The sequence below is a fragment of the Cricetulus griseus genome, assembly GCF_003668045.3.
Source record: "Cricetulus griseus strain 17A/GY chromosome 1 unlocalized genomic scaffold, alternate assembly CriGri-PICRH-1.0 chr1_1, whole genome shotgun sequence".
Classification (NCBI taxonomy): Eukaryota; Metazoa; Chordata; class Mammalia; order Rodentia; family Cricetidae; genus Cricetulus; species Cricetulus griseus.
The window spans coordinates 115,282,057-115,354,145 of record NW_023276807.1 but is presented as its reverse complement, the minus strand read 5'-3'; the positions used below and the strand labels follow the sequence as shown (position 1 = coordinate 115,354,145).

At 36.9% G+C, this 72,089-nt stretch overlaps 1 protein-coding gene and 1 pseudogene across 1 annotated transcript; one reads left to right on the top strand and one right to left on the bottom strand.

Annotated features, from left to right (window-relative positions):
* Window positions 1-1,961: 1,961 nt before the first annotated feature.
* Window positions 1,962-2,807, bottom strand: LOC100774884 (annotated as a pseudogene).
* Window positions 2,808-24,431: 21,624 nt separating this feature from the next.
* On the top strand, window positions 24,432-64,164 carry LOC100761487 (programmed cell death protein 5-like). The gene is made up of 2 exons (XM_035453032.1): window positions 24,432-24,487; window positions 63,792-64,164. Exons 1-2 carry the CDS (start codon window positions 24,432-24,434, stop codon window positions 64,162-64,164), a joined length of 429 nt encoding a protein of 142 aa, XP_035308923.1.
* Window positions 64,165-72,089: the final 7,925 nt, after the last annotated feature.

Sequence of the window (72,089 nt, the reverse complement as noted above, 5' to 3'; positions counted from 1 at the left end):
GAGGCTATGCTGATGAATGGCCTTCAGATCTCCACCCAAAAGGAAGAGATGCCCTTTCTCACTGAACACATTACTTTTCCCACTTAATATTAGAGATAAACCAACATACAAGGAGAAAAGCTTGCTCTGGATGATAGTATGAAGCTATAGTATTGGATCAGTTGGTATAATATCTAGTGTGTTGGATTATTGATTTGCATATGGTAGGACAGTATGGAATGGCAGGATAATCTATGGTGAAGCAAAACTGGTTACTTCACTGAGAACAGGAAATGAAAAAAAGAACATGTTGGGTTTCTAATATTTTTGGCAAAGGCACATACCTAATGGCCTGACTTCATTCAGTAAGTTCAGTCTCTGAAAATTGTCACAGATTGGAAAACAAGGCCTCTTAAAAGTATGGAATTTTGAGAGTTCTTTGTAACAAACTATAGAAATTATTTTGCAGACTAATAAGTTACGTTATTTTATGTCAATATTCCACACTCCCACCAAAATATAATTTGATGATGAATGAGACTCCTGTTTATTGTATGTAACATTTTATTATATTAAATAATTATTGTTTGCTCAATTCTTAAATACTGACAAGCACTTAGTGAATTTTTTTTTACTAATTGCTTCATTTATTCTTCCATTTAGTCAGGGAAGCATCAGGGCTTATTCAGTCTCAGAATGGAAAATTACATGTTGGAGAGAAAAAGAGCCACATTCGGGGGATGACAGCACAATTCTGGTCCAGCTCACTCATGTTTGCTTTACCTCTCAAAGGAAGAATATGTATACATATAAAGACCAAATTTTAAGAAGCACAATTGAGAATACCGTAGTCATACATTTCCCTTTCCGTAGTCCAATCTACATTTGCAGGTTAAATGGAAATGTGAGGGACAAGGGTCATATCTTGGAGACCAGGGGACTTAGGGCTCAGATTCTCCTATTTGAGGATGCAAACTCTTTTTTAGGTTAACAGCAGCCTAGGGCTTCTTATTAAAGCTAACTTACTCAATAAATGCAAGGTGGCATCATCCAGCCTGCTTGAGTTGGATAGTTAAGATAAATACTGTAAATTCTGCAGAGTTGGAGACTTCAGGAGTCCAGTTCTGAAAAATACCCCAACACAAGACCATCACAAATATCCCCAAGAAAGAGACTCAGTGACCCGTGGCTGAAAAAAATTCATATACTTAAGCAGGGAAGGTTCTTAAAAACTCATATGCAAGTTGGGGAATGGAGGCCTGGGGAACTATTATTTATATATTTCTGCAAAGTCAAATGGCAAAGCTAATGTCAGGAAGTCGGGCTCCCCAGCTTTTAACTGTTGTCAGAATACTACATTAATGTACACTCTCATTATTGTTAATGTTGCTGTTTTGTTTTGTTTTGTTTTAACCAGGATTCCCAAAAATGATATTTTACATCTTTAAAGGGAAAAAAATCTGGAGAAAACAAAACAATTTACATGGAACATTTCTATTCATTCTTAGGACTTTTAGGCCAAGATAGCTTTAAAAGTCTAACACCCAGATCACAATCAGGAAACTGCATTTTTATGAATACATGATAGTAATCATACACAGAGATTGGCGTGGAAGACAGCACCACACAGAAGGATCAGAAAAAATCAACTAGAAAATAACGTGGATCACATTGATGACTAGTTGGCTGGTCTATACCGCTCAGTGCTTTCAAGTAACACAGAAGATAACACAGTGTGGAGATACCAGGGAGATTAGTGCCAGAGGGGCTGGAGAAACCCATCAGAAGCAGGTGCAGACTGACACATAATATCCATTGTCACCCTAACTAAGCCTGCATGACACTGTGTCCAGCCCCACATGGCTCTAGGGATAGTTCACTGCCAAATGCATGTCACCTCAAAAACTGGCTACCTTTAAAAAATTTGTTTTTAAAGATGAGACTTGTGAATCAGAGAAGGGAGGCCTGAGGTGGCAAATGTTTTAAGTGGCTGATAGGGGCTGCACATTCTGAACTTTGGACAAAGTGACTGGGATCTTGGTGTCCCCTGGACCTGGAGCTTTAGTGACAGGCTGGGTATGGGCTTTGATGTCTGCAATTCACTTTTAAAACTTCTGTTGAAGGAATTTTTATTCTTTGGAATAGCTCTTCGCAAACAGGGATATCAGTAGGCAACCTGCCGTGGACGTGTCCCCAATGCAGAAGAGCACAGCCCCCGCTAGCTTGCATGTGTCCAGGGCGCCATTGAACTGCACAGCATGTGTGTCGAACACCATGAAGTCAGCTTCACCAAAAGCTTCAAATCTGGGGGGGGGGGAGACACAAGAAAGCCCACTGCCAGGACAATTAGTCTGAAAATCACAAAGACTGTGCCTGAGATGAGTCCGACCTTCCAGAATACTGAGCTCCACTTGTTAGGCGATCTCTGGATCTGGAAATCATCCTCTTACTCCCACATAGAAGCAGTGCAGTCTTCATAAAACTGATGCATGTAGGACCGAACTCCATAGCGCTGGTACCCACCCTCGGTGCCAGCCTGGGCTTGCTTGGACCCACAGATGTTGCTGCAAGAAGTGTACTTCTCAGCTTCAATGTTTGCCTTCCTCTGCTTGTTTATTCTTTCACTTTTCTTTTAAAATTCCATTCTTCAATTCTGTTCCTCCAATCCCCGACCCGTGGAGCAAGTGCAGCCGACCTAGCCGCAGATCTCTCACCGGGGTCCCATCGCCACCACCACCGCTGCCACCATCACCACTCCCGCCTCTCCAAGCTAAGTGCACGTGATTGACAAGCTGCGGCACTCTGCCTTGCAGCCCAGACGGGAGCATCCGCTAGCAGGGTCTGGGTCCTGGCTCGCTGTGAATTCTTAAGATATATCAATTAATAAATAAAAAATGATGATTGGAATAGTTGTTTTTCTTGTGACAATTGCTTTTTTATTAATATATTAGAAACAAGATTGTTTTACATGTCAATCCCAGTTCCCTCTCCCTCCTCTCATCCCCTGACCCCCCCCCCCAATACCCTACCTATACTATACCATTCTGTATCCATTCTTCGGTTGAGGTGCATCAAGGTTGCTTCCAGGTTCTGGCTATTACAAATAATGCTACTATGAACATAGTTGAACAGATGTCCTGGTTGTGTGAATGTGCTTTTTTTGGGATATGCCTAAGAGTGGAAATGCTGGATCTTGTGGTTGACTGATTCCCATTTTCATGAGGAATCGCTATACTGATTTCCAAAGTGGCTGTACAAGTTTGCATCCCCACCAGCAGTGGAGGAGTGTTCCCCTTTCTCAACATCCTCTCCAGCATAAGTTATCATTGCTGTTTTTGATTTTAGCCATTCTGATTGGAGTAAGATGGTATCTCAGAGTTGTTTTGATTTGCATTTGCCTGATGGTTGAGGATGTTGAGCATTTTCTTTAATCTATGTATTTCTACATGGCCTTATTTTAGCAGAGAATGCCTGGCACGTCCTATCCTTCCAGTCTCTAAATGACATCTCCTGGTGGGTCCTCACTCTACCTCTCCCAGAACTCTCCTCATCTCCAAGCCCTGATTATCTGCTTGCATCTATTGGCCAAACAGTATTTTATTCATTAACCAATAAGAGAAACACATATATAGAAGGACGTCCCCCATCATCACTTAGACAATTTAATCCATGTGTGATTTTGTTTATAATCGGTCATTTGCTGCCTACTTTGCAATGTCTTCTTATAGTTCTTACAAATCTATTCTTCATAATTATTTATACTGTTGTATTTGCAAAAAAGCAATGCTTTTTTCTTGCCAAGCATTCCCTGCTTTTGCCCTCTGTGATGCATGCTTGCATTCTTCTCCAGAGTTGCCTGTTGTTTAGAGTGGCAGAGTCTTCACATGCTAAGATACTGGGAGTCAAAAATGGGTTGAATAATATACCCATCATTAATCAATGTACCTAAACCTAAGGTGAGAAATGTAGGAATCATTTTGAAAATATTATTCCACTTTCCTGCACATGAAGCTGATTCTAGAGTTTTAGAATATAAGCTCTCTAATGATTTTAAACTTTGTAGTTTTCCTGTTCCCAAGGCCTTACTTCAGTTCAGTGTCTTTGTTACAATTGCTAAAGCCATAGTCTCCAATATGCTTTTCCCAACTCAACAGTGATTCCCTTATAATTGCATTATTTTGCATCTAGAGTGCACTAAGGCAGAAATTTCTTCTCTCTATTGCAATCCAAAAAAACTTCATTTGCTCACATTCTGTTTATTAACACCATCATTCATAATCCAAGTCCTTTCTCCTATGAGGGAATTAGATGTTTAACACAAATTTGTTTATTCTGCCTCACATAATTGAAACATTAAGAATAATTACAATAGCAAAGGAAATTTCAGAAAATATTTACAAATTTGACACATGGACAGAAAGTAAATTTTGTTCAGGAAATTACAGTTGAGAAAATATGAGAACATTTCCTATGCACGAAAATAAATCAACTACCACAATCCAAAACTTGCAGGTAACTGTTCACTGACATGTGGCTGTGCATTCAGAAAGAGCTTACTTAATTATGAAGTAGGAGTGATGTTGAGAAAAGTTTCCCAGAAATTCATTGAAAGAATGTAACTACAAAACTTACATTTGTTGCAAACATAGTGTTTTAGATATTTCTAAACAAATGCAAGGACTTACTGCATTTATAAAGATCGTGGACCATAGTAGTTGAATAAAGTAACTGTAGTTATATTCCAGCTTTTGAACATAAATGATACTGCCAAACTGTCCGTGCATCTTAAATCTCTTAACCACACTAGCTGTGGGATCACGGTCAAATTATTCAGTGGTGATTCTCTGTAAATCAAATTTACTCATCCATAAATGCAGATAAAAATGTTACCAGATATAAAAGAGAATTTCAAGGGTAACAAAAGTCATTGATGTTCTGCATGTTTCCATGTAGGGAACTACACCGATTCATGTGTACTTTTTGTTATACAACAGCACATATTTTACACTGCATTCTATAATATGCTTATTTATTTCTAATTTGCTTAGCCTACTTATAAAATAATAAAATGCCCAAAACCCACTAGTCAGTTTACTGTACTAATGAAAAATGTTAGTTTTCCATTACTTAAAATCTCTTGTTTTATATTATAGAGACCCCAAAACAAGCTGATTCTCAAACAACTAAATTTTGGTAAGCAGATAATCTTACATTTTTATCATAGTTATGCATCTCAGTTCTTGGTTTGGTATTATTTCAACTGTTTGATATTATCCTAGAAAATGTCCATGAAGCCCAACATTAACTGAGAGAAATGTCCATTTCCCCAGAAGGAAACCTAAAGAAATCAGTGAGTCAGAAAATTGAGAAACTATAATGGCAACATGTACAAATAAAGAAACATGTAAGTTAGAATTATGAGACAGGGATTTTCTGAAATGTTTGCTTGTTTGGTTTGGTTTTGGTGTTTTGTTGTTGTTGTTTTGTTTTTGTTTTTTGTTTTTGTTTTTTGTCTATAAGTGACAAGCTCTGACTTTGGGGATTGTTTCACAAATATACATCATCAGAAGTACTAAACTAGCTATAACCTTGTTTTCAGATATGACCATAAGACACAAATTTTCAGCATATTTCAATTATTTTTATTTTGAAATGATCTAAGTATAAGACATGAATGACATCCTGTCTAAGTTTTTCATTTCTTCTTAGATCATAATACTTCTATTTTAGCAAATCCATATGTAACACACATAAATCTAGTATTTTGAAAACAATTACTCAGCTATCTGAACTATTTATCTATTACACTATTACATCAACTAGAGCCATCTCTATAGCAAAACTACCCCCCACACAGACACTGAGAGAGAGAGACAGAGAGAGAGGGAGAGAGACAGACAGAGAGAAAGAGACAGAGAGAGAGTCAAGATAATAATCATTTGGATGAATGAACAAAGAGCAATTGTGTATAATTCTGTAAGACTAAAAATAAGTGGGTATGTTTCTTAAAATATCATGGATATCATGGGGTTTTTGGTCAGGAACTCCTGTAAATTAGTAAAAAGTGTTCCAAGACACTGATAAAGATGATTTATCTGCATATATTCTGGGCTCCCACACTGAAGAAATCCCATCTTCTTATGACTAGTGGTTCCTGAGGACGTTGGCCTCACTGCAACTCATAAATCAACACAAGATGCTTCTCATGTGCATCCTGTCCCATTGGAAGGGAACCTGCAGTGTGCACAGACAAGCCAATATTGTTAGAAAGTCTGCATGCCTGCTGCTGTCAATCTTGAGGGTCAGCAGAGGAAGCAATGTGTACAACATCAGAGTTTGTGTGACCTATACTTACTTATTACTAGAACATGCAAGCTACAGTGAACCTGCTATGAACTGGGAATGTGTGGAATAAAATATTTCTTTCACATTGTCAGCAAGTAATGGAACAAATGAAATTTACAACAGAGTTGGATATGTGATTTATAGTTTTACTTGTTCTTCATTTAAAAGAGGAAATTAAAACCACACTTGCATATGATTCCATCTTTGATCACTAGAGAATTGTGCTGCAGATTAATTATTATAAACTCTATTAGCAATGTTCACCCCAGGTGCAGCATCCACACTATCTTCCAACTATTATCCCAGGAGAAAGGAAGGGGTTTGGGGGTTTTGTAACTGTTTTTCCTTCTACTCTTCTTCTTCCCTACCCTCAGTCCCCTTGTTATTTGAGACACAATCTCACTAGGTAATCCAGGCTAGCTCACATGGATTATCCTCTTGCCCATTCTAATGTTGAAACTACAGACATGCCCCACTTATGTTTTGAGTTATCTGTATGTTATGTATTAAAAATTTCAGGAAATGTATCTGACATTTGGCATTTCACTGGGCCATCATTTATTTCTTAAGGAATAACTGAATAATATTTAAAGAAGTTGTCATGACTTCATGTCTTATCTTTAGATGACACAGACTAAACACATAGTATTTATGATAATATTTTTGTTACTCAGAGACTGGGTACATACCCTCTTTTTCATCGTTGTGAACTAAGGTTCAAATTCATACATTTATATACAAATATTTTCAGGAGTTTGTTCTTATATTTCAGTTAACTCTACAGTTAAATGTGAGAATTTTTTTTTCTTGGAGAAACTATTTTCTGTATTTATTCCTATTTAAAGTCATATAAATAATTTATTAATTTTAAAATATCAAATTTAACAGTGGCTGATAATAGTAATTAATCACTTGGAATGCTCTGATACACTCATCAAAGAAACAGTCTACTTAGTAGATGCTAAACAAATATTTGAAAGTAAAATAAATAACATGTAGACTCATAATTATATGATTAATCATAAGACATAATTACTCATTGAACAAAATGTTTAGTTAACTTTTTCAAATTAAAACTTTGATACTGTGAGTTTAAAAGGAGGTGGCTCTGGTGTCACAAACACTATTAGGAACTGTGGTCATCCAGTAAAACAAAGTCTGGTGATGTTTTTTCTAATTATGTATGCTGTGTACATTTTCTTTAATTCTCTATAAATAACTACATTAATAGGTAGAAATATAGGAATAACTCTGAGAAGCATTGGATAATTGCTATAAATCAGAATTTTCAAATTAGATATGATAGAAGATTATGATAATATGATGTGAAAACGGTATAGCATACAAAATGATCCCAGGCTCCTAACACACAGTTTCAAAAGTCCTTTCTTCCTCCAATAGCAAGATGTTTTCATACAGACCTGAATTTATATGAATGAATTAATTTTGGAGAATCCTCAGTTAACCACAAGATCAATGCTGGTTGAAGGGGAAACCCATCCAGTGATAGAAGGATTGGGAAGTTATAGAAAACCTACAAGGAACAAGTCCCAGGTAGAAGGAATATCTGCCCATGCTAAGAAGATGGCAACCACAATGTTAATGAGGACAGAAGCCTTCATGCTGAAAGCTCTCTATACTACACCTTAAGTATCATTTTGTATCTGTGTTCACCATATCTTTTAAACAAAATCCCACAGTAAATCTGTACTTATATGTAGTTTACCTGAGTTGTAGGAACTGTTCTAGCAAATATCAAAAATGAGAAGATGTGGAAAACTGTGACATATAGACATATCACAAATAATCTGTGGAGAACTGACTGCTTGAAATGTCATCTGAAATGAAGGAAAGGTGCAGGAGCTGAGTTAAACTGACAAATGAGGGATTAGAGAATTAGTGTAGTATCTGTATATTTGCATTGGATAGTGAAGGTTTGAGATAGCTATACATGTTAAAGGTGTTTGTCAGAAACTAAAAACCAAAAATAAGTGGCTGCCATTGTTTTTCAGCAAACTTCGGAATTATCAGCAAACTTCTGAATGATTTTTACCAAGAGAACATTGAAAGAAAAAGCAAGTGAATACACACATCATAGAAAACTATGGAAACATACAACGCAATGAGAATGCTTTAAAAGCAAAGATACTCCCATCTTCCTCTAGTGAATATATGAACTAATGATACTTCTGTGGAAATCAGTGTGGAAATTCTTCAAAGTCTAAAGTTGATCTACCACACGATCCAGATGTTCTACTCTGGGGTATACACCTGGTGACATCATTCAGAATGTGATAGAGATACCTGCACAACCATGTTTATCATGGTTATTTGAAGTAATCAAGTTGTACAATCAGCAAAAGTGACCATCAATGAATGAATTTTGAAAATATATGAAATGCATAGAAAATGTCTGTTCTTTAGCCACAGAAGATTTGTATTAGTTAGGGTTTCTATTGCTATAAAGAGATGCCATTACCATGACAACTCTTATAAAGGAAAACATTTAATTAGGTCTGTCTTACAATTCAGAGATTTAGTTCATTATCATCACAGCAGGAAGTATGCTAGCCAGTAGACATGGTGCTGTGGAGGTAACTGTGAGCTCTACAACTTGATCTGAAGGCAACAGGAAGTGAACTATGTGCCCCACTGGACATATGAACATATAAGACCTCAAAGTCAGCCCCCACAATGACACACTTCCTTTAACAAGGCCACATCTCCTAATATGTCATTTCCTCTGGGCCAAGCATCCACAAATGAGTTTATGGGAAGCATTATTATTAAAACTACCATAGGAGTAATTCCCGAAAGAAAATGGGTAGAACTGGGCATCATTGTGATAAATCAAATAAACCAACCTCCCAATACTGCATACTTTCTTTCACATGCCAAATGAACTGCACAGGAACAGAGAGGGTATTTCAAAGAAAAGGTTAAAACCATTTCTTTTATTAACTATTAATTAGTTTTTTGTTTGTTTGTTTGTTTGTTTTTGTTTTTCAAGACAAGGTTTCTCTGTGTACCTTTGGAGCCTATCCTGACACTTGTTCTGGAGACCAGGCTAGCCTCAAACTCACAGAGATCCGCCTGCCTCTGCCTCCCGAGTGCTGGGATTAAAGGCATGTGCCATCAATTTGTGCCTTTAAAAATACAGTATGGTATTACTATTTGTGGTAGGTATGTATATTTATAAACACTTTGACATTTAGGAATACAGGAGTTTGTTTTATAGCATAATACTATTCTTTCAAAGTTAAATTTATTGTGTTTTTGTCATATTTTAGAAAAACAATATAGAAGGAAAACATATTATATTTAAGCTCAAATCACATTCCCCCTTTCCTCCGTTCAACATTTGTCATGTTCATTCTCTCCTAACCTCTTCCACTTCACCTCTCATTCCCTCTTAAACTTCTCAAATGATAGCCTCCTCCTTCTCCCTTCTTCTTCTTCTTCTTCTTCTTCTTCTTTATTATTATTATTATTATTATTATTATTATTATTATTATTATTATTATACACATGGGAGAGTGCATTAACAAATAAACACAGCTTGATGAGTCCAATTTTTGCTGCTTATGTACATATGATTTCATGACTGACCATTTTGTATTGGATGATCAATTAGCATTCTAACTGGTCCAGAAAATACTAAATTTCCTTCTCTCTGAGGTAACTTGTTGCCTATAGTTCTTGTCAAGATTTGGAAACCAAACAATATCAATCCTTCCACGTTAGCATGTCCATTCACATTGTCATGGCTCATATCTTGTTAAAAATTTATTATTACTTCCAAACATACATATTTACTAATTTATTTGTCCATAAGTATCTTTTTCTAAAATTTTGTTTTCTGAATTTCATTTTTAATTTTTTTCTAGAAAGCATATTCCTGAGAATCACATCTATGTGTTTAGGTCTGTGCACATGAATTCAGGTGAGGAGAGTCCAGAAGGAGTCAGATCCCCAGCAGCTGGAGTTACAAAAAGGTTTTTGTGAGCAGCCATATCACAACTGATCACAGGTCCCCTGTCAGAGCAGAAAGCACTTTTAACTGATTAGTCATCACTCTGTCTCAGGATATTATAGTTATGCATTAAGTGGATAAGGATTGTCACTGACTTTTTTTTTGTTCCTAGTGGATGATTATTTTAAAATTTATTTCTGTTATAAACTTTACAACTATAGGAATTAGAACTTTGTTTTATTCAATCAATGTTTTTGGAGCATCTATTAGATATCAAAGAGAACATTATAAGTATGTCTTGGTTAACCTTAAGAGAAAGGCATAAATGTGATATGCAAACTGGGACGCAACAGGAGAAATGAGTGTAAACGGAGAATATGTAAAGAGTACAACTCACACAGAACAAATTAAATGAGAAAATCATAGCATGCTTGAAAAATCTCATGCATTTTTGAGTTCTGGAGCCATGAGACTAGGGAATGAGGGAGGTCAGATTTCAAAATCATCACCTGCCTGTACTGAGGGGAATCAGAAGGGAATTCAACAAAGCCAGATGCTAATGAGACCACAGCACTCCACTGGATCACATTGCATAACACACATTTTTGTCCTCAATTGGTTGAAGGTCTCTGTGACATTCTAAAAAGCAGTAGTACTGCACAACACAATGGAGAGGCTGAAAAGAAAGAAGCATGTTGACATTTTAGGCAAACATGTGATTTGGGTTCAGGAGTATATAAACTTTCTTCTATCATCACAGAAAGGATGAGTCACACCACCCCACTGAAATTCCCCTTTATACATGGTTATTAAAGATTGCCTGACCTTTAGGCCAACATAGCTTAAAGAGTCTAGTCATATTTAAATCCACAGTATGCATAAGAACTAGGTGAATATGATAGGCATCCCTGTACATTTTGCACCATACAAATTTCAGATGGCATAGTGACCCATTTGACCCACTGGGGAAAAAACACAGTATTGGCAAACACTTTCCACACAGAATATAAATCTGTGCTGGGTTTACTTTCTAGTTCATTCAAAGTTCAGTAACAGCTTCCTCAGAGAGCAGTGCATTCTAGTCTCCTTTTGGGATGTACAATAGAAAAAATACCACTAAACACCCCCCCCTCACACACACACACACACACACACACTTTAAGTGAGTGTAGCCTTCATGTCTGCTCCTACTAATTCACTTTCCAAAAGCCCAGACCAATTCTAAGTTCCTAGAAAGTTGTAAAAGATAAAAACATGGTTGTAGGAGTGGAAGACAGATGAATGGGTTACTTTCCTGTCTTTCTCTACAACTCATTGGAGACCTTCATTGAACCAATTTCCTGTCATAATCCCTGGCCTGCAAAATAAGGATAATTATTGCTGTCCTTTCCATTGCCCTTTGATAACCTCACAGGAGTATTCAAAAGTTGTATGAAGATTAATAAGCCAAATGTGCTTTAAGTTCAGCACAAGGAGAGAACAGAAATAAGATCCATTGCTCTGAGAGCAGGAGAGAAGATATCAGGAGCCAGGAACCAGGAACTTGGAAGTCCCAGTTCTCACTCAGCTATGATGGAAGGGCAGTCTACCTAGTGTCAGTTCAAGCCATAGAAAAGAGGGAATTCATCTCATTTAGTAAAAAAATTGCTTAACTGGCTCAGGTATAGTACTTCATCTAACTGGCCAAGTATTGAAACATTCATTGTTTCTTTAATTTTTTGACTGGGTGTGTTAAATGTGCATAATATAATTTAGACCTACATTCTAACTCTCAAAGTCTGTAAACATGTTTCCTTATAGAAAGAAATTGACTTTCTATATGTGACCAATCTGGGAAAATTAAGATGATGAGATTTCCTAGAATAATGTGATACTTAATAATAACCCAAGGCCACTTCTCAGGGTGAGGAGGTAAATGGTAGGGAATGCTATGGTAGAAGCAGAAGGCAGAACAGGGCAAGGAAAGGAAAACTAGCAGATTCTGCAAGCTGAAACTTTAGAGTATCAGATGCTGTGGTTTCCAAGCTCCAGAACTCCAAGGTTGTATGTTATCAAACAATTCTGTATTTGAGGTAATCTGTTACAGCACTACCATGTAACACTATATAGATGCAGTAAATGTATTAGGTTAAATGGTGGCCTGAAAAAAAGAATATGCATATCTGTAGTGGTTTGAATAGGTATAGACCATATAGACTCACATGTTTGAATGCTTGGCCTTTAGTGGGTAGCTCTACTAAGAGATGTGGTCTTGTTGAAGTAGATGTGGCCTTGTTGGAGAGAGTGTGCCACTGTGGAGGCAGGCTTTGAGGTCTTATAAGCTCAAGTCTGGCCAGGGTGATAGTTTCTTTCTGTTTCCTGCAGATCAAAATATAGAACTTTCATCTCCTTTTCTAGCACCATGTCTGTCTGCATACTACCATGTCCCACCATGATGATAATGGATAAACCTCTAAGATTATAAGCCAGCCCCAATTAAATACTTTCCTTTATAAGAGTTGTCATGGGTCATAATGTCTTTTCACAGCAATAGAAATCCTAACTAACACAATATCCAAACAGTGAAAACCAGTGAATGTGAATTTATTTAGTAAACGTGACTGTGTATATATAAGGATGCAGACATGAGATCATGATGAAGTATATGTGTTGGGCATTAGGCCAATACCATTTCATTGTAAGTGATAGAAGAGAGAAAACACAGAAAAATATGTCCATATGAAGGTGATATTAGAGGACTGAGTCTTGACAACAAACCAAGGAATTGCCTGAGCAACCAAAACTATAAGAGTCATGGATGGGTTTCATTAATAAAATGGGAAGGAAAGATATACTTTAAGCTACCAGCTTAAAGGCAGTAACAGCTAAGTTAAATAAGAAAAAAATGAAAAAAAATGCAAGTCATAAAATACTCAAAATTAGGCTAAATTTATGATTATTAGAATTCAAATGAATTATCATTGGGAAAATCTGATTGTAGAAAATATTTTTATTTCACTTACCGTTTCTAAAGTTATATTATATTCTAAAGTTATAATATATATATTAATTAATATACTTCTGATGTGGCTAGTTAACTGCTCATTCATCAGCCTAGTCAAGGAGAGAGTGAATAAGTTTTCTCAGACACAAACATATATATAATACCAAGGTATGGGAATGTGTTCAATAAATGTTGTTTCCATATTTGATATGGTTCATATTACCCAAAATTCTTTGCAGTGGTCTGTGTAATAATATTGAACTTAGTGGTAGATGTCCCAAACAAACTACAGGTTAAAAAGTTGAAGTTCTTAAGAACTAATATAAAACCAAAGCCTTCATGATCTAAATTTCACTGTGAAGCAACTGACAAATTATGGAATAATATATGTTAAATATTTACTATTTTGAATTAGCAGTTGGCTTCCTCAAATAATCACAAAATGGTATACCAGTTACCGGACAGTGAGATCTGAGGATACAAGAAGATGTTTATTGACACCCTACTTTTGAAAAATTTAAAAGCATAAATAATAAAATTTAGTAAAGTCAGCCTGCTTTTTATCATTACTGTACTCTGTAAAATCTACTACATACATGGTAAACCTTTCCAATTCATATAAAGGAAAGTTGTGTGCTGTGCATGTGGCTACAATAAAAACATTATCCAGAAGACAGTGTGGCTTTGCTCTGCTTGCCTTCCATGTCTAGTGATGAAACAAAAATAACTGGGGTTGGGATACGGGGTCTTCTTAGATTCCTTTCTACCATTTAAGACAGATTGGGATATTTCACCTAACATGTTGCATTTGCTGAAAATAAAATAAAGCAAAACATATAAAAATTTAGTGTTTCACATGTATCATATGGAAAAATGTTGGAATATGCTTACTTTATTTTTAAGAATAATTTTGTACTTCTAGGTACAGAGTATTTTCTTCTGGTCACATATATAATCATCCAGGCTTCATAGAATAATTTTTTTTATTCTCCTTGTTCATTGGTAACAAAAGACAAGGAAGGCTAAAGCTGCTTTCTCATTTAAGACACATCCTGGTTTTGTGAAGGGCCATTATCACTTTGGTGGAAGATCTCCTCATACTACCTAAATTTGTGCTTGGGAAAATAAACTTAAAGATGAATGCTTCTCCTATTCCACTTCCCTTTTTCCTTCCTTGCTTCCTTCTCTCCATTCTGCAGAGAACATTTATCAAGCATCTGCTGCAGCAAGCCCCAATGTCCTGTCAAATAAGGCCATCTCCCCACTGTCCTAGTGTTTGCCGTCCATAAAGATATCAATCAATATAAAGACATATGTAGTTAAGAGTGATAGGTGCATCTATTGCAGAGCTGTGGGTTTTGTAGAGCAATACATTTATTGCATTTGCTTTAAAACTCTATATTTGTTACAACTGCTGATTTTGCCAAGCACAAATGTTAAGAAAATCCAACTGAAGTTGCATTTTTTGCACTTCCATAAACAATTTAGCAGCAGCAGCATAAGAACATGCTTTCAGAAAAATCACATTCCTAATTGTTATATGAGATTCTATTTTGTTAAATCTCTCTCCCCCCTTCTCTCTCTCTCTCTCTCTCTCTCTCTCTCTCTCTCTCTCTCTCTCTCTCTCTCTCTCTCTCACACACACACACACACACACACACAAACACACACAATATACGGTTCACACGGTTTTATAGGAAACTGGTAAAGAGTGTGTCAAGGGACTTTTCTGATATCCCCCATGAAATGGGGATCCTGAGACAAAGTGAGGTCAGATAACCCCCAAGTGGACCATGTGATATTGCCATGTGATGATACCATGAGATGATCCCATATTGTCATGTGGCTTTATGTCTTAGTTTTGGACTTTATCTGGAAATAGAAAGTTTTATGTTGTGAATGTTGTCAGGCTAAGGAGAGAGAGAGACAGAGAGAGGCAGGAACAAGGAAAAGGATAGCCTCGGGATGGCAATTCAGGCAGGAAGATATAATACAATAATCCAGCTACTCACTGGTCAGGGGGAGAGTCAGAGACAGCCTAGAGGTACAGAGTCTTAGTAGAAGAAACTGATAGGAATATGGCAACTAATTAGTACATTTTTGAATTCATTCTTTTCATGTTTGTTGACACCTGCTGCAGCTGAGTCATCTCCTGTTACATGAAACCAACACTTTCTCATTAATTACATTTCAATATCTCATATTGTCTAACACTAAAACAACATGTGATGTCAATACATTCTAAGCGTTTTTTTTTTCCTTTTTAAAATTTATTCTTCTGTCCTACAATAAATCTGGAAGGAGTTCAGCCTCCCCTCCCTAGTCTCTACTCCCCCTAGTCTCCTTCCACACTCCTCCCAGTCCTCCCTCCACCATCTCTCTCCTCCATGTACATTGCTCCTCCATTTCCCTTCAGAATAGAGCAGGCCTCCAAGTAATATCACACAACTGTGGCATAACAAGATGCAAAATAAGACTAGGCACAAACCCTCATGTCAAGCCTGGACAAAGCAACACAGTAGCAGGAAAATGGTCCAAAGAGAAGATGAAAGAGTCACTGTTAAGAGTCTCACAAAAACACCAAGCTAATAACCATAACATATATGCAAAGCATCTTGCTCAGACCTATATAGTCTCTGCTATTGCTGCCTCAGTCTCCGTGAGTCCTCATTAGCTCTGCTTAGTTGATTCTGTATGTGCTGCTTTCTCATGGTACCCTTGACCCCTCTGGCTTCTCCTCTTCTGCATGCTTCCCCAAGCTCCAAGAGGAAGAACTGATTGGAAATCTCCAATTGGACTCTCTGATGGAATTTGGGTTAGGCAGCAATCTCTGAGTATAGTAGAATAGAATTACAAATCATTTTATTGATTTTTTTTCTGTTCTAGTCTCTGGGCTATTTAGACTCAGGATCCTGGTCATCCAGGCAGTGTAGGGCATGGACTCTCTCTAGAGGCATGGGACTCAAATTAGACCAGTCATTGGTTGGCCACTCCCACAAGTTCTGGGTCTCTGTTGTCCCAGAACATCTTGCAGGCAGGATAGATTGTAGGTTGAAGGTTTTGTGGTCAGGTTGGTGTCCCAGTCCCACCACTGGAAGTCAGGTGAGGCTTCCTAAGCATTTTCACTGTTAGCTTATGAGACAGGTTTTTCTATCACAGATGTATGAAAGAATAACCAATTCTGGGTATAAATTTTAATCCACCTTTGTGATGAGATTCCTCCCTTTAAAAAGATGAACTATAACTTTCAAATTTAAGTGTTAAAAAGCATTAGCTAGATAGTGACCCTTTCTATGTAAGAGGCCCATTTATTTTGTTGCAGTTTGCAGACAATAGGGATGAAAAAGAAACAAACGATAGGGTGTGTACCTCTTGATCCACATCTGCACTTGTTCTCTTCTGATCCAACCACTTCTTCATTGAAGCTCCTTTTATAGCTCCTCAGCAACAGACATTCTCAGGGAAACAAAATTATCTGTGCAAAAGGGCAAAACACTCAAACCAGAAAGAAAAATGTGCCCCAATACAGGGACCAGATAGAATTAGAGACAAAGAGAAACAGTTACACAGAAAGAGATGGAATCCAGGTTCTACTAAATGGAAGATTTTTTAAGAGGTTAAATGGTAATGGATGGCAAGTTCTTCTTGTGGGGCTTTATTAGAGAGAAGAGTATATGATATATGAGGTAGCATATCTCATTTTTTAAACATTGTTTTATGTAATGCAGGATGGTGTTGAACCCTCTGTAGAGCTGGCATTGATCTCCTGCCTTCACCACCTCATTGTTGACATGTCAGATATGTACCAGCATGCACATCATCTCACTTCTTTAACCCTTTGTTTATTTTCTCTTGAGGAGGTGCCATTCGGCAAGTCCAAGGAGGAAAATGACTAAATCTAATTTTCTGATTTGTCATCTGATGAAATGAAAAAGGAACCTCAGTCAGTGATACTATCAAAACATTTCAAAAAAAAGAAGATTCATTGATCTACATACTGAAGATTATAACAGCTTTGTTTATAAATGAGAAAATTTGGAAGGTCTCAGTGACTAGACATTCAAAACACCCTGCAAAGAAAGGAACTCGAAGGTCATAAAAAGAAATAGATGAACAAAGAATGTTTTTAACTAAGGAAATCAATCAGAAAAGAGTTCCATAGTGTATGAGTTCAATGACATGTCGTTATGGAAAAGGCAAAACCATGGAGACAGCTAAAGCATCAGTAGTTTCTGGAGATTAATGAGAAAGGAGGATGAAAATGGCAGTGCACAGAGAGTGTTGAAGGCAGTGAAACTATTCTATATATCATAGTAATGGTGGTTCAGATCTTTATGCTTCTGACAAGATCCATAGAATATGTAATAACAAGCGTAAATCCTCACTTTGGAGTGTGGTGATACAGGCATGTAAAAATCAGATTCATCCATTATATTAAGTGTTCCATTCTACTGAGGAATGTTGATCATGAAGGATATCATGTATGTGTAAAGACAGAAAGTACACAAGAGAAATGTCTTTACCTAAAGCCCTGCTGTGAACTTTAAAGAGTTCTAAAATAGCATTTCTCTTGTGGTTTATTTAATGAGGAAACAAGCATCAGAGCCTTGGCCAATTGATCAGTAACATTGGCACTATTATATAATATAGAAATTAGAACCTCATCAAATATCAGGTTTGTAAATATGTTGTTTCCTTTGCTCTGTAGAAGTTACTAATTTACAAAGATAATACTGTTTATCATCATCCTCATCTTGCAATATATTCTAAAATAAAAATGTGTGATATTTCCAACTTTATTCTTTCTCAAAATTGTTTTAGATATTTGGGGTCATTTGTAATTATGTGTGAGTTTTAGAAGGCCTGTTTCACTTGCAATTATAGAAGTTCAAGGACATAGCACCAGCAGCATGACAGCTCAGGTACAGGCCAGTTTGATGGTAGCAGTAATGAAAATATGTGTGGAAACAGTTATCACATCCTCACATAGGGAGTCTAAGATCTGGGTGGAGCCAGGCTCAGAAATTTTATAAAATCTGAGTGTATTACATCTTCACCAATATTTTATGTAGCAAGTGCAGCAGCTTGCCCTGGTCAGTCTTTGGAAAAACCCTTGGAAGCTACTGACTCAGAAAGTTTGTTTCTTACTCTTAAACATGAAAATATTTGCCTGTGCTATTTTTTTCTGTTTGTTTAGATACTCTAAAATAATACAACTGTGTTCTATAAAAGTTTAAACTTTTACTAATATATCTTTGTCACTATTAGACATGAATCATGGAAATTCTTTGAATTGAAGAGCATGACATTCTTTTAAAACTAAATTAGTAGGGTAAAAGAAAATAGATTTAAATTTTAAAAAGAAAACAGCATTTTTTAAGATTAAAATTACATGGTAGTATCTAAGTTCGAAGTGAAATAATTGAGATTTGACTAAGTTTTCAACAATGATTGGGTTCAAATATACAGAATTAAATAATAACCCAAGTCACCCATTAAAACTATGATCAAATTTATCTAGTAATACTGAAGACAAATCAAATTTACTTTCAGACATCTGGAGCCCTGCATCTCTGATTGAAAGTTGCCTATGAACTCAGCTAGGAGAACAATTTGAGGACCCTGAAATACTTGACATCCCCTAAGGCCCCAGGGTACAACAGACAGCAGCAATTCTAGTGTAAGCTTGACTTGGCCCTTTAACATAAAGCAGACCTGCTTCTGTAGGGCCTTTTGAGAATTTCTGCTTCCTGCAACACCTCTGAGACCCAAACATCAAACACTACTGAAAAGTAAGGAGCTGCCTTGGAGCCAATGCAATTTTCAAATCCTTCATACTAAAGGAACAGTACTGTCAATATTTGAAAGTAATTCTCCAGTGGGTTTCATACCCAGACCTCTTGGAAAGATAAATGTGTGTTTAAATTTCAATGAACATTTTTAGTAACTGACTTACATATAAACACCAAGAAAATCAATTAAAACATACAGAATCTTTGAATATTTAACATAGGCTAACATAGAGACAGTTACATTTTTATTTCATTGGTAATTACAAAAACTAAACAGAAAATGAAATGTGACTGAAGATATAAATGCACACAAACTTGCATTTATATGTGTGCAAATATAACTACATATTTACTTACACACATGTTTTCACTTTATATACTCAACACTGGAGAAAAATTATTGTTTGTAAATTGTGATCTTATTTTTTTTATTTGTTAGTTTGTTTTTATGAAATTTAGGACAAGAGCTAAGGTTCAGCTTTTTTTTTGAAAGGTTCAACTCTTAAGAGTGCATTCTGGTCTATGTACTGTTCTTTCTTTCCCAGCTCCATGTTGATCACCATGCTACAAATGTTCCTTCATGACATTCACTTCAGCCAGGTCAACTAGTACTTTAATTCTCTAAAGCTATTGTATGTCCTTACTCCCCACATCCATGTAAGATGGCTGCTGGTCTGGCAACAAACATCTGGGGGACTTAAGTGAAGCTACAATATAGGAGAGCCATTGCTATCCTCAAGCATGATAAAAGAGAAAAATATTCTGGCAGTTAATTAAAATACATCCAAAAGCATCTTATGAAGTCTTGTTTTTTATCTGCCCAGAAATCAGACTACTTTGAGGTCAGGAAATTGTACATTCTTCCACCATCAGGATACAAAGCTTCCAGTTCTTTCTCTTAAAGAAAATTACTGATGATAACACTGCTCAAGAAGATAACAGTTCTTGCTTTTATTAGCAGGGGTGACTACCTTGTGCAGGTTACTAAGACCTGGAATTGAGTATGGGTATGAAAAATATGAAGAGATTCTGAATTTTGAACAAAGGTACTAGACAGTGAAGGAGTTTGGGGGTTAAAGTTCAAGGTTAAAAAAGTGGCATCCCACACTACTGTAAATTTCATATATTTAGGAACATGCTATTTATGCTTGCAATATCCATTAGGTTGTGTTGTGGGATAGTTGTACACTGTGCTAAGATATGTTTGCTTTGATTGGTATAATACAAAGATGAATAGTCAATAGCTAGGTAGGAAGTATATGCAGGATTTCTAGTGGTAAAAAGTAGGAGGAAATATGTGCACAGGAGAAGCCAGGAAACAAGGAGAGGAAACAAGAGGTACAAGATGGAAGAGAGGTAATGCCATGTAATAGAATAAAGATTAATATAAATGGGTAAATTTATGTTACATGAGCTAATTGGGAGCAACCCTAAGCTATAGGCTGCATTTTCATAATTAATAAAAATTCTCCCTGTCATTTGGGAGCTGGATGGCAGGACAGAAAAAGACTCCTTAGACATGGTACCTAAATGAGGGACTTGAATATCAACATGGGGTGTAAGAAAGCACTTTCTCAGGCAGGCTCAGCACACAGAGGCACAGCTTATATAAGAGGCCTTGCTGTAGATGCAGTGACCCACAGTCAATATCTAGGATGAATTACTGGAGTTTGTTTGAAGATAGGGAGGAGGGATCATATGAACAAGGAGAGGGAGTTAAGACCAAGATGGGGAAAACCACAGAGACAGTTGACCTGAGCTTAGGGACTAAGGACTGACATCTGGGGAACCTGCATGGGACCAAAGTAGAACCTCTGAATGTATGTGACAGTTATATGACTTGATCTGTTGGGGGGGGGCTCTGTCAGTGGCACCAAGACTTATCCCATGGACATGAACTAGTTTTTTTGGAATCCACTCCCCATGGTGGGACATCTTGCTCAGGCTTGATATAGAGGTAAGGAACTTGGTCCTGCATCAACTTGGTATACCAGACTTTGTTGACTCCCCAAGGAAGGCCTTATGTCCTCTGACGAGTGAATGGGAGGTGGGAAGGGGTAGGCATGGGGGAGGGGCGAGAGAAGAAGAGAGAAGGGGAACTGGAGTTGCTATGTAATATGAAAAATAAATTTTTAAATATAAAATAAGTAAATAACATCACAGGAAAAAGAAGAGGCCCTGATATATAGTGAGCAATTGAATGGACAACACTGGGTACAAACTCCTGCTTAAGACAGACACAATTTCCCACGGCTGGGACAGGTCAATGTGGTTTCAGGGCCCTTACTTGCTGATATACAGAACCAAGTGAGGTGAAGCCACCTGCCAGTACACCATATGCTAACTAGAGTCCTGAGGCAGTAACCTAGTAGTTTAGAATTTGGCTCACATGGTAAGAGGAGGATGAAGATTCTCACACATACAAATACATCCATATAATAATAATAATAATAATAATAATAATAATAATAATAATAAATAAAAGCCAGGTCCAGGCTGACAAAATGTCTGAACAGATTACAATATATTTAAAATTGTACTTAGATGCAAAATAAAGAAAAAATATGGGTTATACAGTCATAAAGACAGTTCAAAAAATAAAATCGTTAGAGGAAGCATAAAGTAATATGAAAAGAATAAACTATGTAAGAATGAGAAACACTCAGGGCATCTGGATCCTGGATCCTGTACTTTGTTCACTTTGAATTTTTTAGATGCTAACATACAGAAAACTACAAGACAGGTAACATAAATGCTGATCCCTTGACATGGGAACAGCTCTGAGACTAGATGAGACATGATAAAACTTATTGTTTACAAAGTGCTCATGATTTATTATTACAAGCCATCCTTTCATTTGGTGTGGATACAGGTTTGATTATCCAGTCCAAACAGGTTTACAAAGTTATAAAGTTAACAGATGCCTTTTACCTGCTGAAACAGCTAACATAAAACCATCTTTAGCTGATTTAGGCACACTACATATTCCATACTTGTATTAATACAGATATATATGCTACCTTGAACAGTTTGTGTGTTTTCAGGGAAAAAAAGGACAGATACCAATAAAATAAGTAGCCCAGGTGATCCAGTCTCTCAGAATTCCTGTTATAGTTTCCTCAAAATTCTGTATCCAGAACAACTTCAAAACTGCTGTGTGAGTTGGTTCAGCCTCAAAGACTACTCCAGTCAAGACTTCAGATAAACTTAACTCTTTCCCATCACACACAGACTAAACAAAAAATAATACAGTCAGCTCTCCCAGGACTTGACCATTGTCCCAATTTCATCCCTAGAGATGCAGTTGCTCCCAGATAACAGTAAGTAATTTTTAGTACACAATGCCTACATTCCCAAGAGATGGGGTGGGTAGTTTGTGAACATTCAGTGAGTTATAGATGATTATTATGATTTAGGGGACTGGTTGAAAATTGTTATTGATTATGGTAAAGTAGAAAAGTAAACAAGGGAGGTTGGATACAAGGATATCTTTCTGAAAAGAAAAAGGGGGAATAAGAGACTGATAGTATAAAAGGGTTGATTGTTGAATCTACTTTTAAACTAAAAAGCAACTATTAATCTCAAATAGTCTACATTGGTATGGATTTTTGTATAGTGATACAAATTTAAGATTTTTCTGTTAGAACATATTCTATATATGTTTCAACTATTATTTACAATGTTTTTGTCACTGGTACAAATTTAAGGTTGTTTTTATTACATTGAAAAAATGTTTTTACTCTTGCTTAAGGTATTGAACCTATGCAGTTCATCTTAAAATGTAATGTGTAATTAAGAAATACAGGTTAGTAGCTAATCATCTGTAATAGCCAAATTCTTATAATCATGTTAGGTATATTTTCGAGAGATAAAATTTAGATGTATACGTGGTCTTTAAGCACTGGAGGTCTATAGAATATGTCATTGAAGATGTTTTTTTAACATAAGGCTTTTCATGACAATGAAAAAATGTTGCTCATGGCAGTGTCAATTTAGTTCAAAATAGGATAATGATCATTGAAGAACTTCCATGTAGAGTTTGCTTTTATTGTGGCAAAGTTAACCACTGGGCAAAAGCTTATCTTGCCCCAATTACTGACAGTATGCTATCCAAATCAGACAAGCAGAACACAAAAGAAGTTGACTGCCAAACTTTTCCAAGACAAGGCAAGACATTCCTTCAAAATTCCTGCTTCACAGAAAAGGCTGTCAGATATTCTAGGACTGTAGGTCAAAAATCTAGACTGGATGCCCTAATGTTGGAGAGTAACCTTGTGTGACTGTTCAAGAAGCCAGGTGGCTCTGTCATCTCTGTAGTTTGGTAAGTTGTTTGTTCTGTACTTCCTGTTTACTCAGGTAATACTATATTCTTATTAGGTCTCTGATGGTGTTGAAGACTAGATAGTTATAGTTACAGTTTCTTTGTTACCAAATTCAAAAAAGAATCTTACATAAGAGGCATAAAATTCTTAAAAAAAAACATATAAGCTTAAGTTATTTATCTAAGATGATGTTTTAAGTCTAAAAACATATGTTTAGAATGGTAATACAAGTTATTGATAAAAAGTAGTTTGGATATAAAACTTTGAAATCACAAATATAGGATAGGAAAGACATCACTTTTTCTGAATTTGCCAAATACAAATGGAAAGGATATTATGAATGTAATCCTTAACCAATAATTGTTTTTATTGTATATAGTTTTACTATGTTAGCATTAAAACATTTCCTTTTTATTCAGAAAAAAATAGGGAAATGTTATGTGATATTTGTACACTGCAAGAAGATGCATTTGCAGTTATTGGTGTAATCAAAAGATGAATAACCAATAGCTTGGCAGGAGGTGGGATTTAGAGAAAGGAAGAGGAGGATGAATCTAAATGCATAAGAGAAGCCAGAGACAGAGAGGAAATATGAGGTGCAAAGTGGAAGAAAGGCAATGACATGTGATAGAATGTAGTTTAATATAAATAGGTTAGTTTAAGTTATAATAGCTATTTAGGGACAGACCTAAGCTACAGTTTGAGCTTTTGTAATTCATAAGAAGTCCCATGTCATTATTTGGGAGTTGGATAGTAGAACAGAAAAATACTCCTTATAAGATTGTGTGGTGTGTTTTCTGTTTTACTAACTTGGGTGAGGATAAGATATGTTGCCCCTAACTCTGGTGCATGGCTAAGTGATGATAAATTGTGTACACACCCACCATAAATAAGAAAACAAGAGAGCTTCATAGTTACAAATACTTTTCCTTCTTTTGTCATTGTTATAGAACTGAAATTATCATCTCTTGTGCATAATCCTATAACCAAAGAATCAGACCACATCTGCTGCAGCATTCATGTTGATTGTTCCCAGAATGGGGAAAGTTTTGCATATCAATCCCATTGCTCCACTGCGCAAGAAAAGGGTCAGGTTGGTTCATGAAAGAAATTCTGAACTGGGCAAAATTAGCAAAAGAAGATAAGCTCTATTTTATTGATTCTTATTGCTCCTCTACCCTAATAGCTAAAGTCCATAACCAACATAAGTGTCCAATAACAGAACAAATGGTTAAAGAAAATGTATTATTTTTGGTCATAAAGAACAAGATTTACTTCATTATAAGAAAATGGATGTAACTAGAGATAATCATATTGTATAAATTAAGCTAATCTCAAAAAGACAAATACTTTTTCTCTCATTTTTGGTTCCAGAGATATATAATAATTATATATATATATATATTATATATGATAAAAATTGAAATAAAGTTATTTAGGGAAAATATGGACTAACAAGAGATAGGATAGGCAAGAAAGGAGAAGATTTTGGTGGGAATATGCTCAATGTTCAATATGTATTTATATGCTTACATGATAATTTAGAAATTAAATTAAAAAAATATCACATTGAGTCCCCCAACACAAAATAATCAAAATACCAAATCTACAGAATAAAGAGAAAATATTAAGAGCAGCAAAGGAAAAAGGCCAAGTAACATATAAAGGCAAACCAATCAGAATCACACCTGACATCTCAATGGAAACTCTGGATAGATACCCTACAAGCACTAAGGGAGCATGGATATCAACCCCAACTACTGTACCCAGCAAAACATTCAATCACTATAGATGGAAAAAACAAAACATGACAAAAACAGAATTAAACAATACATATCCACAAATCCAGCACTACAGAAGGTTCTGGAAGGAAAACTCCAACTGAACGAACATAACTACACTCACAAAAACACAGGCAAGAGATAATCTAATTTTACCAAAGACAAAAAGAAACAGGAAGGCAAAATCACACAATGACACCACCAACAATAAATCCAAATCAAACAAAAACCAACAAACAATGGACATTAATATCCCTAATCATCAATCATCTTAACTTACCCATAAAAAAAATACAGGCTAAGAGAATGGATATGAAGACAAAATCCATCCTTCTGCTATTTACAAGAACACACCTTAACTTCAAAGACAGGCTTTACCTCAGAGTAAAAGGATGGGAAAAGATTTCCCAATCAAATGGGCCCAAGAAACAAGCTGGTGTAGAAATCCTAATATCTAATTAGACTTCAAACTAAAAATCAATCAAAAGAGATGAAGAAGGGCATTTCATACTCATCACAGGAAAATTCCATCAAGATGATGTCTCAATCCTGAACATCTATGCCCCAAATATGAAGACATTCACATTTGTAGAAAAAAACATTACTAAAGCTAAAAACACATATTAAACCACACACACTTATAGTAGGGGACTTCAACACCCCCCTTATGCCACTAGACAGGACCACCAGACAGAAACTTAACAAAGAAACAAAGGATCTGACAGAAGTTATGACCCAACTGGGTTTAACAGATATCTATAGAACATTCCATCCAAACACAAAAGAATATACCTTCTTCTCAGAACCACATGAAACCTTCTCTAAAATTGACCACAGAGATGGCAGCAAAGCAAACATCAACAGTTACAAAAGAATTGAAATAACAGCCTGTATCTCATCAGATCACCATGCATTACAGCTAGATTCAATAGCAATACGATTTGCAGAAAAACTACATATTCATGGAAAATGAATAACACCCAATTGCACCATTCCTAGGTTGAGGAAGAAATTAAAAAAAAAAAGAAATTAAAGACTTCCTAGAATTTAATGAGAATGTAGACACAACATACCCAAACTTATGGGACACTCTGAAAGCAGTGCTAAGAGGGAAGTTCATAGCACTAAGTGCCCACATGAAGAAACTGGAGGAAAGTCACATTAGAGAATTGACAGAACAACTGAAAACATTAGAGCAAAAAGAAGCAAACACACCAAGAAGGAGTAGATACCAGGAAATAATCAACCTGAGAGCTGAAATCAACAAAGTAGGAACTAGGAAAACATTACAAAGAATCAATGAAACAAAGAGTTGGTTCTTTGAGAAGATCAACAAGATAAACAAACCTCTAGCCAAACTAACCAAAAGGCAGAGAGAGAGAGTATGCTAATTAACAAAATCAGAAACAAAAAGGAGGATATAACAACAGACACTGAGGAAATCCAGAGAAAATTAAGATCATACTTTGAAAACCTGTACTCCACAAAATTTGAAAATCTAAAAGAAATGGCCAGTTTTCTGGATAGATATCACTTACCAAAATTAAACCAAGAACAGATAAGCAGTTTAAATCAACCTATAACCCCTAATGAAATAGAAGCAGTCATCAAAAGCCTCCCAACCAAAAAAAGCCCAGAGCTTGATGGCTTCATTGCAGAATTCTACCAGAAATTCAAACAAGAGCTAACTCCAGTACTCCTAAAACTGATCCACACAATAGAAGCAGATGGGATGTTGCCAAACTCTTTCTATGAGGTTCCAATCACTTTGATACCCAAGCCACACAAAGGTACGACTAAGAAAGAGAACTACAGACTGATATCCCTCATGAACATCGATGTTAAAATACTCAATAAAATATTGGTGAATCGAATCCAAACACATATCAGAAAAATCATCCACCATGATCAAGTAGACTTCATCCCAGGGATGCAAGGATGGTTCAACATATGAAAATTCATCAATGAAATCCACCATATAAGCAAACTGAAAAAGAAAAACCACATGATCATCTCAATAGATGCTGAAAAGTCTTTGACAAAATGCAACATCCCTTCATGATAAAGATCTTGGAGAGAACAGGAATAGCAAGAACATATCTAAACATGATAAACACAATATACACCAAACCAATAGCCAACATCAAACTAAATGGAGAGAAACTTGAAGTGTTTCCTCTAAAATCAGGAACAAAACAAGGCTGTGCACTCTCTCCATATCTCTTCAATGTTGTACGAAGTTCTAGCTAGAGCAATAAGACAAGAAAAGGGGATCAAAAGGATACAAATTGGAAAGGAAGAAATCACACTTTCACTATTTGCAGATGACATGATAGTCTATATTAGTGACCCAAAAAACTCTACCAGGGAACTCCTACAGCTGATAAACAAGTTCAACAAGATAGCAGGATACAAAATTAACTAAAAAAAAAATCAGTATCCCTACTATATACAGATGATAAATCCAATGAGAAAGAAATCAGGGAAACATCACCTTTCACAATATCCACAAGCAACATAAAATATCTTGGGGTAACACTAACCAAAAAAGTGAAAGACCTGTACAATAAGAACTTTGAGACTTTAAAGAAAGAAATTAAAGATACCAGAAAATGGAAAGATCTCCCATGCTCTTGGATAGGTAGAATCAACATAGTAAAAATGGCAATCCTGCCAAAAGCAATCTACAGATTCACCAAAATCCCCATCAAAATCCCAACAAACATTTTCACAGACATTGAAAGAACAATACTCAACTTTATATGGAAAAATAAAAAACACAGGATAGGCAAAACAACTCTTTACAATAAATGATCTTCTGGAGGCATCAGCATCCCTGACTAAAAGCTCTACTATAGAGCCATAATTCTGAAAACAGCTTGGTATTGGCACAAAAATAGACAGATAGACCAATGGAATTGAATTGAAAACACTGATACTAACCCACACACTTATGAATATCTTATTTTTTGACAAAGGTGGTAAATCTATACAATGGATAGCATCTTCAACAAATGGTTCGGGCACAATTGGATTCGGACATGCAGAAGATTGAAGATAGATCCATACCTCTCACCATGCACAAAACTTAAGTGCAAATGGATCAAAGATCTCACCATAAATTCAGCCACACTGAATCTTTTAGAAGAGAAAGTGGGAATTACCCTTGAAAAATTGGCATAGGAGACTACTTCCTGAACATTATGCCAGTAGCACAGACACTGAGGTCTGCAATTAATAAATGGGACCTCCTGAAACTGAGAAGCTTCTGCAAGGCAAAGGACACAGTCAGTAAGATAAAATGACAGCCCACAGAATGGGAAAAGATCTTCACCAATCCCACCTATGACAGATGGCTGATTTCCAAAATATATAAGGAGCTCAAGAAGCTAGCCACCAAAACACCAAACAATGAAATTAAAAAGTGGGACACAGAACTAAATAGAGAATTCTCAACAGAGGAATTTGAAATGGCTGACAGACACTTAAGAAAGTGCTCAAAATCCTTGGCTATCAGAAAATGCAACTCAAAACAACTCTGAGATACCACCTCACACCTGACAGAATGGCTAAAATCAAAAATACCAATGACAATCTGTGCTGGAGACAATGTGGAGAAAATGGAACACTCCTCCATTGCTGGTGGGAGTGTGAACTTGTAAGACCACTCTGGAATTCAGTGTGGTGGTTTCTCAGAAAAATGGGAATCAGTCTACTCAAGATCCAGCCATTCCTCTCTTGTGTATATACCAAAAAATGCATGTTCATACAACAAGGACATATGTTCAACCATGTTCATAGCAGCATTGTTTGTAATAGCCAGAACCTGGAAACAACCTAGATGAGCCTCAACTGATGAATGGATAGAGAAATTGTGGTACATTTATGCAATGGAATACTACTCAGCAGAAAAAAGCAATGGAATCTTGAAATTCGCAGGCAAATGGATGGAACTAGAAGAAACCATCCTGAGTGAGGTTACCAGTCACAAAAAGACAAACTTGGTATGTACTCACTCATATATGAATTTTAGACATAGAGCAAAGGTTTACCAGCCTATAATCCTCTTCACCAAAAAAAACTAGGAAACATGAAGGAGTCTAAGGGATAAATGGACCACAGGAATTGGAAATGGCATGAACTCCTGAGCTAATTGGGAGCATGAGGGTAGGGGAGAGGGAGCTGCCACAATAAGAGCAGGAGAAGAGGAATAGAGGAGAGGAAATGGAGGAGCAGAAATATTCAGTTGAGTGAAGAATAGAGGAGAGAGCGCAGGATGAGAGATATCATATTAGAGGGAGCCACTATAGGCCCGAAAAGAGATCTGGAACTAGGGGGATATCTAGAGACCTACAAGGTTGACATGATATCTGACAATCCAGGCAATGGTGGAGAGGATAACCTAAAAGCCCTTCCCCTAAAATGAGATTGATGACTACTCTTTATGCCATCCTTGAGCCCCCATCCAGTGGCTGATGGAAGCAGATACAGACATCCACAGATATACACTGAGCTGAAATCTGGAATTTAGTTGAAGAGAGGGAGGAATGAAGATCGAAGGAGTCTGTACCAGGTTGGAGAAACCCACAGGAACAGTTGGCCTGAACAAAGGAGAGCACATTGATGTCAGATGCTGTCTGGGAGGCCAGGTACAAGACTTATTCAGACCCCTGAATATAGATGTCAATAAGGAGGCCTCTGTACTCCAGGGAGCCTCTGGTAGTGGATTAGTATTTTTCTCTGGTGTAAGAAGGGACTTTGAGAACCCATCCCACATGAAGGGTTACACTCTGTCCCTGGACACATGGGGAAGGGCCCAGGCCTAACACAGGAAGATTTGGTGGACTTTGCAGAGCCCCTGTTGAGGGCCCTACCCTGCCTGGGGAGTGGTGGGTGGATAGGGTGGGGAGTAGGTTGGTGGTGGGGGAGGAGAAATGGGGGTGAGGGAAGGGAGAGGGAGAAGGGACTTACATGTGAAACAAGCTTGTTCCCTAACTTGTACTAAATATATATATATATATATATATATATATATATATATATATATATATCAATATTGAGAAGTGTTAAATTTTCACATGGGAACTGTTATTCCTTTAGACACAAAAGCTAAAATACTTAGCTTTTGTTAACTCTGATGCATTTTTCCCCATTGTCTGTTCCCTCTATGAAAAATTAATTAAATGTTCTCCCTACAAGTCCACACTGAGACTCCCAGCTTGGCCACACCCTGACAATGCCTGCATATCTCATGTCTACCTCTCCCATTAAGAATCCATCTTCTCTGTTCCATCTGCACTTTCTTTGTACTGCAGCAGAGTGACAGTGAGGTCAACTTTATCATATAAAAGAAACCAGACTGGGAACCCTTCCCACTGAAGTGGAAGTCTAACAGATCATGAGCAGAAAAATGTCAATGTGCTGTAATGATAATACTTTTCACCAGCCACCTCAGTTCTGCCACCACATTAGGGCCCCCAAATAACACACAGAGATAAATATTAGTTACAATGCTGATGGCCAATGAGTATTATTTCTTATTTGCTGTGTCTGTCTTATTAAGTATCAACCATAACCATTAATCTATATATTTTATAAAAACTTGTCGAGAACACCAGAGGCATGCATCTTCTTTTTCCAGGATCACATGGCCACTCCTCTCTTTCCTACATTTCCCAGAATACTCCTTCTCTCCTAGTCTAACCTAACTTGATTCCAATTGGTCAACAGTGCTTTATTTATCATCCAACAAGACAACAGAAGGAACTCCCCCATCATCTCCTCTTTTCTGTCTAAATAAAAAGAAGGGTTTTAACATTAACATAGTGAACTATATAACAATAAAGTTATCAAGTAATGACTATAGTTACAATATTTAGTTCATTAACATTTAGTAACATTTTAAAGAAAATAATCTATCATATATCTTATCTTTGAGTGTCTAAATTCTTATATATAACTTGTATTTTATCATAACTAAAGAAAACCATATCTATAGCTATCTGTCTTCAACTCTATCAAAGACCATAGAAGGATAATATATAAACTCTAGAATTGACAGAGACATCTCTCTATCTGGATAGTCACCCAAAGTTCCTCTGTAATGTTGGGCATCCCTCTTCAGCCTATAGGCCACAGTCTGTCTGGCAGACTTCTCAGTGAAGCAGGAAATTTGAAACTGTCCCATATCTAATGGTAGTTTATAGTCATTTTTCTCTGTGTCTTGCAGATTGTCCTCCACAGTAACTGGAAATGACCAAACCTTTTCGAAGTGGGGGCTTTAGAGAGGCACTTAGAGCAGTTTCCCAATCGTAAGCTGTTTCCTTGGATGTCTTTGGTCGATGTACATTTATTGGTCCAGTGTCTCCTCTTACCACATCTCCTACATAATCCAGGAAACAGAGGCCTTCTATATGAGACATTGTTGAAATTTCCTTGCCTACAATTTCTGCTAATATATCCTATTCTGCCACAGTTAAAACATCTAGGATCCTGATGCCTTCTCAAGTCTCTGGGGATTGCTCTTCCTACCCCAGTTCCTGTTTCATTACAGTGAGAGAATCTGGCCTGTTGGTGTCTTTTTAGACCTTTGGAATTTTGCTTCTCCTTCCCAAGTTTCTGTGTCATCACTTTCAGAACATTTAGCCTCTTGGTGTCTTTTTAAAACTTTTGAGATTGCCTCTCCTACCCAAGGTTCTATATCTTGGACATTATAGTTGAGATTAGCTGTATGCAAGACCCAGTCTTCCAGTGGTGCTGATCTGTCTTTAAAGGCTAAAGTATTCTTTTACATAGTGGATTTGCACCTCACTGTTGACACTAAGTATAATGTACACCTCGTTAAGGCTAGTTTCCTATTGTTTAAGGTTGGGTTTGGAAGGAGGTATTCAGGCTTGAACATCTCATTCAGATGACTTTAGAATTTAGTTGGAATAGATATAGTTAGGATGTGATATACAATTATTATATTTTCTTATAATTCACCTTTATGATTGTTAATTATAGATAATGTACACTGTTAAGTTTAAATCTTCTTTAGACTAAAAGGGGAATTGTAGGGAGAAATCCTGATTAGAAGTACCACTGATTACTCCCACTTGGGCATGGTCAGAGTTATATAACAAGGGCTTAAGAAGAAGGGAAGTGCACTGGCTCTCTCTTTCGCCCAGCTGAGCTGACTAGGAAGCAATTCAGGGTATGTCCTGCTCCGTTGCAAACCTGGTCACTGGTCACTGTCTCCATTTTGTGAGTAATTTTCCCTAATAAACTACCTGTTATCAATCTATTTCTGACTCCACTTTGTAAACATCTATAATGTGCATATTATAGAAATGCCATACAAAGGTTCCCATCTACTGAGCACAGTGCCATTGAACTTCTAATAGTTTTACCAACTTCAATACACATTGCCCACCTTGAAATAAATAGTCTTTAATTATAATACTACCCACATGTCTTTTTCCCATTCCTTGTTCTGGGACACACGTGCCTGTAAAACCCAGTGAATGGCCACAGACTTGGATATTCACCTGCCATTCTGTGTGATATTTCATCAGTTTTACCTATAATGGTTTTTTATTAATTTGATATGATACACCAAAGTATTTCAAGTTAATCATCTAGTGTTGAAGTAAAGAAATGTCTACTAGTGTCAGATAGAATGATACTGAAAGCTGAAGAAACCATTCAGTTCAAGCCAAGCTTGGTGAGCCAATGAGTAACTGGCAGGGACAGTGAACAAAAACTTCACAGCAGCATGGCCAGTTCCAGCACAGCTGTGGCAATGAAGAATCCCAAGCCTTTGGCAGCCTTCCACATCCTCACTACTCTAGTATCCTCAAAATAATTTCATTTAAGACAGGAAGGATTTTAGACTAGGATGTCAAGAAAGGGTGTCTTGACCAGCCTCAATATTGAAGACTTCCTGTTGGTGATGCTGTTCTGTTTGTCTCATTACTATGAAGGTAGTCAAATGAAGGTCACCCCAACAACTTGGCAGCATGATTCACCAAAGTTGTCTTTTCTGTCTGACTTTTTTTCACTTCGTATAATGTTTTAAGATTCATATCTGCAGCAATAGGTTTTAATCTTTTTTGATCAAGTAATATTCTATCATGTCCCCATGCAGCAATATGTTTGACTACTAATCAGGTACCAGGCATTTCAATTATGTCCATTTGTGACTACTGTGATTAATGCTTATATATTATAAGAATATTCATGCACAGATTGCTGTGTGGACATATGTTTTTGTTTCAGTGTACCACTAAAATGGAATCTGAGTCATATGGCAATTCTAATTTTTAATTGCTAGAGTAAATACTAAGGTGTTTAAACAGCTTTTGTAATATGTATCATTAGTAGGATATGTGGGATTTTGCAAAAGGCATCCCAGTGAGTGGGCAGTAATACACTTGCTTTTGATCCTTATGTTCTAAGTGACTAAGGACACTGAGTACCCTTGCATGTGTTTATTGGAAACTACTAGACCTGCTTTGGATAAATGTATGTTAAATAATGTTCATTTAAAAATGACTTTCTCTGTGAAGCTTTGAACTATATATTTTGTTATATACATGGTATATTCAGTATATCAAATATACAAGTTCTAAACATTTCAGACTAATCTGGAGGGTTTAAACTTACATTTCTTTTTCACAGTCTTGTGGGTTTTTTTAACCTGAAAATTAAATTATTATGACACTTTTCCTACACAATGGTTTTGGCACCCTTGTCAACAATAAGCTTACCATAAGCATATAAGAATATAAATTCCATTTAAAATATTTCTGTCTGTCTGATGTCAGGGGCATACCATTTTGGTTACTCTAGGTTTTTAGTAAAAATTGAAATAAAAATTATGACACATTAAATTTTATTATTTTTGAGATTGTGACTATTATGTGCTCCTTGTATTTTCATATGAAGTTTAGACACAGCTTACAATTTAAATCAAGTAAATTTACCTATTTTATAAGGAGCATATGGATCTCCCCCTATTGGATCTTCCTGGGTATACTCCTAAAATAGAGTGGATCTGCTCTAGCAGGAAGGACCACACAGAACCTGGCCACACCTTGAAAGACCCCCGAAGAGGTACTTTCGTAGAAGGAGACCCGCACCCAGGAATCAGCGAGGCCACGAACTTGGATGCAAAAGCAAGAGGCTTTATTGGAGACGCGGGTACCCGGGCGACTTAGCTTCTGTGTGGCTAAGCGCCCCGAGCCAAGGGAAAGGGGTCCTTATATAGGGAAAAAGGCGCAAGCTGGGAGCAGGGATTCTATTGGATAATTCTAATGAGGCATTGTACAGAGCTATTCCCATTGGTCAATGTATATGAGGCGCTATACAGGGTTATTCAAATGAGGCAAAGTACAGAGTTATTCAAATGAGGTGAAACATAGAGTCTTTCAAATGAGGCGAAATACAGAATCATTTCCATTGGATGGTTCAAATGAGACACAGAGCCATTCCAGATCAGCATATTCTCAAGGTCTGGTGTCTGGTGTCTGGTACAGCAGACTCAATTCCCCCCCCTTCCTGATGGCTGACCTTGGGGGCGGAGACCTTGGGACGGAGTGTTTCTCTTCAGGTGGGGGCTCAGGGGCAGGGCTCCAGGCCAGCTCACTTGGTGTTTGTTCTCGTGCCGACCCACCTGGTGCTCGTTCTGGGGCCGGGCGTGCGGCGGGTGGCAGGGGTGGGGATTGGGGAAGCCGCCGACAGGAGGAAGAGGAGACAAACTTGAGAAAGAAAGGGCTAAGGGGCAGGGGTCTTTCAACCTCAGTCTTAAACTAATCCCCACCCTCCATACTCTGTGGTGAGTGTGGACTGTGCTCAGGGTCCAACCCCCACCATCTCCCCAACCTTGGATCTTCCTGGGCCAGCTCCAGTCATAGAGTAGACCCACCATGTTGGCAGGTCACCTGAGTCTGGCCACATATCACCCTTGGCTCCCCATACTCTGCCCTCCACTCCCTGACTGCCCTTCACTTGAGAATTGGACTCCTACACCTTCTACTTGAGCAAGGAGAACACCAGGAGAGTACTGACCATCCAGAGTTGCAGACACAGAAATTGTGGCCCACCTATACCAATGGGAGACTACCAGAGAGGGAGACATACCAACTGCACCCACTTGAAGAAGGGAAGATGACAGCATAATAACACACTCAACAACAGAAAGACCAATATAACACCACAAGGATATAGGGACTCCACATAGGAAGACCTGAAAAGCCCAACACAGAGGAAGTTGAAGAGAAGAACGCTAAAAACTATTTTATGAAGATGATAGACACCCTTAAAGAGGAAACAAGAAAATGCCTTAAAGAAATAGAAGAAAAAACAAAAACTACTTGAAATGGAGAAAAAGACAAACCAAAAAAAATCAAGAAACAAACAAATCTCTTAAAGAATCTTAAAAGAAAGCCAATAAAAAGCTCCCCAAAAAGTAGTAAAGTTCATAGAGTTCAAGGCTGGAAAGCAGAAATAGAAACACAGAATGAGGAGACACTGGAAATAGAAAAGCTAGGTGAACTATCAGGAACTACAGACAAAAGTATAACCAATAGAATAAAAGAGATGGAAGAGAGAATCTTTGATGTTGAAGACTCACTAGAGGAAATATAGTCATCAACCAAAGAAAATCTCAAGTTCAACAAATCCCTAACACAAAATATCCAGGAAATATAGGACATCATGAAAAGACCAAACCAAAGAATAATAGGTATAGAAGAAGGTGAAGAAATACAGCTCAAAGGTACAGATAACATATTCAACAAATCATAGAAGAAAACTTCCCGAATCTCAAGAAGGATAAGCCTATGAAAGTACAAGAAGCATGCAGAACACCAAATAGACTGGACAACACAACCACATAATAATCCAAAACCAAACTTACAGAATAAATAAAACATATTAAGAACAGCAAAAGAAAAAGGCCAAGTAACATATAAAGGCAGATCTATTCTAATTACTTCCATCTTCTCAATGGAAGCTTTGAAAGTCAGAAGGTTCTAGATAGATCTTCTGCAAACACTAACAGAACATGGATGCCAGCCAAGACTACTATAACCAACAAAGATTTCAATCACTATAGATGGAGAAAACAAGGTATTCCATGACAAAACCAGATTTAAACAATATGTATTCACAAATCCAGCCATACATCAAGTACTGGAAGGAAAACTCCAACCCCATGAAGATAACAACACTCAAAAAAAAAAAAAAAAAAAACATAGGCAACAGATAATCCCACAATACCAAACACCAAAAGAAAAAAGGGAGTCAGATCCACACACAATAACACCAACAACTATAAATCCAAAATAATCAACAATCAACAATCAATGGTCATTAATAACCCTCAATATCAACGGTCTTAACTTGTCTATAAAAAGACACAGCTAACAGAATGGATTCTGTTACATCTGACACAATCCATCTTTCTGCTGCATCACAAGAAACACATCTCAATGTTAAAGACAGATGTTACTTCAGAATAAAGGGTTGAGAAAAGATTTTCCGATCAAATGGACACAAGGAACAAGCTGGAGTAGCAAACCTAATATCTAACAAATTAGACTTCAAGCTAAAAATCAATCAAAAGAGATGAAGAAGGGCTTTTAATATTCATCATAGGAAAGTCCAACAGGATGAATTTTCAATACTGAACATCTATGCTCCAAAAATGATGGCACCCACATTCATAAACATTACTGAAGTTCAAACCACACATAAAACCTCACACACTTACAGTGGAAGACTTCAATACCCCACTCTCACCACTAGACAGGACCAACAGACAGCAACTTAACAAAGAAACAAAAGAACTAATAGGAGTTATGACCTAATTGGAATTAACATACATCTATAGAACTTTCCATTCAAATACAAAATAATACACCATCTACTCAGTGCCACATGGAACCTTCACTAAAATCAACCACATACTCTGCAACATAGCAAAACTCAACATATACAAAAAATTGGAATACGCCCCTGTATACTATCTGATCACCATGGTTTAAAGATAGAATTCACCAACAACACAAATCTCAAAAACCCTACTAAATCAGGGAAAGTGAATAATGTGCAATTGCACCATTCCTAGGTCAAAGGAGAAATAAAAAAGTAAATTAGACTTCATAGAATTCAAAGAGAATGTAGACACAACATGCATAAATTTATGGAAAACTTTGAAACCAGTGCTAAGAGGAAAGTTCATAGCATTAAGTGCCCATAATAAGAAACTGGAGAATAGTCACACAAGAGAATTGACAGCACAACTGAAAGCTATAGAACAAAAAGCAGCATACTCACCCTAGGGAAGTAGATGGCAGGAAATGATCAAATTGAGGGCTGAAATCAATAAAGTAGAAATTAAGAAAACAACAAAAAGAATAAAACAATGACTTGGTTCTTTGAGAAAATTGACAAGATAGACAAACCTTTATCCAAACTAACCAAAATACAGAGAGAGAACATGCTAATTAAGAAAATCAGAAATAAAAAAGAGGGACATAACAATGGACACTGAGGAAATCCAGAGAATCATCAGATCATACTTTGAAAACCTGTACTCTACAAAATTTGAAAATATAAAGGAAACTGACAATTTGTGGATAGATATCACTTACCAAAATTAATTCAAGAACAGATAAGCAACTTAAATAGACCTATGGGCCATAATGAAATAGAAGCAGTCATCAAAATTCTCCCAACCTAAGAAAGGCCAAGGGCAGATGGTTTCAGTGCAGAATTCTACCAGAAATTCAAAGAAGAGCTAATAACAGTATTCCTCAAATTGTTCCACATAGTAGAAACAGAAGGTTCATTGCCAAACTCTTTTTACAAGGCTAAAATTATCTTGGTACACAAGCCACAGAAAGACACAACTAAGAAAGAGAACTGCAGAACAATATCCCTCATGAACATTGATGCAAAAATACTCAACAAATTAGTGGCAAATCAAATCCAAGAACACATCAGAAAAAGCATCCACTGTGATCAAGTAGGCTTCATCCCAGAGATGCAGGGATGATTCAACATATGAAAACCCATCAATGTAATCACCATATAAACAAACTGAAAGAGAAAAACCATATGATCCTCTCACTAGATGCTAAAAAATTGTTTAACAAAATCCAACACCTCTTCATAATAAAGGTCTTGGAAACATAAGGAACAACAGGAACATATCTACACATAATAAAAGAAATATACAGCAAACCAAGAGCTAAAATCAAACTAAATGGAGAGAAACTGAACTAGATTCTTCCAAAATCAGTAACAAGACTGGGCTGTCCAATCTCTCTATATCTCCTCAATATTGTACTTGAATGTACTTGAAGTTCTAGCTACAGCAATAAGACTACAAAAGATCAAGGGGATACAAATTGGAAAGGAAGAAGTCAAACTCTCACTATTTGAAGATATTATGATACTTCACATAAGTGACCCAAAAACTCTACCAGGGAACTCCTACAGCTGATAAACACCTTCATCAAATTGGCAGGATGCCAGAGTAAATAAAAATATCAGTAGCCCTACTATATACAGATGATAAATGGGCTGAGAAAGAAATCACAGAAACATTGCCTTTACAATAGCCAAACCTACATAAAATATATTGGGGTAATGATAACCAAACAAATAAAAGACCTGTATAGTAAGAACTTTGAGTCTTTAAAAAAAGAAATTAAAGAAGATACCAGAAAATGCAAAGATATCCCATGTTCTTGGGTAGGTAGGATTAACATATTAAAAATGGTAATCTTGCTAGAAATAATCTAGAGATTCATTGCAATCTCCATGAAAATCCCAACACAATTCTTCACAGACCTTGGAAGAACAAAACTCAACTTTATATGGAAAAACAAAAAACTCAGGATAGCCAAAACAACCCTGCATAATAAAGCAACTTTCTGGAGGCATCAGCATTCCTGACTTCAAGCTCTATTATAGAGCTATAGTCCTGAAAAGAGCTTGGTATTGGCACAACTAGACAGACAGACCAATGGAATCGAATTTAAAACCCTGATATTAATCCACACACCTATGAACACCTGAATTTTGAAAAATAAGCTAAAGATATACAGTGGAGGAGTGTTCCCCTTTCTCCACATCCTCTCCAGCATAAACTGTCATTGGTGTTTTTTATTTTAGAAATTCTGACAGGTTTAAGATAGTATCTCAGAGTTGTTTTGATTTGCATTTCCCTGATGGCTAAGGATGTTGAACACTTTCTTATGTTTCTTTCGATCATTTTATATTCCTCTATTGAGAACACCCTATTTAGTTCTGTACCCCACTTTTAAATTAGAGTATTTGGTGTTTTGGAGATTAGCTTCTTGATTTCTTTGTAAATTTTGAGATCAGCCCTCTGTCGGATGTGGGGTTAGTGAATATCTTTTCCCAATCCGTGGGTTGTCATTTTGTCTTGTTGACTGTGTCCTTTGCCTTACAGAATCTTTTCAGTTTGAGGAGGTCCCATTTATTAATTGTGGATCTCAGTGTCTGTGCTACTGGTGTTATGTTTAGGAAGAAGTCTTCTTTTCCAATTTGATCAAGGGTAATTCCTACTTTCTCTTCTAATAGAATTCAGTGTGGCTGGGTTTATGTTAAGGTCTTTGATCCCTTTAGACTTAAATTTTGTGCATGGTGATAGACATGGATCTATCCGCAGTCTTCTACATCCAGTTATGCCAGCACCATTTGTTGAAGATGCTTTCTTTATTCCATTGTATAGCTTTAACTTCTTTGTCAAAATCAGGTGTTCATATAGGTGTGCAGGTTTATATCAGGGTTTTCAACTCAATTCTATAGATCTACCTCTCTCCCCTGCTGGTGTGAGTGACAACTTGTACAGCCACTTTGGAAATCTGTGTGGCTATTCTTCAGGAAAATGGGAATCAGTCTACCACAAGATCCAGCAATTTCACTCATAGGCACTTACCGAAATGAATCACATTCATACAACAAGGACATCTGTTCAACGATGTTCATTGCAGCACTATTTGTAATAGCCAGAACCTGGAAACAACCTAAGTGCCCCACAACTGAAGAATGGATACAGAAAATGTAGTACATTTACACAATGGAGTACTACTCAGCGGGGGGGGGGGGGGAAGCAATGGAGTCTTGAAATTCGAAGGCAAAACCACTCTGAGCGAGGTAACCTGGTCACTTTAGACACAGAGCAAAGGTTTGCCAGCCTGCAGCCCATGCTGCCAAAGAGGCTGGTAAACAAGGAGGACCCTAAGAGCGACATACATGGTCCCCTGGAGAAGGGGATAGGGACAACATCTCCTGAGCAAATTGGGAGCATGAGGGAAGGGGAGAGAGAACTGGGAGAATGAGAAGGGGAAATGAAGAAGGATGAGGAAGACATGATGGTGCAGAGAGGTTGGGTTGGCCAAAGAACAGAAGAGAGCAAGATAAGAGATAATATAATAGAGGGAGAGATTATAGGTTTAAAGAGAAATCCAGCACTAGGGAAATGTCTGGAGAGCTACAAAGATGACACCAACTAACAATCTAAGAAACAGAGGAGAGGCTACCTTAAATGCCCTCTCCTGATAATGAGATTGATGACTAATTCATATGCCATAGTATAGCCTTCATCCAGCAGCTACTTCCAGTGGAAGTAGAAGCAGACACCCACAGCTAAAACTTGAATTGAACTGGAATCCAGATACAGAGAAGGAGGAGTGATGAGCAAAGGGGTCCATACCAGGCTGGTGAAACCCTCAGAAACAGCTGACCTGAACAACGGGGAGATCATGGTGCCCAGAATGATAGCTGGGATACCAGCATGGGACTGATCCAGACCCCAGGAACATGGGTTTCAGTGAAGAGACCTCAGAAATCTATGGGACCTCCTGGAGTTCAGTACTTATCTCTATCATAGGTGTGGACTTAGGGAGCCCATTCCACATACAGGGATGCTCCCTGAGCCAAGACACACGGGGATGGGCCTTGGGCCTAACCCAAAGTATATGATAGACTCTGATGACCCCCTATTGAAGGCCTCACCCTCCGTGGGGCACAGGAAGGATTTGTGATAGGTAGGGTTTTAGTTGAGGGAGTGGTAGGGGAGGAGGGGAGTGAGTCGGAACTGGGATTGACATGTAAAAGAATCTTGTTTCTAATTCAAATAAAAATAAATTAATTAGCAAATGTTACAAATTCATATATATGTGAACATTAAACAACATACTTGTAATTAAGTAATAGCAAAGTAGAACTCACATAAAAATGCAAATACATTTTGAGAAATAGAATGAAAGCACCATGTACCAAAAATAAAGCAAATATCCATCAAAACAACACAGTGAAGTCGTAAATATCTACACTGACCAAAATAACCTGAACAAAATAGCCTAAACCCTGAATCAAGGCATTAGAACATAAGATTAAATGAAAGGTCAAACACCTGGAACCAAAAAACAATAGAAGTTTCAGCTGAAATTGAAGAAAACCTGAGCAGTTACAGGAGAGAACACACACAAGTATGTGCTTTTTTTCCTTAAACCTGCCTGATAGGTGAATTTTTTTCCCTATCAACATAGTGGCTGCCAACTTGTGTCTTACTGTATCCAATGGGAGCTCAAATAATTCAGTTTTAAAGTACATAAACTGACACACAAGCCCGAATCTGTTCAATCAACCTTGGCTTCTTCCTTCCTGATATTTCTCTAAACATGACCATCTATGCAGATTTTCATGACATCTAGCATGTCTAAATGGCTCAAAGAAAGCTACCCAAAGTATTCACTGACTGATACAGAAAATATAACAAGTAATATGTATCTTTGTTACATTGTTATATGGGATGACAATTTCTTGAAGCCAGGATGACAACCTTGGCCATCATCTAATCCAAGAACATGAAGTGGTTACTTGATATTACTGTTTCCAAGTAGACTTACTTGCAGAGGATGTAGAAATCAAGCATCTCAAATACTAACTGACCTGCTGTAGTTTAACTATCTCATGCACTCAGGTAATGTTTTATACATGTTTGTGTTCAATTGAAAGCAGATTTCTATAAAGTAACTATACTGACAAAATATGTCATATGCAAATATATTACATTATTCTCCATTTTTGTTCTTTTTGTTTTCTGGTTAGGCATTCTCTGTGTGGCCTTGACTATCCATATCTATTTCTATATCTATTCTCAGTAATTTTGTGTAAGCATCATACCCTGTGTCTGAACAAACCAGATGTTCAACTGACCTCACCTTCATTCATCAGAACCAAACTGATTTTTACTTCAGCTGCTTTCTTCCAAAATAAGTAACCCTGAAAGTAAATTGTGAGCTTCACAATTTGCAATGAATTAATGGTTTTTCCATATGCATTGCCAATGCATTTTGAGCTTTGCCATGAAATTGATCTAAGAGTTAGCCTGTACAGTGTCCTGATACATGGTAATGGTTTGAATTATAAATCTTTTTCATAACCAAAATAACAGGACACTTTGACAAAGAAGAACACTTGGAAAGTGATTCCTTTAATCGAGCATATTTTTACATTTGCAATAATTCGCTTATTAGTTGATAGCATGTAAAACAGTAACCATGGCAACCACCTAGTACATAGGTGGCACAAAATATGTTACATGGCCAACAGGATAACATGTTATGTGTCAGATGATTTTTATCCCAAGAAAAATGGATCATAGAAATACAAAAGTACAATTCAAACATTTCTGTTCTGATCCAGAGCTATTGAACATGGAAATCATTATAAATTAGCTCAAGAATTACTACTGTTGGAAAAATGATGAGGCTGAACTCTACATTTGTACTGTTTAATAGTCATTAGGATAATGTGGGCTTGGTAAGATTGAGGAACTGAATTTTAAGTTTCATTATTTTGTTTGTCTCTTTGAATTATTAGTTGGTTGAAATTAATTAATACAAACTACTGTGCAACTTACAATGTACTGAGGTTGGCCTCAAAGTCACTCACAATGCTCCTAATGAGCCCTGAGAATGAGGGTGTTAGCTACTGTATCAGGCTAGAGTTTGTTTAATTTTACTTAGCTAAATTAAATTTAGATACCATTGGTGAACTGAGCATGAATTGAGACACTCACGTAATATACTCTGTGTGGTCTCATATGACCTAATTAAGCAATTGGTTCTTTTATTTCATCATCTTTAAAATGCCAATCACCAGCTGTCCTGTTACATGCAATTATTAAAACAATTAAAGTATAAATGACCTCTAAGTTGTTTAACACAAACTAAGTATTGATGAATAAAGATATTATTGATGACTTGTATGTCTAATACATAATATACTGCATGACACTTAACATATACTAAAATACATTTAAAATAAAGATGAAAGCTGCTGATCCTTGTTATCCTTTCCAGTTAAAAACATATATGTTTCTTTCCTACAATCAATCAAAGCAAAAGAGTCATTATTGCTTTGTAGGATGCTGGCCTTGAAATAGTATCTGGTTTCTTGCTAATTTAACTTCTAATTATTGGAATGAGATTAGTAACATGAAACTAACCTGTATTTGTATTAATTATACAATTAAAGTTAATGGTTACAGGGACTTTAGATTAAAAATATTACTTATGTATAAAGGTTTGTGTCTATCCTTTGTCACTATTAATGTGCATTTCAGAGATCATCTCTATAGCACATCTTTCATACTGTACAAAAGATAATTTTTCAAAATATGTCACATTATTAAGTCAATTCAAACTATTGAATGGCTTTCCATAGACTCAGATAGATAGGTGAAAATGATTTCCATGACACCAACCTTAAAGATGAATTTTTTAAGGTCTGAGCCATTCACTAAAATATAAACTACTAAGGTAGAATTGTTTTTCACTAAAATATCTGTGTCTCCAACCTAGAAAGAAGTGCTTAAAATATACTAGATATAACATAAATTTTGAGTTGAATTAATTAATAAACTCACAGCAACTTGAGGCCTCCTGATCTATTATAGCCCAAAGGAATCTGGTCTTGAAATGGCAGTTATGATTCTTCAGTCTTTCTGGACTTGCTATCATATGACACTGAGTTGCTCATTTGGGGCTTTAGTTTTCTTATTTGCAAATCAAGCATTGGGGGAATCTTCAATGTCTATGCACTGAACAGAACATTGGTTCAGTGCAGAAATTTGATGAAGGAGATGTTTGTTTCTTTGGCTTTAAAATATAGTCCTTACTTTAGCCACAGTTTCTCTATTTCCACCCTTCAATGGCAATGGGACATATAGAATGTTTTACTGTTTAAAGAGAAAAATGTGGGGTGAATGAAAATAAAATGAAATAATCTGGTTGTCATTTTCTAGCTTGTTTGGAAGAGCTATCTCCATTTGCTCAACTAGTTGACAATCACTCATTGATAAAACGAAAATTAATTGAAATATGACTGTCAACAAAGTTATAGCACTGGCACAGGTTAACCTCACTTTGTAATTCTATCTTGATATACATTAATTTTATTTATAAACAATGTAGGGAAATTGAGAATTAGAAAAAAATAAGTACACAGAAATAAGTAATTGAAGATATGACATGAATCTTTTGCATCTTTCCATGGAATTCTTCAGACGAGGACATTGCTGAATGTAAGTTATAAACTAAATGAAGTGCTGCTCATCAAAGATATGTACATCTTCAAGTTTCATAAATCACAGAAACTACTCAAAATATGCTAACATTTAGTGTAGGATCAAGGTAATCAACCAATGGCTCTCACATTTTCATAGCACATGTATCAGTGAAAGTTCCCTTAAAAATTTTCCAACATTTTTAAAAGTGTAAATTAAAATGATCTTCCATTCTCTATCTTGGCTATGTTTTTAAAAATAAACTTACTGAACATGCTATAGAGGCTGAATAGCTACACTGCATTAAATAATCATCCAATCCTTAGAAAGAGCAGCCTGGAATTTGTACAGCACTGGGCAACTTGAAGCAGTTGATTTCAAGCAAGACACCCTTCTTTATCTGTATATAAACCCATTTTAGCAATAACCTGGGCACCTACAGAGTGAATACCCACAGGAAGACGCAATTCCCTAAATGTCCTTTACTTCCACAACCTTCAAGTTTAAAGGATACAAATGAGAATTCCCGGACAACTTCTTAGTTTTTTCATTCAAATTTGTAGGGAATGAAGGCAGATTCTATGTTAAAAAAAAAAAAAAAGAAAAAGATGGAAATAATTGAGTTTCCATTCCATCTGTTCACATCATGTGGAAACTGTAACTCTGAAAGGTCTGCTGCTAGTGATTAGGTAAAAGTGACAAAAATTGTCAGTTTGCTTCCCACACAGTATTCTGACCTAATTTTTCTGTAGCAGTCTTTCTTTCAGTCATCAAATTGTTAGTGACAAAATGGGCATGCAGATGAAGACTGGTCTGTGTGTGACAGGCCAGAGAAGTGACAGGCTCCCCTACAGAAGCATGATAATGATTCATGACAGGGGTATCCTTCCATTCATCCTCAAAGTACGAGCCTCCAGGAAAGAAATTCACTGAAGGCATTTACAAGAAGGTGCTAGGTGGGGCTGGAAATAAATAAATAAACTGAGAGATGATCTACGTGGGTTGAAACACTTCCCCAAGGCAAAGGAGGAGTCTGCATCCATCACACAGTGACATTATAAATCTGTATGCTTTGCAAGGCAGTGACATGAGAAATTAGACTGAAGAAGCCACAGATGCACAATTTGTCAGCCTCAGAGGAAAGGTTAATGCAAGTTAAATATTGACATGTCAGCAATAAGGATTACACCAATTATAAATGTACACCACTGCTGCTGTACTATAATGACTGTGTGACACTGACAGGAAAGCATAGGGTGGAGAAATTACAACTGAAGGGAATGTCAGAGGCATTAGAAATTAGGACACTTGAACTTTTAAGATCTTACCTTGTTTTCTCCATCTTACCATTAAATTGTGGAGGGTTCTCTAGAGAAATAGAGGCAATAGGGATTTTACACACACACACACACACACACACACACACACACACAATCACACTCACATGTTGGGGGGTTAGAGATATAAAGAGACAGAGATATACTGTTTGATTCTGTCATTAGATCAAGGCATCCCCCAATGTAAAGAACCAGTTAAAAAAACTGGAAGACCAAGAGACAGTGTCATTCTTAATCATAAAATCCCACGTTGATATCTGGAATTTGGAAGAGAGTGGGAAAAAGTCAAATTCAAATGAAGATAGGCAGGAGAAATGATTTCTCAGGTACAAGAAGGCAAAATAGTTTGTTTTAGGTAGCCATTTGTTGATTGGATAAGACCCATTCTGAGACCAGCAGTCTGCTTTTCCTGTCAAGCTCAGCATGAAACTCCTTCAAAATATCATTGCAGAAACTCTCAAAATAATGTTCAATGGGCATCACATGGCACAAATTCAGTGAACATATGAAAGTAACTAAAGCAACTCTCAACTAAAGTTGTTCTGTGAATAAACACTATAGTTTAACAATGCTTGAACTCTTCCCATACAACATCAGATCATGTGCTGACATGTCACATGCAAGATCCTAGAAGAACATCAAAGCCTTCTGGTGATGTCAGTATCACATTGGATGTAATTTTTAAGATGGTGGGTCAGATAACTTGCTTCAGCTCACTTAACAGTAATTACAGGATCCTAAATTGAGATACTGGGATAGAGCCCGGTTCCTCACCGCATAGTATTAGTTCTCTTGCTGTATTTTTTTTTAAATTTCTTATGTAAAGAGAAGCACTCTCTCTGTCTCTGTCTCTGTCTCTGTCTCTGAACTAACAAATCCACAAAAATTATAAATAATTTAAGAAGCCTATTTGTTTCATAACCACATTTTTCGTAGCTTCTAATCATCCTGTCTATGGGGTATTTTAAGAATGGTTAGACAAATGTCTCTTGAAATGTAATGAAAATTCATCCTTTCAATTGATCAGGATATAAAAATTAACTTCCAAATAGATAAAACTAGATAGCCTCTCTTGATATTTATTCATTATTATTGAAATATATTTTCTAATTAAATAAAGAGAAGTTTAGTGTGAAAACATTCAGCTCAGAAAGCACTGAACTGAGCAATCACATATGAGAGCCTTGATAGGTGGGTTTTGTAATATTTTGTTTTCTTGCTAAAGGTGACTGATTTTGGCAAACCCAATTAAGTTATTTTGGTTTTAACTTTTATATGTATAAAGTTTTTTTTTTCCTGAAAGTATGTCCAGACACAAGGAGAAGGTGTTAGATACCCTGGAACTGGTGTTAGAAGTTGTGAACCACCATGTGAATGCTCAAAATTGAACCCAAATTCTCTGATAGACTAGACAGTACTCTTAACCATTGATCTAACTCACCAGCCTCAATATTGCCTATTTAGAAAAACAAATCTAAAGTATTTTGGAACAAAATTGCAATCAGTAAATATTTTCAAGGTGAGGGGCAAATACTCGTGAAAGACTTTAAGTTACTTTCATGCAAGTATAACAAGTATTCAAAGTATGAAGAATTCCAGGTAATTCACCATCTAAGGGATTATATAAAATTTACTTTCTCATAGGGTGACCAAAATAGATAACCTGAATCTCAGTCATTGGCAAGTCTTCTGAAGGGGACAGAGAGTCAGTTTTGTTCAAGGATGCCTTGCCTAAAAAAAAATACTCAATTTCTATGGGATGGTCCTACACCTATGCAAGTACAAACAGCCCTAACTGGATTCAGTGGATTATGAGAGTGGAGGAGGGGAGATGATACACAAAGCTTGGAGGGAAAATGTGATGGGAGGATAGAGGATAAATTGAAGGAAGGGAGGAGTGTGTATTTTATTAAAACACAGTATGTGTTTGTGTGTGTGTGTGTGTGTGTGTGTGTGTGTGTGTGTGTGTGTGTGTGTTGTGTTTCTGTGTCTATGTGTGAAAAATAGAAAAAAAAATTAAAACTTGACAGGTCCTTTACCCACATGTCAAATAATTTTCTGAGAGCCATGTGAGAGATCACTGAAAGTGTAAACATAAACAAGCTTGTTTGACTTCAGTACTCCGATGTTCTGCTTTACTCTTTAATCTACTGATCATAACTCAGATAAAACTATAAAAAGAAAAGCTTTCAAAATTTAAGAGCACTATTAGCCAACCTATTATTTCCCCTTATTGCTTCAAATTTTGTTCTCCAAACTTCTGTAAACAATGCTTATTTGGGACTGAAACAGCAGTGGGAACTGGTAGAACAAGAAAGCTCCAGCAACAGAGCTTGAAGCCCTAACTTCTGAGATGAGTGTTGTAGTACAACATGGAACATTTAGAAGTTGGTCTCCACCCCTGTCTTCTCTCTTTTATTCTTTTCTTTCTCCTCACCTGCTTTTGCCCCTTTTATCTTATCTATTTTATTTCTCCCAAACTCTTTCTTCAAACAGAGGAAAAATCTTGAAAGACATAATAAAGAGGAACCCAATGAGAATATGGGGAACAAGATATTACTGGTAAATAAGAGCAATGGTGCCAATGGTTCTGGACTTCAGACTTCTATTACCAGGAACTAGAAGCAAAATGGACTTTGCTTGCTGTTTACACAGTCTGTAGTATTGACTATGACACACTGTGTTCACTAATACAGAAATGATTCTTCAATCCAAAAAAAAAAATTCTTGGTACATTTTTCGAACAAAATCAATGAACTAAGAATAACATGTATATAATCTCAATTATAAAGGTAAGTATTCTGCTTATACATATCAATTTTTAATAAAAACTGAGAATATATTTTCAAATAAAGTTTACAAGTATGGAAGCCATTAACAACTTTATGTTTACTTACCCATTTTAAATTGTCATTTTATTAATGATGAATAGAAATTACATTTCATTTTATTTAAATTAAAAACAATCTTATTTTACATACTAATCCCAGTTCCCTCTCCCTCCTGTCCTCCCATTCATCTCACTAATACCCCATCAACTCCCCAGGGAGGGTGAGGTCTCCCATGGGGATCACCAAAATCTTTCACATCATTTGGGACAGGGCCTAGGTCCTCCCCCATGTACCTAGGCTGAGAGAGTATTCCCTCCATAGGGAATGAACTCCCAAAGTCCATGTACTTGGGATAAATGCTGGTTCCAAGGTCGGAGGTCCCATAGACTTTCCTGGCCTCCTACATTTCCTATCAAATAAAAATAATAAACAAACATAACAGCCAATTAGAAATAAATAGTGTAGCCAGACATTGGTGACGCACGCCTTTAATCCCAGCACTTGGGAGGCAGAGGCAGGCGGATCTTTGTGAGTTGGAGGCCACTCTGGTCTCCAGAGCAAGTGCCAGGATAGGCTCCAAAACTACACAGAGAAATCCTGTCTTGAAAAAACAAAAACAGAAACAAAAAAGAAGTAAAGAAGGTAGATCAAAAGTTGTTTGAAATGTAAACAAAGGAAAGTCAAAGTGCTGATGAGTGAAATTTGTTACTGTAAACATGAGATGCTCCCAAAACCTCTGAATTCATACCTCCTACCAGGGTGAAGAATGGAAATTGAAGTTGTTCAATTTAGATTGCAGTGACCTTCAGGTATACCAGATGCTTATGAATCTTTTCTTCTGAAAATAATGAGCCCATATTGTGTAGTCTTAGTCTATTATGCCTTGACCAAACTTTTCCCATAGCTGAAAGCCACTCTAAACTTACACATGTTAGTACTGCAAGGTCAAGAAATGTGATTTGTATGTTTAAGAGTGGGCTAACTGGGGAGAAAAGGAGCACAGGGGCAGCTCAAGTGGAGCAGTATTTCCCAAGCAACTGTCAAGACAAGCTCTCACCATGAAGTCAAATTATTATGTAAATAATATAAAAACTAAGAATTATAATCAAATAAGAATTATAAAAAACAAATACAAGTCAATAAAAGGGAAAAAACAAAAATTTAAATTAAGTGGATTTAGAATGTACTTTCTGAAAATGAAAATATTAATAAACAATATAATCATAAATTTCTCATTGTGTGTGTGTGTGTGTGTGTGTGTGTGTGTATACATGATAGGAAAGGATTCATTTACAAAGACTTCTGTTTAGCATCCAGTGTAATCCACCTAAAGCTACCCACATGACTTTGGTGTTCAGACTCACTTCTATTTAAGTTCCATTTTAACTGGGAATGGCACACTGGAGAACAAAAATGATGATAAGCCATCAGAAAAGTTATTAATTCCATGAGTAAGGAAGATAATATTTGTATTTTCCAGAGAATAGGCAATTAAAGGGAGACTATGATTGAAGGGGATAAAAGGCAATTCATACAAAGGAGAAGCATTAAAAAAGATTCAGAATCATAGCAGAAAGAAGGAGCATGTGGCATTGTGATAGGTTATGATAAAGTTTTTCAGAACTGTCATAGCATGCCATCTAATTTGTCCTAAATGATGCTATTATTCACCTCAACAAATGATGATATAATAAAGGTAACATTACAGCAGATGGAGTGATTAATATGCTACAAGCTTTAAACTGAAGAACACTTGGGGTAATAAACTTCCGGCATTATAGTTTTGTTATATTAATAAAAATATAATAAAATCTAAGCAAGAGCAGTAATAATGTTGACAGCAATTGTAATTTACCAAAAACATATTCTATCACTTTATTGTGGTTTGGGAAATTAGCTTATTCTTTTACGGAGAAGGTTTTCTGATTTACAGATGGATATTTGAGAAGATCTTTTTAGATTGTCTTGATTACTTTATAACACAGATGCCTATAAGCATTGAGTCACACACATTAAATAACCTGTTCAATGTCATAAATGACTTGTCTAAGGAGATTTGAAAGAGTTCACTTTTATAATTTCTCTATTCCAAATGTCAAAAAATAAACAAAATATTTAACACATAAAGTTATAAGGGAGTGGATTCTACAACTAAATTTTGTTTTCAAAGCCAAGTTGCTCTCTGTCTTTGGGCTTTCTTCCTAGAAAGGCTTTACCTTTTGGTGAGTGTGTTTATCACTAAACACAACAACTAAAAATGAATTTTAATCTAATATGAAGACACTGAAAATATTAATCACTTGGAATTTATGTACCAATATTTAGAAGCTGTCATAGAAATATGCTTTATTTGGGAATCCTGGGTCTTTCAGTTATCCCAAACAGACAGAATTTAACACCATAGATACCTCAGGTAGGACTTTCTTTCCTATAAGAAAACATTCAATACACACACACACACACACACACACACACACACACACACACACACACACACACACTTCCAATTATATGTTGCTGTGATGACTACTATTGGTTGCCAATTTTACAAATTGACTACATCTGGAACTAGCTTAATTCAAAAATGGAGGGAACACCTGTGAGGGAATTTTGCTAAATCTGAAGTAGAATCAGGAACTTCTAATCTGAATCTTGAAGCACGAAGACATATGTCTATAATCTGGGCCAAAACTTCTGCTGAGCCCATATAAAGACATGGGGAAAAAAGCATTTGCTCTTTGACTGATTGCTCTCACTTTGCTAGCATTCAAATCTACTTTTTTTCCGGATTCCAGCTTCTGTTAAAGGCCAGCGGAGATATCCAGTCTTGTGTACTGAGAAAATATTGGATTCTTAGACTTTCTGTTCATTGCCATCCATTGTTGTGTTAGCTGTATCACCACCTGTAAATCATTCTAGTAAATCCTACTCGATAGACAGATGATATATTGATAGATGATAATGATGACAGTAGCTAGGTAAATAGATGGTATATAAGATAGATGATATAAGATAGATGATAGAGGTACAATAGAGATTCTTTACAGAATTCTGATTAATTCAGCTGGTATAGACAGAAATATTTTCTCTTAGGGAAATATATTCCATTTAATTTAATTTTGTACACTGTCAGCTAATGATTCTAATAAATTCCTGCCATGCCCTTTTATGGAGTACCACTGCTTTTCAGTGGTAAGGGTTGTGTGTGTGTGTGTGTGTGTGTGTGTGTGTGTGTGTGTGTGTGTGCATGTCTGTGAAGAACATACAGACATCCCACAACATTAATGCTGGAATCCTTAATAACAGTATTTAAAGTGATTTTAAAAATACGGGAAGAAAAATAATCTTCAAACCTACAAGAGTGTAACTAATCAATGACAATCAAATACATATTCATAATAAGAATATATGAATACATTTTAGGGACTGCCATAGGAAAAATCACTTTAATAAAATCAAAGTGGATACCGTGAAAATTCAAGAAACAAAATCCAGGCATCAGAAGAGCCAATGCAGATCCAGACAGTATAGTCTGTATGCAGAACTACTCAAGAGGCTAAAACTTGAGGAGTTCTGCAATCAAGAGTAAAGGAAAATCAGGTTGTTGTGAAGAAAGTGATAGAATTCTAAGTAGAATTACTTTACACACACACACACACACACACACACACTGACATTTGCTAGACATACATGTTTATACATGAGTTTAATGTGACCCTATAAGAGATAATTTTCAAAAAATGAAATCAATTAGTGTATTATTCAATGTCATGAGACAGTGGAGATTTCTTAGTTCTCTTACAAAGACCATACATAAAATGAAAGAAATTATGACCTCTAGGAATAACAAAAATACTACAATAATGGAATTATAACCGGCACAAAACTTATGGAACAGATAAGAGTGATATTCAAGTCATTAAAGTAACAACATCAAGTATTGATTTTATAAATAGTAATGCTATAAAAGTTCAGCATCTCTCCTGAAATATGTCACATAACAGCACACTAGGACCACTTGAAGTGTTGTGGCTATGACCTTCTCTGATGTGGAATATATAACACAAAAAATGAAAAGAGTAAGAGACAGATATTGGTGTTCAAACATCAAGCTGAATATCAGCAAATGAAGAAGCTGGCCAATGGCTCTCACATCTAACTCAGGCTTAAAGGACTCTTCCACACAAGAGCTCTTCACCAAGTCTCAAACTGCTACCTCTCCTCAGTGTGACTGGAGAACGAATGCCTCTCTGAGAACTTACTTCTGTCTTATATACTTTCCTAATGTTGGGATTAAAGGTGTGAGTTATAATTCTCTTTTAGACTGATTCACTCTTGTGTAGATCCGGGTGGTCTTGGACTCAAAGGGATTCATCTATCTCTTAATCTTGAGCCCTAGGATTAAAATTGTATACCACCTCCTCCTCCTAGCTTCTGGCTGCTGGGATTAAAGGTGTGTGCCTCGCTTCTAAGGCTTGAGGCTGACTTTGCTTTCCTGAATCCTCAGCCAAGCTTTAATAAATCATTGATAATATATTACTACAGGAATACAAATTATTGTCTCTCATTTCAGAACTACTGAATCAGAAATACTACCTCTGGTTCTGTGCTCCTGCTGTCTATAAGCCCACCTTGATGCACACTTCCATATGAAAGCCTTTGCTGTGATTATCTTTTCAGGATGTAATCATGGGTCATGAAGACAATTTTGAAAGTTAGATGGTCCTTTTCCAAGTAGAATATTAATGAAAAACAGAAACTGTAAAATAGTAATGTAAGAGAATTCTTAACAAATATGGAAGTGATCCCACAATGGAAGAAATTACTTCCCACAATATTGTGTTGTGTTTTATTTTGTGTGTGTATATTTTTCTCCAAAAAGTAAGGAGTGGTAAATATGGCACAGAGACCAGTTTTTTCTATGGCATGTTCATTATAATTTACCTTTGTAAGATACAAAAATGTCAATTGATAAAAACAAATGCTTTAGAATAATCCTTCAAGTGTGAAGATTTGTCACTGTGCTTGGTTTAATAAATAAGCTGACTGGCCAATAGCTTAACAGGATAAAGCTATCCTGTTAGGTGGGAAAGCCAAGCTAATAATGATGGGATAAAGAAGGGAGGAGTCAGAGGAGTCACCAGCCAGACGCAAAGGGAGCAGGAAATGAACATGCCATGCTAATAAGGGTATTGCCATGTGGCAGAACATAATTGATGAATATGGGTTAACCTAAAATATAGGAGCTAGTTAGTAACAAGCCTGAGCTGTTGGTTGAGCATTTGTAATTAGCATAAGCATCAGCCCGATTACTTGGGAAATGGCTGCCGGGACAGGAAAATGCTACCTACAAGCAAATAGTAACTTGTCAATCAATAAGATTGAAGAAAGAATATATAGTTTTAAAGAAAGCCAGGAGAGCCTATGTAAACTTTTGTAAATAATTATATTCCATATAATTTGTAGCATATACTAGCCTCAAGGTTTGTATAATTTTATGGATTTTTAGAAGCATGTGAATGTGCTTTCTGTGTACATACTTCTTGAAAATGAAATGTCACTTCTGAAAACTAGGTGGCAATTTCAGAAGTACAATGACAGACAACAAGAAGCCATGTAACTGGTATTTAGGAACAAACTGGGAAGCATAATGATGAATTGATGAATTGTTATTGTTTGAATTTTATTTTGACTTATGTGTATTTCAGTGTGTTTGTGCTTGTATACACATAAATGTGGGTACCTGTAAAAGTCTGAAGAGGTGTTGGGTCTTCCTAAGCTAGAATCACAGGCAGTTCTGAGCCAACCCATATGAGTACCTGCAACTAATTTGGTCCCTATGCAGAGCATTAAGTGGTCTGTAAGACCTACAGAGTCATCTTGCTGACCCCTTGAGTCAGTTGTTAGGAAGGATAAGGGAAAACTGGAGTCAGATACATCCCTGAAAACAGGAACTCTGGTATCTAGAGAAATAACAACCATGAGAACTGAAAATCCAAATTTGGTCAAAGGTGTATTATAAAATAAGTTAAAAACTGGAACTATGCATTTGTCACACATACATCTCCATGGGTTTATTTCTCTGAAGAGAAGGACTTTCTTGACATGCTTGACACTGTTGATAGAGTGACTTCTTCCCTGTCAGGCTATGACTGAGTAGTTAGCATTGTTATGGATAATCTTTTGCTTCTTTGGAGCAAGGGCTACTTAGTGTCTAATATCATAAAACCAGCCTGCAATAGTGATTTGTATTGTCATGAGTGCTTGAAAGGTAACTAAGCTGAATGTCTTCACATCTGTGTGACTGAATTGATTAACCAGTCTCACTTCCCAGATGACCTCTATTTTGTATTCTGCCTTCACACAGACTCCTTTGATTTATCAGAAGATGTAACTATGTACAGTATTTGGGTTTACATAGAGCAGTTGAATTTTAATGAAAACCATTCATCATCTTCAGGAGTTGGCCAATACATGTCCAAATCAAATCTGCTACTCTCAAAAAGTTCAGCATGTTACAGTGGTATTACAGCCACTTCTACAACAAGAGCTTTGAGCTCAGCAGGAAGAAAACAGCAACACAGAAACTCTTGATGATAATCATGATATACGCTGACTATTTGTAACACAGCTTTCTGATGATAACTTTACCAGTAATAATAAGTAGTTATTGTATACCAATAGTCTACTGGATTCTATGTCAGAAGTTTTGATGTAACATCATTGATTTTTCTCTAAAACACATCCAGATTATTTAACTTTACCCCTACAAAAATTGAAGCTAAGAGACTATATAAGAGTGACTATATAAAGAGGACATGTGGCCAATATGAAGAGATGCTTTAAATCTAACTGAAATCTCCTCCTTCAGAGTTACTATTTTTACCAACTTATACCATTATCTGCTATATTTAAGCTTAGTTTCTTGTTGTAGGTATTGTATATCACAAGAACTTAAGCAAATATACCATTATTAAAGTACTACATAGAACATGGGGAAACTATATGGGTTTTATTTTTATTTACACTCTATTTTATTAAACACTCTACCCTTAAGGAAGATTTTCAAATTGAATGCATCTGATAAATTAACATAGATGCATATATATATACATATAGAGTTTTTGGGTATTTTGCTATTGTTTTAATTGTTTGTATGTTTTGTTTTTTTCAAGACAGGATTTCTCTGTAGCTTTGGAGGCTGTCCTGGAACTCAACAGACCAGGCTGGCCTTGAACTCACAGAGATCTGCCTGTCTCTGCCTCCTGATTGCTGGCATTAAAAGCATGCGCCACCACCACCTGGCCTTTTGAAAATTTCATAATGCATATAATATGTTTTGAGTAAATCCACCTGCTGTCTCCTTCTCTCTAGTTTCTTCCGTATCCTACTATTTTTGCCATCATTTGATTGTGAAGAGACACAATTTATAATCATGGCAACTCTTATAAAAAGAAAGCATTTAATAACGTTTAATTTGTGCTTGCTACAGTTTCAGAGGTTTAGGCCCTTATCATCATGGTGGGGAGAATAGCAACACAGAGGCACACATGATGCTGGAGAAGGAGCTAAGAGTTCTACATCCTGATCTGCTTTTAAATGGTGTAAAACAAATTCATCTCTTTCACTTTTCCAGTGTAAGGAATTTCTCTGGGTTTTGGTTTTGGTTTTTACCTTTGGGAGTACTTATAGCTAACCAAATCCCTCTCATGATGCATCTCTCTGATATCCTCCTCCCTTACCATATTAACAGTGACTCTTCTACCCTCTTGTGTTTAATATCCTTGTCTGTAGATGATGAGCAGGATTAGATAATTCCCCATTCCAAAGTTAGTTGATTAACCAGCTTACTTCTTTGGCAGCTGATATAAAATATACAGTTTTAAAGAGAAACCTGGCACTAGGAAATTGTCCAGAGATCTACAAGGATGACACCAACTAACAATCTATGCAATAGTGGAGAGGCTACCTTAAATGTCCGTCCCCACTAATGAGATTGAGGACTGCCGTATATGCCATCATAGAGCCTTCATCCAGTAGCTGATGAAATCAGAAGCAGACACCCACAGATAAACACTGAACTGAACTCCTAGAGTCCTGTTGCAGAGAGGTAGAAACATAATCAAAGAGGGTCCAGACCAGGCTGGAGAAACCCACAGAAACAGCTGACATGAACAAGGGAGAGCTCATGGACCCAAGACTGATAGCTGGGAAACCAGCATAGGATTGACCCAGACCCCCTGATTGTGGGTGGGTGTCAGTTAGAAAGCCTGGGCAATCTATGGGGCCTCTGGCAGTGGATCAGTATTTATCCCTAGTAAATGAATTGACTTAGGGAGTCCATTCCAGAAAGAGGGATACTCTCTCAGCCTAGACACACAGGGGAGGGCATAGGCCCTGCACCAAATGATGTAACAAACTTTGAAGATTCCCCCATGGAAGGTCTTACCCTCCCTGGAGAGCAGAAAGGGGATGGGATAGGGGGCTGGTGGGCGGCAGGGGAGGAGGGAGGGAGAGGTAACTGCAATTGATATGTAAAACAAGTTTGTTCCTAATTTAAATTTAAAAATCTGAAAAAATACTCAGTTTCTACAGTTTCAAATGTGAAGGTCTTTGAAATGTCATTATTCTGGCTATTGCAGTGAGCCTTAACCTACATTGTAAACTATCCATTGTTTCTGTTCATTTACTTCCTGTCTCTAAAAATGTAAGGCTTTCTTATACTCAGAAACATTGATGCTCCAAAGGTATGTTTCAAAGGAAATATAAAGATGGGTGGATGCAAATATGTAAAAGTACTTATCACTGACATCAAAATGTTTAGCTTGACCAAGAGTCCAAAGACCTTCATAAATGAGAACTTTGCTCTCCATGGCTCCATTTCTGCTCCAACAAGATGTCAGGAATTATCATGAGCCCAGAGAAACTAACCAAGCTGTAGATATAAGTGTGCATTTGCAGAAAAACATTGTTCACATAAAAGATATGTTTCACAGAACAACTACAGTTGAGGATACAATACTTTAGTTTTCTTTAACTTAGAAAAAGGGATAAACAGTATCTTTAGTACAGAACAGATAACTATGTTTACAAGCCAAGAAAGAATATTTCATTTTCTTTACCTTAAAATTAAGCATCTCTCTCAGACAGCAAACATTTTCTCTTTTTTTTTTTTTCGTTTTTTAAAATTTGAATTAGAAACCAGATTGTTTTACATGTCAATCCCAGTTCCCACTCCCTCCCCTCCCACCCACCCCAACTAAACTAATACCCTACCTATCACATATCCTTTCTGCTCCCCAGGGAGAGTGAGGCCTTCTGTAGGGTGTCATCAGAGTCTATCATATCCTTTGGGATAGGGCCTGGTCCACCCCCATGTCTCTTGGCTCAGGGAGTATTCCTCTATGTGGAATGGGCTCCCAAATTCCACACCTATGCTAGGGATAAGTACTGAACTACTACAGGAGGTCCTGTAGATTTCTGAGGTTTCCTCAATGAAATCCATGTTCCTGGGGTCTGGATCAGTCCCATGCTGGTATCCCAGCTATCACTCTGAGGAGCAAGAGTTCCCTGATGTTCAGGTCAGTTGTTTCTGTGGGTTTCACCAGCCTGGACCCCTTTGCTCTTTACTAGTCCTTCTCTGCATCTGGATTCCAGTTCAGTTCAGTGATTAGTTGTGGGTGTCTGCTTCTACTTCCACCAGCTGCTGAATGAGGGCTATCGGGTGGCATATAAGACAGCCATCAATCTCATTATCAGGGGAGGGCATTTAAAGTAGCCTCTCCTCTGTTGGTTAGATTGTTATTTGGTGTCATCTTTGTAGCTCTCCAGACCTGTCCCTAGTGCCCAATTTCTCTGGAAACCTAAAATGTCTCCCTCTATTATGGTATCACCTTTCTTGTTTTCATCTATTCTTCCCCCAACTCAACCTTTCTGCTCCCTCATGTCCTCCTCACCCCTCCTCTTCTCCCCTTCTCATTCTCCTAGCTCCCTCCCCCAACCTCCCTTGCTCCCAATTTGCTCAGGATATCTTGTCCCTTTCCTTTTCTCCAGGGGACCATGTATGTTTCTCTTAGGGTCCTCCTTGTTTCCTAGATTGTAGTACAGCAAACATTTTCATCAGCACAGGCCATGCTGAGACAAAACAGTCAACAGCCACTCTTGCCTGAGTCTTAAGCCAGCTAAGTACAAAGAGTATAACTAGTTGAAGAATTCTGGCGGCAGCTTTGTCCAAATACTCTGTGGATGGGACTAGAGTGAATGAGACTGAAGAAGGTCCAGACCTCTGTATTCCCAATGTATAGATACAGGATTAAGACCCAAAGCAATTGATTTTGGATTTCAGTAAACAAAGCTGGTAAATGCTGCACTTAATCTTTCTACCAGCAGATATCTGAAGCAACAGGAACCAGAGTAAATAACAGAAACCACTTTCTGTTTTCATTGTCTGTTATAGCCTGAAATACTGAAGGTCATTAGATCACTTACTTAGATCACATCAAACCTATCTAGAATAACTTAAACATAATGCATCCCTTAGTATTTTCCCTTACTTTTATTATTAGCATTGTTCAATAATATATGAACCTTATGATTAAAGATAAGGAAATCTTGAAGATGCTCACTTGAATCTGTTTCCAAGAAACATTTGCAGAAGTGGCATTATTGAATTGAGTATGCCCTCCCACCATTTCTGCAGGTCAGCGTGAGATCCTTCCACCTGTCCTAAATGCAGAAAAGAATAAATTGCATTTTCAGTCCTGTGGAAATAATTATATTTTCAAGGTCACAATCAATCACCATAAACTCAGTACCTCTCCCTTGGGAGAAGAAAAATTTAAAACCCTGATGTATTATTTTTGTCAGTTTGAAAAAAAGCTTTTCCAACTGACATGGTCAGTTATGAAACAATCTACATGGGAGAGAGTCACTGGACTCTATTGAGTCTCCACTCTTGTCTTTGTTTTAGTAAATAACAGCAATCATGAAAATGACTCTAATATATACAATTATTATATTTGTTGTACTCCTTTATATGTAAAGTACTTTAGATTTAAAGTACTTTAATTCAGGGTCTTGCTTAATTTTGAGAGGCATCTTCTGAATAAAACAATAACAATAATTATTTATATACAATAGAACTAGATAGCACAGGAGATTTAGAATATTCTCCAGGTAAGCCAGTTAATAAGTAGAAGAATTAGAAATGAAACTCATATCACAATGACTGCAGATATCATAATAAAGGAAGATCCATGCAGCGTGTGACATGTCTGAATTTACATAAACAAAGCTAGACATTTTAAAATTAGCATACACACTACTAGTCATCATTATCAAATTTTCAACAAAACCTTGTCATCTCACCATCCCCTATGGATCTCTCTACCTTGTTTTCTCCCCTCTGACACCTACTCCATGTGTAGTGTATCTTCTTTGCAATCTCTTGGTCTCCTCTCTATTTTCTTAGGCATTCATTAATTTTATTCATATTTATAAACATGCACATATACAATAAAATCTTTATATGAGGGATAACATATGGTATTTGAGTAAGACTTTTTAAAAATATGAATCTGCAAACAGAATAGAAATAAATATAATTCCTAAATCTGTTGATACTTACTTAGTTACTTCCAGAATCATCACAAATTTACTCACCTTCAAGTGTTTGTGTTCTTTTAATACAAATGCTGAATATATTTACTATCACAGAGAACCAGAGAGAATTTCTCACTTAATCTTCAAGGAGACAATGACTTGCATGCTCATCTGTGTTGTTTCATTCACATCAGTGGTTTCTTGTCACTGACTCTGGATTAATTGGGGTGTAGATTTCATATCATGAGTTAAGAAAACAGTCTCGAAGAAGCTGATGTATCCCAGAAAAACTGAATGACACAGGGCACAGTGAAACCAGACCAATCATCTCCAGTAGGTTGCAAAGTTTGGAGCTGTTGGGATGGTCTGTCACAGCTGACTTGCAGGCATAGAAGAATTTCTTTGGTGAAGGAGCATAGAATGTGAACATTAAAACAATTGTGTTCAGCAGTGAGCCAACTGAATCAACTTCCCATGAACTGTGCATCTGTCTCTGGTGACCCACCTATTGATTTGAAAGCTCTTGGTAAAGCCAGTGGCTTGGGTGTTTGAGGACACCTTGATGAAACTAATGATAAATTCCGAAGCATGTTTCTACCAATTTCACAAAAATGTACGTAAGATATTCAAAAGTTCTCATATATACTGGCAAGATCTATTGACATCTATTTTTTTAGGTTGGCTTTACTCAGTCTTGACTTTGTTCTCAGGAAGACAAAAATAACTATACTGAGGAGCTTATACTCCTCAGTCTTCCTGTGATTTTGGTTAAAAAAAAAAAAGGAAAAAAAAACCTGGGGAGCATAGTGTAATTGACAGTCTGTTACAATAAGCAAATCATTGAAACTCTGTCTAGACACATCTCCACTGGCCCATACCTGGAGTCAAGATACAGAAACACACTAAGTAGGGAGAAGTTAGGCTCTCAAGTACAATTTAATGTTGTAAATAAAAGTCAGAATATGTGATGGTTAGGCACAGGACAATGGGATGTTCTACAGATGACTAAAGGTAGAGTACTTACTGCGTGCTAGGAGCTATCAAAACTACTTTATATCTACTAAGTAGCTCTAATAATAAGGTATTTATAATGTTATACTCTTGAAAGAATTTCATAGAGAAGTTGAGCATCTTCTGAAATATGTATGGAATGCTGATTTACTTGCTTGATATGAGCATAGGAGCTGCCTTTGTCCAGCAAGATGAGACTGTAATGAAGTACTAAATGAGAAATAAAATTTGTGGCATATGGATATGCCAACTCTTGAGCAGTGAATAGAAACCAGTCTAAGAGAAAAATAATACTACACATAAAAAGGAGTAGACATCTGAAAGCTGACAAGAAGTGGGGGGTGAAGAGAGAGAAGGAGGAATCAGGAGGGGAGGAAGAGGAAAGAGAAGCTATGATAGAAGGAAGATAGGGAGTGGATTGGAAAATTTTGAGAATAGAGGATGAAGGAAAGACAGGAAGAAAGATGAGGAATGGAGGAGACATGAGGGGGAACGGAGGAGAAGAAGGGGGAAGGGGAAACATTTGGAACAGATTGAACAAGAACTCAATTACTTAATCTGATTTATCCTATAACAGTTTCTCTGATTGTTCCCTCTTGTGTCCTCAACTATATTAGGTGCACATGATCTCTTTTAAGACTCCTTATAAGAGGACCAAGTTTCTAAATTGGACTTTACAATTAAGACTAACCACCCTTGAACACTTTATCACCTAGTACATAACTATGATAAAGATTTCAACATATGAACTTCAGGAGATGATAGAATAGTTGTTTTCCTGCCCATAATTCAACAATTGAGCCAAAAGGCTGTAATGAATAAAGGTTTGTGTTCTACTAAATGGTCTATGCTCAGCCTTCAATTCCAAAGTGGTGGTATCTAACATATTACCCTGTTGGGTTGTGTGAGGCATAAGATGCAGACCTAGTTCCTTTTGACTTCTACATTCAAATTTTTTCCTAACTTCCTAGTACACCTTTGCTGTGTCTTTCTCACACATGGGCTTTAATGCATTTTCCAGATCCCAACTGCTGTGGTTCCAGAGAACTCTAAAGTAAACCCTATTTTTCTTAGCATGTGAAGCATCTTTAATTTATCCATAAGTACTGACTAGATTAATAAAAAGAAAGATGCCTGGCCAAGAGCTAGGCAGGATCTCCAGGCACAAAGGAAACAGGAAAGAAGGAAGGACTAGCAAGCCGGATTTAGAGAAAGCAGGAAAGCAACATGGGTAGTACAGAATCTACATAATAAAGCCATGAGGCAGGAAGTATATTAAAAGAAGTGGGTTAATTTAAGTTGTAAGAGCAAGCCTAAGTTACTGGCCAAGCTTCCAGAATTAATAAGAAGTCTCTGTGTCATTATTTGGGAGCAGGCTGGCAGGACAGAGGAAAGACTGGCTACAAAGAGGCTGTGGATCATGAGCATCCCATGGAAATGTGCATATAGATTTGATGCATACCTAAGCCAGGAACAGAACACCATATGACTGAACCACTATAATTGTTAGAGATTTTTGCTGTTCGAAAAACATATTTTGGAAGCCCACCCCCAAATGTCCTCCAGAACATATGTGTAGTAAGAAGGTTTAGATTATTTATTCTGTTCTAGAAAGAGGGAAAGGTATGACCCAGGGAAAGCTAGGTAGAAAGGGATAATGGTCATAAGCTTCCTGCAATAGTCAGTCAGCCTTGCATTACAGAATTCTCAGGATAGTGATGGATGTGGTAACAGTCTTGATTCAAATACTATCAAAAAGTGAAAGAACATTTACATCAGGCTTTGTGTAATTTTTCAGGTCACAAAGAACCTTTTCTATATTTGGTATACAAATAGTCAAAGTGGCTGGGGTCTGCCTTGTCTGAGCATCACTCATCTTCTGCTGGGAATGCCACAATCTGGATTCTGCTTTGACTTTGTCAATGGTTCATGATGGAATGACTAAATGAGATTTCCCTTCTTAAACTTAAATCCTGTTTTGTCTCTCTTATCTGATCTTGGGATACAGTCTTCTTAATATTTTAATGTGATAAAATTATTATAAGAGATTGAGAGTGATTTTATAAACCTATTTCATTAGGTTTTTGTAAAAATTAAATGAAGTAGAATACTTGTTTTCTAGTATATTATCTGGCATACACTGAAAACATAGTCACAAGGTACCAGTGAACAAGACCAATGAAAATCACTGGCAGGACCCGACAGCGCCTGCACCTGTGTGACGTGTGACGGCCGCACCAAGAGTGGACGAGCTGGAGGCGCTGCGGAAGCAGAGGCTAGCAGAGCTGCAGGCCAAGCATGGGGATCCTGGTGATGCAGCCCAACAGGAAGCAAAGCAAAGGGAAAAAGAAATGAGAAACAGTATCTTAGCCCAAGTTCTGGATCAGTCAGCCCGGGCCAGGTTAAGTAACTTAGCACTTGTGAAGCCTGAAAAAACGAAAGCAGTCGAGAACTACCTTATACAGATGGCATGGTACGAACAGCTAAGCGGGAAGGTGTCTGAACAAGGTTTAATAGAAATACTTGAGAAAGCCAGCCAACAGACAGAAAAGAAAACAACAGTTAAATTCAACAGAAGAAAAGTGATGGACTACGATGAATACGACAATTACTAGAAGAAGATGCTTAAACAGACTTTCGGAACAGTGTCTAGGGCAGTTACAACCTTTCAATGTTTGCTTTGTTCATTTTCTATGTGTCTTTTAAAAAATAAATTTGTTACTCAAACTAAAGCAGTTTGGGTGTTTCAGAATCACAGGCAACTCACAAGAAGATTTTGTTTTGACTTTTAAATGTTGGCAGTCAGTGCAAGTTATCCATTGCAACTGGACATTAACATGAGGTGGAGGATTAGAAGCTGTTCAGCCAGAGACATCCAGGGACCAAAAACCCTGGGCAACAGAGTCAGCTTTCAGATCTGAGCACATTCAGCATTCTTCAGGCAGAACTTGCAAAAGCAAGGACATGTCCTTTTTCTGCAGATAGCATTTCAGATTCCAAGCTTTTGAATTAATTACTTTTCAGAAGCCTTGAGTTTCCATTATCCAACAAATATCACTCTGATCCAAAACAACTAGAGCGTTACTTTCTCAAAGTAACTAGAGCATCCTTCGGAAACTGTTGAACAGTGACGTTTACAAGAGGAGCAGGCTGGAGGGATGGTTGACTACAGACGAGCACAGATTTCAAGTTCTCTCTCAGCACCGTGTTGGGCAGCTCACAACAGCCTGTACCTCCAGCTCCAGGGGATCAGACACCCTCTAGTCCCAGAAACCTCCACATGGAACCATTATAAGCGCACACACACATACCTGATAAAAATAAATTCTAAATACAAAAAATGAAAAAAGGGAAAGAAAATCACTTCCAGGTAAAACAATATAATGATTAGCTTTAACCGTCTGTTTGACAAAGCCAAGAAATAATTGGAAAGAGGGTGTCAATAAGGTACAGTCTACATTGGATTGGTATTTAGGATACACTTGTGAAGAACTGAAATAAGAGAAACACCTTGATAGTGATTTCAAGAGATAGTTTCATCCCCACTACACCGATGTATATTTAGGTTTTGGTTAGAAATAATTGATTGCACTGAATGACCTCTGGATATCCTTGCCAGCATTAAAGTTGTAAGGAACACTGAAATATTGAAAATTTCATTTTCTGTAAGGCTCAAATCCAATCACCCTTAAAATTCAGTGATTCTGATTTTAGTAAGAAATGTCAAGATCTTCCATTGACCTTTGTTTTCCAGGATTTGTACTTGCTGTATTAATTGAAATTTAATATCCTGATGACTATAAAAGAATGTCACACACAGGATTGTTTGTGTGTGGAAATGTAATGACTAATATTATTAAATTGACAGAATTGAGAATTATCTGGGAGAAAAGACTCAGGGGGAAGATTTGTGATGAGTCATCTAGATTATGTTAACTGAGGGAGGAAAACCATCCTCAGCTGTGGATGGCACCATCCTGTGTGCTGCAGTCCTAGAATGAATGAAAAGAGAAAGAGAGGTAAGCACTTTATTTAGGATCTATTCTTCTCAACTACGAATGCAATTTTACCAACCACTTCCTTCTGCAACCATATCTTCCTTGCCACAATGGAGTATATCTCATAGGGTCATCAGCCTAAAGAAACTTCTCCTTTCAAATAAGTTGTATCCTGAAAGACGTTTGATCACAGCAATAAGACAAGTACCCAGACAATTCAGTGCCCAGAATGCCACAAACTCTCAAAAAACTAAAATCCAATCTTTTCTTTCCCATTAGCTTTTGGATGAACTTATTCAAGCCATTCAGATTCAATCAAGTTTTCTAAGACACAAAGTAAGAATTAGCAATACATCCTCATGAGAAAAGTATAAAAAAATTTAGAAATTGTAGTTCAGACATGTTAGATATGCAGAGCATTTTTAGCAATTTCCAAAAGTCATTTCAATAGTGTCTGATGATACAAGCCTATAATCTCTATTTCTTTGGAGGCTGAGGCAGGAATAACATAACTCCATGACATGTCAAAGGCTACTGAACAATCTCAAGGCAAACCTGAACAACACAAGAAAGAACCTGTCGCAAAAGGAAAAATAAGGCTGAGGATAAAACAGCTTCATGGTACAATGGTAAAATACTTTCATGAATATGGAGACCAAAGTTGAATTCTCAGCACTAGAAAGGAGGAAGATAAGATGAAGTTGCCTGAGAAAGAGGAGGAAACAAAAAGCATTTCACTTTATGAAGTATCCTGGTATACTGTCTTATCAACAGTCCATCTGGATAATGGATAGTTACAAGGTTCTGACTAGCCACCATTTCTGCTATATTGAAATCAATAGAGCTTTTAAACTTTATTGATTTCATCTCAGATTTAGTGGCCATTTTATGTAAAATACATTGGAATTGAGCTGAAAATATATAATCATACCCAGTTCAATGAATTTTGAAGTAAAATTGATTTAAAGAATATTTTAAGGAAAAATAACATAAATATATGCATTCAACTGTTTTCCATGTTAAATATTTACTGTGTAAATTATAAAAACAGTTTTAATAGCAAATATCCTTTCTCAAAGAACTGCTTCATAGCAGAATTTGTCCCCACATCATGATTAGTTTTCAGAATAACTATGATATAGTTACATCTTGCTACATTTTTCTATAGAAAATATGAGGTTAAAAACATAATGTAGCTGAAAGAACTAGCTATGCACCCAGGTGTAGCCGATCTGAAAGTTTCTGCAGGGTCCATGTGACATCATTCCCTTATCTTAAAATTTATCTGAGCTGGCAGAAAAGGTGAAAACATGGTTAGTGCTATGTCTTGAATGTTCTTCTTTTCATCACTGATACAGTCTTGTATGTCTATGTATGCTCTTGTCAGTCTCCTTTTCTTAAATCAGAGCTTGCCTTGCTGTTGTTGGGAACTCATATTTTCTCACAGAAGAGTTCTTGAACAACTTCCCATTTTTACATAAAGCTTCAAGTAAAATAAATTACTCCTGTTTTTGAACAGGGGCCACAACTTCCTTAGCTAGGAGACATCAAATATACCACAGTTCTTGTGAAAGTGAGTCTGCATTACATCTTTTGTTCTTTATGAACTTAACAAACTGGTTCCTGAATTCAAGCAAGTGAAAAGGACCCAAAACAGTGAAGTGAAATAATGTAACAAATACAATTATGTGCTCTTCCAGATATTAAGGCATACTACAATTTTTGTTATGTAAGTTTGGGTGTTACAAATACAATGTTTACAAAATGGCAAAGTATATAAATCAGACATACCAGAAATAAAGTAGTGATAGTAATAAATAGTAATATATGGATGGCAATGCAAACAAGAGAGGACAAGAGAAATCTCTACTTCATCAATAATAGTAAATGTAACTACATCTTCACCACAACAATTAATCCAAAATGAGTGAAGAATAAATTGGGAAAGAATACAACACTGTTTAAAATATATAGCTTTATAATTACAATTCCCTAGAAAAAAATAACCTGCTCAAAATTTAAAAAAAATAGTAACTTTTGCTGTCTTAAAATCCCTGGGCATTGATAGCACATGCCTTTATTTCCAGCACTTGAGAGATGGAGTCTGGAGTGTATCTGTGAGTTCTGGTATACAGAGCAAGTTACAGGACAGGCTCCAAAGCAATAACAGAGAAACCCTGTCTCGAAAAACTAAAAAAAGAAAAAAAAATAGGGACCCCTATTTACCCAAAGATTATATTAATAAATCTTCAATTTATATTCTTTCATAGGTTCTCCCCCAGAATATATTCTAAGACGTACACTTACACATGTGTGCACACACAAACACTAACATAGTACACATACCCACATACTTAAAATCTAGTATGAAGACTAGACAAAACAGTATCACACTTGTCTCTCTGGGTCAGTGATATATCACCTGGAATAAAATATCCAGGTCTATTAGACTAAGTAGAAACTGATACATAGAAACATAAAAAGTGCACATATTAATAGTCTACCAAGTGATTTGTATATTCAGTATGTAACGTTTGAGTCAAGTTAAGGATTGTTTCTCATATGCTTATCATTTTTATAGTGAAAATTCCCTAATCTCTTAGTTGCCTCTTTTTGAAATTAAAATTGCATTGTTATCTATGGCTATCCTAATATGCAATAGCAGAACAGAACGTTTTCCTCCTGCCTTCTGTAACTTAGCACATACTAATCCACCATTCCCCAGAGAAAATCAAAAGTGCTTTCATCTTTGCATAGTCCTTCCTAATCTGCACTATACACTGAGAAGTTACAGGTGCTCAGCTGTATTTCAATCTTGTAACAGTTTAAACTGTCTCGGTTTCTGACACGTGTTTCTCCTCCACTTAGGAAAGTCGATATATGGATGCTCTGAACAATCCTCAAAGCACTCTCACGCTAGTGCGTGTTTATTGAAACAATTAGTGCAATGTTTGTCATTTGTGTCTTAGCCCACGTGACACAGAGAGTATCCCAGGTACTTTTCTCACTGCAGTGACAAATACTTTACAAAAGCAACTAACAAGAGAAAGGGAGTATGTGGTTCATTGTGGCAAAGAAGTAATGGTTGGCAGTAGCTTATGGCATCCACAGTTGAGAAGCTGAGTGAGAGAACAATGCTGACAGCTGGCTTTCTCTTTAATAAACTATCCAGAACCCTGGTCCATGTAATAGTGCTGTTTAAACCCAGGTGGACTTGCCTACTTCAATTAACCTCACCTAGATATTCCTTCAGACATGCCCAGAGGTTTACCTCTGAGGTGAATTTAGTTCCCATCAAGTTGGCAGTCAACTTGAGATACAATCTGCCATCTGCTATGCCAGCTCCAGGCACACTGTCTGAATTAAGATTTTAACTTCCTATTTGTATGATACAAATCTACATGGACCATGAATCAAGTTAGATGACTTAGGATTATGAAGCTCCAAAGCTTGTGATTTCTATATTTATGAATATGAACTTAAATCATTATATAAAAATCTTAATCATGATAGTCTGATTTAAAAAAAAACATTGTGTTACAGAACATTTTTTGTTTCTATTTTTTTTCTGTTTGCTAGTTTGAACTTAAAATTGAAACGTGCTTAGCTTTTCCAAATGCCTTTATATAATAAAAGAAGAATAAGTGAAGGACATTCAGCTCTATAAAAATGAATACTATATTGGTAGTTGTTGGGGCATAAGAGAGCAGAAAAGAGAAATGTGAGAGACAACAGTATAGTCTTGTCAAAGAAATATGAAAATTGGACTCCTTGGTGAAAGGAAAAGCCAAATGTCACACAGGCCCTGGAGGTCAACTTCTGGTACAAACATGGGGTTCTCAACAATGCTTTGTGAGTTTGGGGGAATTTGTCTGTACAGCAGAGTCAGAGAGAAGAGGAAGGCCCTGAGGTGCATAGATACTAAGAGGTTATCGAGTTCAGTGGAAGGATGAAGAACAAAAAGCTGAAAGAGGCCATGCCATAAAAGTGCAAATGCTACACATATTCCATAGAAGCAATACATTTTCAGAGGATATGATAGGGTAATGAAGATGAAATTAGGAAAATATCAAAAGATGGAGAGATCAGAGCATCAAATTGCAGGGCATGGTGTGTTAGCTTCCTTATCTGCGTGACATATGTCTATTTAAACAAGAGAGGAAGAAATTGCTTTAGCTCACAGTATCAGAGTGTCAGCACATCATGAGAGAAAGGACACTGAAGAACAAAGGAGGACACTACCTGTGCAGGAAACTGAGAGAGAGAGGACCATACGGAGATTCAGTACACATTAAAAGTATCCTCCTTTCTCCACCCAAGTTCACCTCCCAAGGATTCAACAATCTTCCCAAACTACACTACTTAAAACATTAGCTTCCAGGAGACATTTAAACCCTAACAATGATCCCATAATTTGTTATACATTAGAATAAATTTCTTGTGATTATTTGATTAAATATCTACGAAGATTCTAGAGAAAGTCAGGGACTATTAGCCTTTTAGAAAAATTGAACCTCTTGACGTTTAAAATAACCATTAGGCTCCAAATCAGGGTTATGGAGAAACTTGGCACTAGGGAAATCCCCAGGAATCCACAAGGGGGACCCCACCTAAGACTAAGCAATAGTGAAGTGGATGCCTGAACTGGACTTCCCCTGTAATCAGATTGGTGAATACATGAACTGTCATCATAGACCCTTCATCAAGTAACTTATGGAAGAAGACGCAGAGATTCACAACTAAACACTGGGCTGAGCTCCCAGAGTCCAGTCACAGAGGGAGGAGAGATAATTTGAGGAAAGGGGTCAAGACCATGATAGGGAAACCCACAAAAACAGCTGACCTGAAGTAATAGGAGCTCACTGACTCAGAATGACACCAGGGGAACCTGCATAGCACTTAACTAGGCCCACTGAATGTGGTTGACAGTTGTGTGGCTTGGGCAGTTTATGGGGCCACTGGCAGTAGGAGCAGGATTTATCCCTACTGCATGAACTGGCTTTTTGGATCCCATTCTCTATGGAGGGATACCTTAATCAACCTAGATAAGGGCCAGGGGCGGGGGGGGGGGGGTGTCCTGCCTCAGTTAGACTTTGTTGATTCCCCATGGGAGGCCTCATCCTCTCTAAGGAGTGGATGGGGCTGGGCTGGGGAGAAGGTGGGGTGGGGGGGGAAGCAGGATGAGGAGAGAGATGGGGATCTGGGATTGGTATGTAAAATACAAATGATTGTTTAGAAAAATAAAAAATAACAACCATGGAGCAGCTGACTATCAAATAGAATAATTTATTCATGGGAGAGGGAAGGAGGTGTGTGTGTGTGTGTGTGTGTGTGTGTGTGATTGGTCTCCTCTTCTGTCCCTTCCTCCATCCTTACTGCTATCCATGCTATCCATTCTTTGTCCATTCTCTTTGATTTCTTACCTTACTCCTTCCCCTCCCTCTGTTCCTTCCTGTTTGTATACTGCTATTTCTATTGTATCACACTATAAATGAATAAACCCTCATTTATTAATCTTGAATTTAGTGTCATGTTTTCAACATTAATATTTAATATTTGCAGCTGTAGATGAAGCCATGGAAAGTAAAAAAAATAGAAGCTATGTTTTTATAACAAAGACATCTCAATATATGACTGACTTTCTGAAATAAATGTGTAATATAAACATACATATCACCACTGATTTATGTTCATGCCCCAGGAGCTAATCACAATGAAAAAGTCTGGTGACACAGGTCTGGCTTATGTAGCCTTGATTGTTTAAACTTTAATTAAAATGTGACTTCTTGGAAATTTGTGTGTATGTATCAGCACACTAGATTGTGTATAGATCCTTTGTATGTGTGATGTGTGTGTGTGTGTGTGTGTGTGTGTACAAATTTAATTTTAAATGTGTAATTTTAAACTAAGCTAAAGAATCCTTTTTATGATTTCACGGTTGCATGACTGAGTTAGGAAATTGCATTTAGCAAAACCCTTTTGGCCAAAAATAATGTTGCAGTGTAGATAGGAAACTCCTTTCTTTGATGAAGACAATTTTTCCCTTTTTATGGGAACTAAACTATTCTCTAACTCCCCTAATGGGACATGAATTAATATAGTAGAACACAGTTTAGCCTCAACAGCTGTGGCGTGCACCTGTGTGGTATTTTTTAAATCCTTTTTCACTGCAGTATGATAGAGTAAAAACAGGGGGAAATGCTTAATAGAACCTTCCAACTGAGATGCTGAACACATTATTAGAAACAGAAATCCTCAATGGGATTTAACCAGGTCTATTAGGAATTAGGCTCAGAGAACCAGATATGAAAAGAATACAACATTTTCCCCACCTTGAGCTAAGGCTGGCAGTGGGATCCACTACAGCCATTTTCTGGTCTCTGTCCAATCTGTCACACTAGGTCTCCCCAGATAATTTCACCTTCTGCCGTCCCTGATTCACAACCTAGCATGCAAAGGCTTTCACAACACTGCATTGGCATTGTGTGAGGATCACTAAGTAAGAGGAGCACACAATCAGATCTGCCTCTATGCCTGCTCTG

Bases quoted from the DNA above. Each gene is read 5' to 3' on its own strand.
- LOC100761487 (XM_035453032.1), top strand. From the start codon at position 24,432: ATGGGGAAAGTTTTGCATATCAATCCCATTGCTCCACTGCGCAAGAAA. The intron at 24,488-63,791 runs GTTGGTTCATGA...GGCCGCACCAAG, and splicing joins CTGCGCAAGAAAAGGGTCAG to AGTGGACGAGCTGGAGGCGC.